This window comes from Pistacia vera, unplaced genomic scaffold, assembly GCF_008641045.1.
Source record: "Pistacia vera cultivar Batoury unplaced genomic scaffold, PisVer_v2 Contig179, whole genome shotgun sequence".
Taxonomy (NCBI): Eukaryota; Viridiplantae; Streptophyta; class Magnoliopsida; order Sapindales; family Anacardiaceae; genus Pistacia; species Pistacia vera.
The window spans coordinates 208485-266694 of record NW_022195887.1 but is presented as its reverse complement, the minus strand read 5'-3'; the positions used below and the strand labels follow the sequence as shown (position 1 = coordinate 266694).

Genomic DNA, 58210 nt, shown 5'->3' with positions numbered 1-58210 from the left:
GGTTTGGGTCTAGATGGTTTGGTCTGATTGTACTTTGTTCCAAATGGGCCTTATCTAGGGAGTTCTAGCTTGGGCCGCATCGGGATTGGGCCTCGACTTTTCCTCATTGTCAGACGCGTCATCCTATTTGAGCCGAGGATATTTTTTGGCCCTAACAGTTTGCCCCCCACTCTCTGAGTTAAGGAGTGCTTAACTTAGAGAGTAGGTGTCACCTGAGGTGTACCTGGTCGACCTTCGTGGTCGACCGATTAGTCGTGTGACCGTGACCGTGCCCGCACTTAGTCAGTTCATCGGTACGACTAACCGGTCGGATAGTGACGACCCATGGTCGTCAAATAGCTCGGTGCCTTCGTCCGAGTCGGGGTGTGACAAAACCAAAGGGATTCCGTTGATCAGTATATGTGGCCAAACGGGCAAACAATCTAGCATACATGTACTGGCCTGGCGTGTCTGGCTGGATACAGAAAAGAAGAATTGTCTGCTGAAGGTACATTCACTCAGTCTGTCAGGCCGAATGGGTGATTAAACGGTTGTACGCTGAAGGAGAACTCAGTCGGTGTTGCCAGCTGAATAGGTTACATGAGTCCCTACTTAGTTACGGTGTTTTGGGCAGGTTGGTCGAGTCCGAGCGAGGGTATGAGCTCGTTCAGTCAATGTAGTCGCTCATTCGGTTGGGGTGACCGAGTGGTGTAAATATGTTTTGCTGAGGTGTTTGGTACGGGGCTGGATAACGGAGGCTGGAGTCAATTATTCCAGCGGCGACTCCGTTCAATAGGGTGAGCCAAGCAAATAGTTGTCAAGACGCGTGTACAACCGAGGAGTCTTCTTCATTTGGGCAAGAAAATAAAAAAATCACGGTTCTCGATGTCCTACCGTAGGCCTCTACATGTCAACGCTGACACCTTTTCGTTGATAAAAATGGTGAAACGACTCAAGATGCTTCGCATTTCCTTTTTTCTTTCCTTCGCTCTGTGTTTTCTTTTCTCTGAGCTTTTGGGTTTTTCTTTCGCAGCTTTGGAGGTTTACTGGATTTTGACACCATCTATACGGTAAAATCTTGTTTCTTTGTACTCTTTTCTTTGCGGTTCCTTGTTTTCTTTGTTTCTGCACTGTTTCTTGAGGAGATCGAGCAGTGTTTTGAGTAGATTTTTGTTTGTTTTCTAAAGAGTTTGAGCAGTGTTTAGGAGGAGTTTTGGTTTGTTTTCTTTTTCTTTTTCTTTTTTGAAAGGTTTTGCCTGAATCTTGGAGGTGTTGGAGTTTTGGTTTTTAGAATAGGTTTGGATATTAGATTTCTAGAAAAAAAAATTGACATTTTTGGGTTTTGGACGGAAAAAGGAAGATGAAATCGACTTGCGTAGTATTTCGACTCGGCTCATCTCGGTCTGCCTGCCCGAATCGAGCAAATGGTTCTGATCTAGGTTGAAAGGAAACTGCTTTAAGTGGGGTAGGTAGGTCATCCGGTCAACCCGACCAAGTAGTAAGGGGATCGTGCAGAAAGTTAAGTTGAACAAGAGATCGGTCGTCCAGACCAAGAGGAAGGTTGTACAGCTATACCCTGGTTTGGAGTAGTCAGTCGGTGACCCAAGGCAATTGAAGTTATAGGAAAGAGGTTTGGCCTTTGAACTTAGGTCGGTCGCTCGGGGCGAACGGAACAAAATAGTTGCTAATTTTGGGGACCAGGTCAATCGATGAACTTGTTGGTGTTGAAGGATTGTTTGGTCAGTGATGAGGGTCGATCAGTGAACTTGTTGGTTTTGAAGGATCGTTCGGTCAGTGGTGAGGGTCGATCAGTGATCTTAGGTTAAGAAATTAAGCTGGTGAGCTCGAATAGGTCGGTCGGTGGTGCAGGGTGAGTGGTGATCCAATACTTAGGATTTGGAAAGTTAGGATTGTCGAGTCGAATCGATCGATTGGGAGGGGTGGATAGGCTGAAATGTCTGGTTCAGAGTTGAGTGGTTCAAGTGGGGTTGGGGCAGACGTCGGGAATAAGTACGAGAGTGCCCCGACCATGGTGATGATGCCCGAAGGGAGCGTTCCGATGGGTATATCGACCGGTGTGAACGTAGGTGCCCCAAGAACGAGTACTGCTAATCCGAGTGGTTTGGGCAGGCAAGGGAGGAGTGGGGAAGACTCCGAAGGAGTTGGTAGTCCATCCTCGCCCAGTAGTGGCTCTGAGGACGAGCCGAGTCAACAGGGCAGTGGAAATCTAAGCAGGGATTATCCGCCCGTACTTAAAGATAATGACGTGTGGCAGATCTGGACAATGTATCACATTCCGGATTCGATCAAGGTCAGGGCACCGTGGTCGTACAAACGGGTTGACTAGGAGGCAAAAGGCTGGGTGAGTGTTTACGAGAAGTGGTTTCACGTCGGGCTGAGGTTTCCCCTTCCTCGCCTCATTTGGGAGGTGCTGAACCACTTCATGATTGCCCCATCTCAGATCATGCCGAACGATTGGAGGTTGCTGATGGCACTGGAGGACCTTTGTATACAAAACCATGTGATGTTTGGGCTGCACGAGCTGCTATATTCATATTTCTTGAAGGAAAACGACAAGGAGAAGGGTCGATATCTGATCAACCTCAGGCATGATCGGTCTCACATAGTGACCGACCTCCGGTCAAGTAACAAGAACTGGAAAGATCGGTACTTCTTTGTGAGGGGTGAGGAGGTCTTCGATGAGAGAGGTCGGGGCAATATTCCGAACTCTTGGCAAGCCACTGGTGAGATACCTTGTCTTTGTTTTCTTAGTGAATGACCCAGTTATGCAGCGGAAAACAAAATCATAAACTACATGGATCGTTCCTTAGAACCAAGATCCGAGTACAAAAATCACAGTTTACACAATATATATATATTAAATCTGTAGAAAAATCTGTTCAAGGTTTAAGGAATCATATGCACGTTTAAAGGCTCCTCCAAGTTGTCTTTGAATATATTTTGCTACCGACCCAAGTGTAGGATCAAACCAACGTAGTTCACACGAAGATAATCGCAAAGAACTAAAGAGGGATTTGCTAGATCTTCTTTAGCCTTAAGAACAAAGAAGAAAAATCAAAGAAAACTTTGATTCTTTGCAAAAGCTGGCGTGAGAGTAAGAAAAGGGGCTTTGTGTGTTTCTCTCAAATGAAATATTGAATAATGAAAATCTCTCTTGTTTTACAACTAAAACTTTTCTTTTATAGTAATATTTTAATTGCCCTATTCCCATATGGAATAGGCTTGGGCTCCAACCCAAACACCCCATGTTTCCAACACTCCCAATTAGATATTTATTTTAATTCATCATTATCTCAATTAAAATCAATTAATATATATTTAATATATATATTAACATTTAACAATAATGATAATTTATTTAAATATATGCTAACACATATTTAAATATAATTTCACTTATTTAATTTTTCTAACAAATTAAATAAAAGGCTATGACCTCAGCAAATTTAATTGCATTGTGAAATTACCAAAATACCCTTTAGCCTAAAAAGACAAAAACGCCCTTCTTACTTCTTGAGTCTTAAATTATCTTCTATGTGTGTGACCCATAGGCTCCTCATCATACCGGTAGTGTATAGTATCGCGATTAACACTAATTAATCGTCTCACTAATACACAGACTAAGATTGGCCCCTAGCAAGATATCATGGCCACCCGATAGATTCGGATTCAGCAAAGTAGCTACCTGTCAACGATATGGTTACCGTACAATTCGATTCTTTCATCACCTGTTATCTTGATGAGACGAAGGCATAGAAATAGTGTTAACCTTCGGTTATTCTCGATATTATGTATTTAGTTTCTAGACCAATGACCTGCATTATAAACTGGATAGAGCAACAACTCAATCCCACTGTGGCCACAGCTTTAGTGTCATTGCCATATACTGAATTGCGCCGTGAGATAACTTCTCCCGTACCTGGGAGTGATTAATCCTCTGTCTATCCACCATAGTCTTGATACACTCTTTGATGCAGCCAATCACCACTGTATTGACAACTCTGAATAGAACTACGTTAGGCTAGTGTCAAATTGCACCAATCGACGCACAAGGCGCTCCGGTGATCTCAAGTCTAAGGATCACATGCACCACCATTCGTTAGAGGATTTGTTCCATAGACACTGGGGTTACCATCTTTATGGAATCCTCTAGTGGGTCAGTCCAGTGAACTTGTTGCCGTGTATTTGCCTACAGCAAGCATCCATGTGTTACACCAGGTTGTCGCCAAACAACCTTGACAAGTGAGATCAGTCACTGCCTTTTGACAGGGTCGTTCAACACTATGATAGCCTTACCGTATTATCTGTGCCCTTACTTTAGAATAATACCGGGGCTACAGACGTTTCTGGAATGGCCACCATATGTGCTCATAAGGTTCTCATTATCAAGATTTGAAACACTTGATACCCTCGTCACGGTTCTACCATTATAAGGACATATATCAATACATATTGCAATAATAATGATTTACGCTATATAGAATAAAATGCCTTTTATTGATTAATGAACATTATTACAAAGAGTCAATTCTACAATAATTGATTAGCTCTAGGGCATCTACTCTAACATGTTTTGTATTTTGATTACCAAATCTTATTGTGTTTCTTCTTTGCAGAGCTTGAATTCAATCGGGCTGGGCAGAGTGGGGACAGCTTGGACGTGCAGACCCAAAAGGTTCTAGCCATTCTCAAGGCGCAGAGGGATTGGCGAGTGGTGTTAGAGGAGGCTGACCTAAGGACTAGCCATCTCTGGGCCGGAGTAGAAGCGATTTAAGGAGGTATCCCCTTCCCTTTGTTGAAGCAGACTTGGAATGTGCTTCTAACTCGCTACTGCAATCATACCACTTATGTAAGTCCAGGCTGAACTCACTAACCGTTGGAGAGTTTGCACTTGTAGAAAGATTAATGAAGAAGCTGACCGTCCCCAATGCGAGCGAATCTATCGCCAGGCGTCAGGAAAAGAGGAAAAGGGAATCCTCAGCCAGAGAGGATAGAAGAGCGGAAGATGTGGTCGCGACTCCCCTGAGCCGTCAACCTGCAACCGCAGCTGGGTCATCCCAGATAGCGATCTTGGATGAAGAGACTGAGATGATCACCTTCAAGATTCCGGCTTCCGTGTCGACCTATTCTGACGCGGCTTCCATGAGCAAGTTGGCTGACTCTTTCCTGTTCCCGGTGGACGAGACTCGTTTGAATCAAATGGGCGCGGTCGCGGCCGTCGACTAGGGGTATCCTGTGCTTTCCACGTAGGGTAGGAGTCTTGTTTTATTGTGTTCATCGTGGTTGTATACTGATGAAATTTTTTGTTGTGCAGGCATTCACGAGCAGTCTGCATCTGAGGAAGTCCATAGTGGCGTAGGAGAAGAGGATACAGGATGTGTCCAAGGCGAATACCAGTTTGTGCCAGAGAGAGGCAGCAGCGTAAAAGGCTGAGCAGGAGAGCCAGCAACGTCTGAAGCAGGCCGAGGATGAGTTAGAGAGGCTGAGGAGAGAGTTGGCCAAGAAGACTGCAGAGGTTGAGTCCCTCAATGAGTAGTGCCTTACCATTGCTGATGATGTCATTATCAGGGTCTGGGGAGAGCTCATGCTTGAGTACAAGGCCAGGAAAACCTCTCACTGGAACTCGGATGAGGACATCTAGCTCATGCAGGAGATGTTGAAGGAGGGAGTTGGGCATATGGAGGAGCAGATTGATGAACAGGTGCTCGATTTTGCTAGCCAGCTGGGGCCATCGATTACTAAGGATGTGAACGACCAAGCTGCAGGGGCGGGTGCTAGTGCTGGCGATAGGGTGACTGAGTCGGAGATGGGTGAGACGACTCGCATCGATCACACTTAGCTTTATTTTTCTTTTGCTCATGTATTTTGGGGCCTACGATGTCTTTTGTAACGCCCAGCATGGAGGTACATGATTTAATTTATGTTTTTATAGCCTTTAGTTAATTTTTGTTAAAGTGATTTTAAGAGAATATGAAGAAAATGCCTTAAACTTGTATTAAGGGTAAAATGGTCTTTTCTCTCAAAATTAGTTGAAACAGTGGGGAGTGAAAAGAGATAGAATTTCATAGAGAATGCATTAAAAATGAGGGCATTATGGTAATTGACTAAGGGACGTAGATGAAATTTCTAAGAAAGAGTAAGGGCAAAATGGGAAAATGTGTTTATAAACTAAAGTGTTAAGGGTTAGAAACCCTTATTTTCTTCATTCCACCGCCACACTCCTCCCCCATTTTCTCTCAAATTTTCATTCAATCCTCCAAGGATTTTGAGGGTTTTTGAGTGGTTTTTCATAGGATTTTGATTTTAGGCTTCAAAAGGTAAGGATTCTTGCTCTTTATCTATGTTTTATTTGTGTAAAAGTTGAGTTCTTACGGAGTTTATGCTTAAGGATAAGAGAAGATTTGAATCCAATAAAAGTAGAGAGCTTAGTAAAGACTACTCAAGCATAAAGTAAGTAAATTCCACTCAAAATCCAACTCAAGTTAAAGTTTAAGAAAATCAAGTGAGTAGAGATTTCTTTTAAATATGCATATGTTATGATTATTGAGAAATTGAGATGAGATGGATGATTAGTTATACTTGTTGTTGGATATACTTGAATATGAAGAGTGTATGTGATGGTTTGATAATGGGTTGAAATTGGAAGAATTGGAGAAACTTTTGGGAGTGTTTTTGCCGTGTAGGTATGGTGATGATACAAGAGAGTTTCTCTCAATTTGAATTGGAGAAACTTAGGGTTTGTTTATGCACAAGTATTGTTTGATGAAATGCCTAAGAGAAGTATGAGTTGAGTAGAAACCTTAATTTTATGCAACATTGCATATGTGCATTTCATAAGTGCATTTAAATAAGAAATTTTAAGCATGAGCCATCCATATGCATATAATTGTGTATGTGTAGAAACTTAAGAAAGAATAAAGAATAAAGAATAAAACATTCTAAGAATAAAGAGAAAGAAAGAATAAGCATTAAAGAATTAAAGAGAGAAAAAGTGTTAAAGAAGAGAAAAGAATAGGTTGGTGTGATGGGGAACCATGAGTGTTAAGAAGAAATTCCCACATACACATCACCTTAATTGAGTGGCATAAGAAGAAGAAGAATTGTACGACCCGTAAGAGTGTATGTGGATGAGGGTTGTAACAAGAAGAATTTCCTACATGCACGCCACCTTAATTGAGTGGCCTAAGAAGAAAGAAGAATTTGTACGGTCCACAAGAGTGCATGTAGATGAGGATTGTACTCACTCACACGGCCAAGGTTCCGAATCTATACATCAACCGAGTCTGATCGGTAAAGAATAAGAAAAGAAGGAATAAGAAAAGAATAAGAAAAGAAAGAATAAGAAAGAATGAGAAAGCTTGAACAAGCAAAGAAAAGAAAAGAAAAGAAACAAGAAAGAAAAGAGAAGCTTGGGCAAGCAAGACAAGAAGAGAAAAGAAAAGCATAGAAAGAAAAAGAAAAAAAATAGAAAGAAGAAATAAAATGCATTTTTATGCATTATTGCATATGCATTTCATTTATGCATATTCCCATGAATTTTATTATGGCTAGAAAGAATAGAAGAGTGGCAAGAAGAGAAAGAATATAAAGAGTAAGAAAGAAAGAACAAAAAGAAACAGAGAGAATTAGAAAGAAAGAAAAGAACAGTGAGAATTAGAAACAGAGAAAGAAAGAAGAAGAGAATTAAGTAAGGAAAGAATCAAAGAAGAAGAAAAGTTAAGGGATTTACTTACTGAGCATTTTTATGCTCACCCAGTTGTTTTTCCATATTTTTGCAGGAAATAGGTGAGTAGTGGTCAGAAGGACGTCGACAAGCGGAGAGAATTAGCATTATTGTCCACCGTTGCTAAGTTTTTGTACTTGTTATTTTGATATATGTAAAGAATTATATTTTGTATGTAAAGAAAAATTTGGGCCCAACTATTTTTATATGCTAATTATGTATGTTTTCATAGTATATGTTATAAAATATACTATTAGAAAGAAGTCATTACGCCTTTCCTGGCGTGTGTGCCTTTCTTTGTACTTTGAACTTAGCCGCTTGAGGTTTCTTCTATATGGTACTTGCAATTTGTTTTTGATGCTTTTCCTTATGGGCGAATGATTTGTTGATTGCTTCTTTGTTCGTAGATGCGCTAGGGGTTGAACTGTATGCTTGTGTTATGATTTTGGTGTAGCCTAATGGCTGAATCGTGTAGATTCTCTATTGGGTTGGGTCGATGACTTGTCGATTTTGAGGTGTAAGAACCCTTCAATCGGTCTAGCCGACCGAATGTGTAGCTTAATGGACTGGGCAAGGCCGATTGAAGGTGTAGATCCGTTAATCGAGCAGAGTCGATCCGAAGGTGTAAATCCATGAATCGGGCAGGGCCGATCCGAAGGTGTAAATCCGTGGATCAAGCTGAGCTGAGTCGATCCGAAGGTGTAAATCCGTGAATTGGGCAGGGCTGATTTGAAGGTGTAAATCCATGGATCGGGCAGGGCTGATTCGAAGGTGTAAATCCATGGATCGGGCAGGGCTGATTCGAAGGTGTAAATCCATGGATCGAGCAGGGTCGATCCGAAGGTGTAAATCCGTAAATCAAGTAGGGTCGATCTGAAGGTGCTCGATTGATCCGAAGGTGTAAATCCATAGATCGGACAGGGCCAATCCGAAAGTATAAATCTATGGATCGAGCAGGGTCGATCCGAAGGTGTAAGTCCATGAATCGGGCAGGGCCGATTCAAAGGTGTAAATCCGTGGATCGAGCAGGGTCGATCCGAAGGTGTAAATCCATGAATCGGGCAAAGTCGATCCAAATGTGTAAATCCGTGGACCGAGCAGGGTCGATTCGAAGGTGTAGATCCGTGAATCAGGCAGGGCCGATCCGAAGGTGTAAAAATTATTTGATCGAACAAGGTCGATCCGAAGATGTAAATTTCTAAATAATACTTCATTAAATTCAGGTCATAAGGTCGATTGTCTATAGGGAGGTGGATAGGTCCACTCATCCCTTTTAAATAAAAACAAAAAGAAAAAACAAACATGTAGATGAATGAGTTCACCTAAAAGTAGTAGCGTTTGAGGTGGACTGCATTCCAACTGTTATTGATGTCTTTGCCTTCTGGAGTTTAAAGTCGGTAGGTGCCTTCCCCGCTTCTTTGGTGATCTTGTAGAGACCTTCCCAGGTTGGGCCGAGTTTGCTAGAGTTAATCTCCTTAGTATTTTGAAAGACCTTGCGAAGGACCTAGTCACCTGTTTTGAAAGTTATGATCCTGACGTTGCGGTTATAGTGCCAAGCGGCCTGTTGCTGATAAACTAAATTGCGGATGCTCACCCGCTCGCGTAGCTCATCGACGGTGTCTAGGGTCTGGCAGAGGTTTTGGTTGTTGGTTTCTTCGTCCACCCATTGTAGTCTGGTGGACAGAACTGATACTTCGACTGGGATGACTTTTTCGGAACCATATGTGAAGGAGAAGGGAGTCTCGCCCGTTGATGAGCGAGTTATAGTTTGGTAAGACCAAAGGACTCCGGGTAGCCATCTACTCATGCACCTTTCACTTTCTGTAATCGTTTTTTAAGGTCTGCATAATGGTTTTATTCGATGACTCGGCCTGGCCATTAGACTGGGGGTTACGGGAGGTAGAGAAGCTTAGCTTGATTCCCCACATGCCACAGAAATCCCTGAAGCCTGAACTGATAAATTGGGATTCATTGTCGGTGACGATTTCTTTTGATATCCCGAACCTGCAGATGACATGTTTCCAAATAAAAGCTTTTACCTCTCAGTCTCTAACTTATGCGAAAGCTTCGGCTTCGATCCACTTAGTGAAGTAATCTATCACAACCAACAGGAAAACTCATTGCCCGGGTGCGGTCGATAGCTTTCCTACTATGTCCATTCCCCACTTCATGAAGGGCCAAGGTGTGAGGATGGAGTGGAGTCGCTCAGGTGGGAGGTGTGAGACATGAGCGAACCTCTGACAACTATCGCACTTCTTAACATAAGCAGCCGAATCAGTGCGCATGGTTGGCCAATAGTATCCAGCGGTGATCAACTGGTGTGCAAGGCTATGTCCCCTTGCATGATTTCCACATTCGCCTTCATAGAGTTGGGCGAGAACACGTTTGGCCTCTTCTGGGCCTGTGTACTTTAGGTAGGGACTAGAGAATGATTTTCTAAGAAGTTGGCGCTCATTTATAGTGAACCTAGAGGCTTTTGCTCTCAGGCGACGCGCTTCATTTTTGTCAGTCGGGAGCTCGTTGTTTTCCAAGTACTTCACTATTGGGGTCATCCAGCAGTCAGCTAGTTCGATGTCCATTGCTTCCTTGGGCGACTTGTTTGCTGGTTGTTCCTTCTAGTTGACTGGCCATTACAGGAATAACAGAGGGATAGATGACTAGGAAGAACATTGAAGGGCTGAACCGAGGTTAGCAAGGGCTTCAGCATGAGAGTTCTCCGCTCTTAGGACTTTGGCGATGGAGAATTCTTCGAATTGGGTCTGTAATTCTTTGACTAGGTTCAAGTAGGTGCCTTACAGCTGGTTGACCACGAGTTGGGAGTCGAACTTCACCTCCAGCCTCCTTACTTCAATTTCTTTCACTAGGGAGAGTCCAGCTATGAGAGCCTCATATTTAGCTTCGTCGTTCGTGTACTTGAAACCATATCGGATAGCCAGTTGGATGACATCTCCCTCTGGTATAGTTAGTACTAGCCCGAGCCCGCTTCTATTCACATTGCTTGAGCCATCTACTGAGAGAGTCCACTTAGAAGGTGATCCACTGTTCATACATAACAACTCTATTTCTGCTTGGACGGTGGTGCTTAGGGCGAAATCAGCGATGAAGTATGCCAATGCTTGGGACTTGACGGCAGTACGTGGCTGGAAAGATATGTTGAACTCACTAAGCTTTACCGTCCATTGCGTGAGTCAGCCTGATAGCTCTGGTTTATGCAGTATCTTCTTAAGTGGAAAAGAGGTGAGTACGACTATGGAGTGACACTGAAAGTATGGTCTGAGCTTCCTGGATACATGGATGAGGGCGAGGGCCAAGGCCAAGGCCAGGGCCAGGGCCAGTTTCTCCAGTTGACTATATCGTGTTTCCGCATCAAAGAGTGACTTGCTTACATAGTAAATCGGTAGCTGCTTCGTATCATCTTCCCGAACCAAAACTGTTGAGATTGTTCTCTCTGAGACCTCCAGATGGGTGTAAAGCTTCTCCCCATCCACATGTTTGGAAATGAGCGGAGGGGAGGTCAGGTATCTCTTCAATTGTTGCAAGGCTTCCTCGCAGGAAGGGGTCCACTCGAACTTCTAGGATTTCTTGAGTGTGTGGAAGAAGAGGTTGCACTTGTCAGCAGATCTAGAGGTGAAGTGCTCAAGGAGGCTACTCGTCTTGCGAGGCACTGGATGTCCTTGATGCAAGTTAGAGATGGTATATTGAGGATCGCTCTGATCTTATCGGGGTTGGCTTATATCCCTCGTTGAGTCACCATGTATCCCAAGAATTTACCTGACGAGACACCAAACGAGCATTTGGCTGGATTCAGCTTTATGTTATACTTCCTTAGGACAGCGAATGTCTGGCTAAGGTGGTCAAGGTGCTGCTCGGCTATTAGGGACTTGACGAGCATGTCGTCGATGTAAACCTCCATGGTATCCCAGAGGTGTTCGACAAACATTCTGTTGACTAGCTGCTGATAGGTAGCCTCGACGTTCTTAAGAACGAATGGCATCACCTTGTAGCAGTAGGTTCCCCTTTCTATGATGAAGGTCGTCTTCTCTTGGTCGTCGGGGTGCATCAAGATTTGATTGTACCCTGAGAAAGCATCCATGAAGCTTAAGAGCTCGTGGCCTACGGTCTCATCGACCATCATGTCGATATGTGAGAGCGAGAATGAGTCCCTAAGGCATGTTTTATTTAAGTCCGTGAAGTCAATGCAGACCCTCCACTTGCCGTTCTTTTTCTTTACGACCACGACGTTTGCCAGTCATTCAGGGTAGTGGATTTCTTTATCACACCATTACTCAGAAACTTTTCAACCTCTTCATTGACAATCTGGTTGCGCTCTGGTGTAAATTTCCTTCTCTTCTGCTTCACTGGCGAGTGATTTGGATCTACTTTAAGGTGGTGGACCATTACCTCTAGGCTGATTCCTGTCATGTTGGCGTGGGACCATGCGAAGCAGTTTTGGTTTTGTCTGAGGAATTCTATCAGTTTTTCTCTTGTCCGGGCTTAAGGCGAGAACCTATATGGGTCTTTCTTTAGGGGTCTTCAGGGTGTATATGTATTTCATCCAACTCTTCCATAGATGGTTGACTTGGCTTGGTCGGAGGGGTTGGATGAGACTGTAATTGCTATGAAGCATTACCTTTGCTCTTGAAGGCGTTCTTGTAGCAATCTCTAGAAGCTTTAGGGTCGCCCTTGATTTTGTACTCCCCATTTAGTAGGAAACCTAATCGTTTGGTGGAAGGTGGATGGAACCGCTCGCATGTCATGGATCCAAGGTCGGCCCAAGATGACGTTGTATGGTGAGGGACAGTCGATCACTAGAAAAATGGTCTGCTTGTTTACTCTACTCGCGTAAATAGGATGGACGATCTCTCCGATGGTGTATTTCTGTGTGGAACTGAACCCGACCAGTATTCCTATTCGGAACTAAACCCGACCAATAAGGTCAACTGTCTGTTGATGTTTGCTTCTTCTAGACCCATAGCCTTCACTGCTTCAAGGAAAAGGATGTTTGCTAAGGATCTCCCGTCTATGAATATCCTTTTGACTAGGATGTTGGCGATCTGGAGGGAGATGACTAAAGCATTGTGATGGGGGGCGGCCAGGGTGACTGGCTCATCGTCTTCGAACTGAATTACCTGGTGGGAGTGTGACCGAGAAGGCGGATGGATGGATTGGATTTCATGGTAGTTGTTGGCTCTGGCATAGCATTGAGGAGTAACTGACCCCACTGATCTCTGACCCTCCGAAGATGTGCGAGCAGAATCCTTTCGGCGTAGGTTCCCATGAAGGTGGAGATGTTTCTTTAGTGCTCTTCTGGCTAATGGTGTTCTTCCATTTATCTGTCAACAGGTCTCGGAGATGTCCTCTCTTCAATAGTGCGGCAACCTCCAACCGTAGGACAATGCAGTCCCCGGTGTTATGCATGGTCGTCGTGGAACTCGTACCACTTGGTCGTGTCTCTCATTGCTTTGGCATTGAGCTTGCCTAGCCATTTAACGTTAGACCCCATTCCTTTCATGATTGCCACGACCTGGGCTGGTTCGACGTTGAGGTTGTATTATGGGATTTTGTATCGGATCGGGCCGGTTGGTCTGTTATCGGTCCTAGGTGGCTGGCGATTATATGGTTTCCTGACTTTGTTCTGGTTACGTGGAGGGGGTTGGTAATGGGGTTCAATTAATCTGAGCTCTAGGCTCCTATCATTCCGCCTTGGGTCATACCTGGCGTGTACTGCTCGATTCATCTCATCTTCTTCCCACCTTATCTGAATCACTACTCTGGCCAAGGCGTCCTCCATCGTGGTGCAGCCAAGCTTCGTCAATTCTTTGTATAATTCTCCATCCAGGAGGAGACCTTTCCTGAAAGCATCTACGGCTGTGTCAGAGTTGCAGGAAGGAATGGAAATTTTTTCTTTGTTGAATCTGCTGATGTTCTCTCTCAGCGGCTCCCCCCTTCTCTGGTATACTCTGTATAGGTCGGTCGATAGTTTCTCAAGTTTTTTGCTGCTGGCGAATTGTTTCATGAAGGTGTCAGTGAGTTGTGCGAAAAAGTCGATGGAACCGTTCAGGAGATTGGTGTACCACTGAAGAGCTGGACCAAATAAGCTTGAACCAAAACTCTTACACATGCAGGCTTCCCTCCGTGCTCGGGGTATCGAGACAATGAACATTCGCCGCTTGTACCAGGCTATGTGATCATCTGGGTCAATTGTGCCGTCATAGGGCTTCATGTCTGGAATAGTGAATTTGTGGGGCATGTTGGCTAGTGCGATTCCTGGTATGCGCCTCATCACTACCTCTATGTTGGCTAGTCTCTTGGCCAATATCTGTTCCATGGGAGATGGGGATGCCAGTAGGTCATCCCGCTTGACTTGGTCGGCCATAGGATTCGCACTTGGCACGTTTTGTCGGGTCATTCCGCGTGGTATAGCCTGGTGGATCATTCCTTCGTGTATCGCTTGGTAGCTTGGATCACCGTTCATTCCCTCCGATTGGGTGACTCCCATTGTAACTAATCGGGTTTTTCGTCCGACATGAATGGTTAAGGGGGTTGTTTAGTACTCGCTTGGTCCGTTGGGATGGATGGACTCAAGCGGGATGTTTTGGTGTGGGTGACCACTCGATCTGCGAGGGTGAACCAAGCCGAATGGAGTTTGTGTAGGGATGGTTGACTGAAGGTGAAGTGGGATGGCGAGGATGGGCGGTTCTTGTTGTAGCGGGCTTTCTGTCACTTGGATGCCTTGATCTTGTGCTTGAGGCGGATCGACCGAGTGGGGTTCCGTTGGCAGATCCCTTTCTCCATGACTCAAGAGCGAATCGTCAACCACCGACGAACATAATTGACGTGACCTTTTATTTGAGGCCACGGGCCTGTGCTCTGGGGTGTGGAGAGGCTACATAAATGGAACCGATTGGGTGGTACCTGATAAGGTAGAAGCTCAAGATCATAAAATTGACTTACCTTCTCTTTCAGAGATTGGTTTTTGGCCCTGATTGAGGCATTTTCAGTCTGAATGGTAGTGTTCTCAGCTTCCAGTGCAACCACCTTATCTAAGTTCTATTGCATGAGGGCGGTCAGAGCTTCCCGTTTGGCCTCGAGGCCGGGGTTAGCGTTGTCATAATTGTTAGCCATGGAAAGTTTCTTCACATAGCAGGGTTCGGTGAGCCGAATGATTGCTAGAGGCCCCACGGTGGGCGCCAAACTATAGACGTAAAAATCTACCTGTACGAAATAAGGGACTGATCCCGTGAGGTTGAGGCCACTAGCGATCTGCTGTAGCTGCACACGTAGAGAAACAAACGTGAAGTGACGGAAAACACCAGGGTGGTGTTTGCCGTGGGCACTCTGACGCTCAAGTCAGCAAGGCTAAAAGAGGTTGATTTAGTGAGGGCTAGGGAGTAGAAAGGTTACCAAAAGTCTAGTCGGGGACTGTGACTACGGCTGTAATGTGAAGTTCTCAAGCGGGAACTCTGGGGTCTGAAGGTGTAATATAATCTGCCTTCTGAGAGGGCTAGCCTCTGTTTAAATAGTGACTGTCTGGTCTCCCAATCCTGGTGGGATTGGGAGTTCGCATAGTAATCCGTTTCCTCCAGGAGTATATCCTTTGGCCCCCTTATCCTGGCGTGAAAGAGAGTCCAATTATGACTCTGACACGGACCTTGGAGGAATTGGGATGGCAGTGGACTACCTTATCAGTGTTCGAGTAAGAGTGTGATCAGGTGACCATGGGCTCTGAATTTGACCATAGGCCTAGGAGGTGTACTGGGGTTAGGAGGCTTGGGTCCAGATGGTTTGATCCGACTGTACTTCGTTCCAAATGGGACTTATCCGGGGAGTTCTGGCTTGGGTCGCATCGGGATTGGGCCTTAGCTTTTCCTCGTTGTCAGACGCGTCATCCTATTTGGGCCGAGGACCTTTTTTTACCCTAACAAGATGTAACACCAATTTAAAATTAGGGGTGAGCGGATTCGTATACCCGACCCGAACCCTTGGAATCAGAACTGGAACAAGAATCGATTATTTCCAAGGATACTAGAACCGGAATCTGAGGGTGAGCGGGTTTGCGTACCTAACCCAAACCGAAACAAGAATCGGTCGGTTCCTGGGATACCAGACCCGGAATCATAGGTTCCGATTCCAGGTACCAAGCACTATTCCCACTATTCACAAAAAATGACAAATATACCCCTATTGTTCACAGAAAATTACAAATACACCTCCAACTATTTACAAAAATTACAAATAATGTTACAAAGCATTTCAATCTTTGTTTTGAATTCCAGGGCACCATGTTGAGACCCTGGATTTAGTCGTTTGATCTCAACCGTACTGGCACCATGATTTATGAAACCTTTGTATACATTACCAAACCCTCCAACTCTAATAATGAAAATGTTATCTAAGTTGTTGGTAGCCTCTTCGAGATCAGACAGTTAAAAACAGTTACAATGGTTACAATGTCGGCCCCCATCGACATGGCATTTGATAGACCACACTTGGAGCATGTAATGAGGTGTCACGCTGAGACTGAAATCAATATTACTGGTGTTAATGAGTAAAACCCCTTGTCTAGCATACGTCAAGTAATCCTTCAAACCACCAAACAAGGTTCGATGCAAGCCTATGTCGTACTGGCGTGAGATAAGATTCCCTAAACTGGGAAATACCTTCACCGAAGATAATGAATCGATGACCTTTGCGAACGGAAGGGAATGGCACGGTCTGGACAGAATTACTTTTGTGATAAAACATTGAGATAAGATTATAATTACAGCATACTTTGATTTCAATTCAATGTAATTATTTTGACTTTTATATCTACACAAAAGGGGTATTCGCATCACAAATATGATAAATTTGTTCATATAAAGCACCAGTTACAACAACACATGAGACAAAAGATACTATGCCTCTTACTAGACAAGAAAATTTTGGCGCCATATTCATATTGGACCGACATTTCCCAATTGCCTTAACCTCAGGCCAATATGAGAAGTTAAAAATATTTTCTACAGAGTGGTAGTGGTTTTAGAATCAATTAAATTACTAAATATATCTTTAATATTTTATTTTATATAAATACTTTTGACACCATACTTGTTATATTTACGTAAACTTTAATTTCTTATATTCTTATTCAAACTTAATTTAATAAAATTCAAGTATTTTTTAATATAAAAAATAGTTTTAATGAAGAAGTAAGTTTTACAAAAAAAAACATATTAAATGCAAAGAATATAATATACGGTTTTAAGTTTGTAATTACTTCTGAAATTTTCTTTTAGTTTAAGTTATATAATATATTATTTGCTAAAATGAATGGTTGTAATATAACAAAATATAAATGGTAATTGTTGTAAAGTGAGAAAAAAAATGCTAGAATTAATAAGATCATAATTTTTTTTTTTTTTTTTTTTTTTTTAAAGGGGCAATTTCTAAGCACCTCCCTGAGGTTTAGGGAAATTAGTAGTATTCTATTCACCTTAAAACAATGTTTGAAGAAAACCCATCCAATAACTCTTTATAGTACAAGGTGACAACGTGTTACTGTTAAAAAGTAAATATATTATGGCAAAGAAATTGGTTATTTTCTTTTTTTCTAATAAAGGTATCAGTTTTTTATATAAAAATGAGTATCTCTTGTGAGATTATTAATTTTAAAGAAAAGATAAATGTCGTGTCCTTATTTTTTAACATGTGTTATTAACCGATGTCTATTTAAAAACATTCAGTATCACATTATTAAAGCAAAGGTTAACTGAAAGAAATTGCTCTATGTCTTCACGATAAGACATAAGTTAAAACCTATATTTTTTTTACTAATATAGTTACTTTTACCCTAAATTTAAATATCAATCATTTATGACACCGAAATATATGCTTTGCTGTACAATCACTTACTACGTAGGCTATAAAAAGCATGGAGCAAATCTTATCATTTTTATCCACTTTATGGAAGTCTTCAACTTGGGTATTTCCTCCTACCTTACCTTATTGCCCATTAAACCACATTTCGTAACAACACATTGCTCTGGTTATTATAATTCTTATTTTCTTAGTAGAGATAATGATAACGTCATGTTATGTTTAACACAATGATTTCATGTATAGGTGACCTTCAAACTATTAATCATTTGTAGTTTTCAGATGAATGTGCTATAAGTTATTTTTAGATTTGGTCATTGTATCTATCACCTTTGAGTCTTTTAACTATATGAAAGTATTATGGTTTTACTTTTACTGCTATATGTTGTTTAATTACTTTACCAACTTTCTTTGTTCGAGAGCTTAATCAGTATCTAATGGTAACATTAAATATCATCCAGCGTTAAGTTCTTTATTTAATTTAATTTAACGTATCTAAATGAAACATAAGATTAATTATGTATATATCATCTAGTTTAATTGAAGACTAACTTGTAGCTTTTTGCCCCACTTTGAGTAGGCAATACATGACAACATATATTTTGCAAGCACTCATTCTTTCCGCTATAACAGTCAGCATTGCCGCAGCAGTTCAACCCTTCAACATAGGCGTTAACTATGGGATGTTAGGAGATGACATACTAGATGCAATTGAAGTTGTTAAAATATTGAAAATGTATAGCATTGACAACCTTAGGATTTTGGCCCCCGATCATGCAACACTGGAAGCTCTTAGAAAATCCAACATCAAACTTTGTCTAGGTATAAGAAATGAAGATTTACCATATTTAGCAACACGACAGAAAGATATGAACGAATGGTTTGCCGAAAACGTGCAGCCATACGTCGAGGACGTTATCTTCTCATATATTACAGTTGGGCACGAAACCATCCCAAGTGATTACGCTCCATTCATTTTGCCCGTAATGCAAGATCTGCAAACCCTTCTTCATTCTCACGGTCTAGATAGTATAAAAGTGTCAACAGTGATCTCAACAGCCACGCTTGGAACTTCTTCCCCACCTTCTCATGGCATTTTTTCAACCGAGACAAGAGTCACAATGATTGATGTTCTGAAATTTTTAAAGAATACCAATTCACCTCTTTTGATCAATGTGTATCCTTATTTTGTCGTCGCGGAAGATCCAGTGAACGTACGATTGGATTATGCACTATTCACGGCGAAGGACGTTGTTGTTAAGGATGGGAACTTGAGTTATTATAATATGTTTGAGGCCATAGTAGATTCTTTTTTCTGGGCGATGGAGAAAGAGGGATTCAGTGATGTGGAAGTTGTGATCTCTGAGAGTGGTTGGCCTTCTGCTGGGAACGGTAATCTCACAACTCCGGAGATGGCCTACACGTATAATTATCATTTTGTGAGACGTGTGCAGAATTTTGGAACGCCAAAGCGACCGCAGGCGTCCTTGGAAGGATTTATATATGAATTGTTTAATGAGAATAGAAAGGGTACTACTGTGGAGCAAAATTTTGGGATTATGTATCCCAATAAGCAGCCTGTTTATCCCCTTTCAATTAATCAATTGTTTCCTAGTTTCAATAAGTGATGTTATTATTACTACGTATTTCAATAATCTAAGTGAGAATAAAAATGTAATCTTATATAATTTATGTTGTCTTATCTTCTGAAATTACTTACATAGGACAATCTCAGTACCTCATTTGACTGACATGGTGAAACCATCCAATATTAATATAACATGTATAGTCACATGTTTGATACATTTTCTCTTTCATCCACGCCCATCATTATGATTTATGAATAATCACTCATAATCATTCATCAATAATCACCATTATAAGAGGTGGTTTTCAAATTTAATAATACTTGTCAATATTTCAGCTGAGTGGGGTGGTGAGATAGTCCCATATAAGTTTTCTGCACATATTACACTCCAAACCCATTATTTAATAATTAATGACTAATGAGTACTAAAATTACCTCTCAAAATTAAGCAATAAATGACGAGACCTGAAAGCTAAGACTATAAAAGGAAAATATATATATATATATAGATGATGAGACCTGCATTGATTTAATAGAAATAAAGCCAAAACACAAGTAACCCAAATCACAAAAACATGGACAATAAAACTTGTACAATTTAAAACTTCCTCAGCTGTTTATTTCGTTACTTCTTGATCATAATTATAGAGAAGAGATATAGTTCAACAGTATTAGGAAAATGATAAGTTTGAATTTAGTTAAAATCTATTTAAATTAAATTTTGTTAATCAATTTTAGAACTTATAAAAAGTTTTGATTGATCTTGATCAATGCAAACTCAAACTTCTTTGGAAATTTCCCAATTGCTTCAGGCTGGGCAGGATACATAAAACTAGACCCAATATGATTATATGACAAGTCTTACCGGGCCCAACTTTTTTATTTTGCTAGTATAAATAAGATAACCTTTGGATTAAGTATAAGCATAAGAAAATACTGAACTGTTCCATTACTGAACTGTTATTAACTAATTTCTGATTTATTTTTTTTATTTTAACTCACTAGATTAAGTGGTTAACCAAGAAAAACGCCTTGTTTCAAAAATCGATGTCTTCACGATAAGATGAAAGTTAAAACTGTTCTTTTTTTTTGGTATTCATGGTTATAAAAACATGAAGCATCATCCTTTATCTTCTTCCATTTCGAAAGGCGTATTACTAAGGTACTTCCTCCTACTTTAACCCATTACTTCAGTAATCAAACCTCATTTTCTGACAATAAACTGCTTCGGTTCTTCTCTTTCCTTATAACTTTATCCATAAAAATTTGCTTAATTGCTTGATTATCAACTTATATAAATACTTTGGTCCCATTTGAATTGGAAATCAGTGTGAGAAAATGAGGACATATATTTTTCATGCACTCATTGTTTTGGCTATAACACTTCACCAAACTGGCGTTTCTGCAAAACACATGAACATAGGCCGAAACTATGGAATGTTAGAAGATAATTTGCCAAACCCAACCGAAGTGGTTAAACTATACAAAAAATTAGGCATTGGCAAGATGAGGATTTTTGCCCCCGATTCGGCAATACTGGATGCTCTAAGATTGTCCAACATCCAACTTTGTATGGATATAACTAATGAAATTTTATCTATCCTCGCAGAAAGTGAGGTAAATACCGAGAGATGGTATAATGGATTTGTGGCGCCATACTTCTATAACGTTAACTTCTCACATATTACCGTGGGAAATGAAATCATCGCAGGTAAATTCGCCCAATACATCGTCCCTGTAATGCAAAATGTGCGCACCATTCTAGATAAATTTAATCATACTGGTATAAAAGTGTCATTACAGTCGTGGCAACCAGCATTCTTGGAACTTCTTAGCACCTTCTCAGGGGAATTTCACAACTGAGGCAAGAGTCACAATGATTGAAGTTCTGAAATTTTTAAACCTCTTTTGATCAAATTTTGCCCCAAAGTTAATCCAACGAATCACTAACAAAACATTTATTTTCAAGCTCTTTCAATGGTTGTAATATAACAAAATATAAATGATAATGTTGTAAAGTGGAAAAAAAAAATGCTAGAATAAGAGCATATTTAAAAAAAAATAAATAAATAAAAAATAAGGGCAATTTTGAGCACTCCCTAAGGTTTAGGGAAATTAGTAGGTTTCACCCAAAACAATGATGAAGAAAACCGATCCATATGGTTATAATGGTTATTTGACAAAGTCTTCTTAAGCCAAACTTCTTTCTTTTACCTTTACTTTTAGATATAAAAGTATACTACACACATGAATTGTTTCACCCCAAAACAATGTGGAAGAAAACCGATCCAATATGGTTATTTGGTTATTGACAAAGTCTTCTTAAGCCAAACTTCTTTCTTTTACCTTTTACTTTTATATATAAAATAGTAATACTACACACATGATTCTTCTCACTAACTTTCTTTCACAAACGCGATGTATCAGTTTGTAATTGGTCAGCTTAAATAGGTCAAATCTGCCCATAATAGGGCCGCTTGACTAAATGCGACTAACCAATTATGAAATGTCACATAACGTTTGTGAGAGAAAATTGTGGAAGTGTTTATCAACTTATTTTTATTCAGGTATAAAATTACATATGCATGTATTGTAGCATGTATAACCATAAATAAGATAACCTTTGGATAAGTAAAGCATAAGAAAATCACAACTTTAAACTGAACTCTTTAAACTTTAGTAATATTTACTTGAAAAAAATAATAAATAAATAGTAAAAGCATGTATAGCAATGTGACTGCACTGTTGCATTGGCCAAAGTATATATCACAAACTGAGATTAAATTCTTAAAAATTAACAACTATACATAATGTCAATTAATCTTTTTCCTGGTCGATCCACCTGGACATGACTCTTCAAAAATTAAGGTAGTAAATGTATAAGAAACCTAATAAATTTTATATCAAGAGTATTTATTATACCTTCAAAAAAATATATTAATTCATATAAAAAGGAATTGAAAACCAATATTTTGGTAAAGACATCGGTTTGATTTGTAAAAACTCAGTTTTTATTGATAAAGACATCAGTTTTGAATGAAAGTACTGTATTGCACTTATAATTCTACCCAACTATTTAAAATTTGTATTATCTTTTTTTTTTTTAACTCGCTGATTAAGTGTTAACCAAGAAAAAAACCCTGTTTCAAAAATCGATGTCTTCACGATAATAGAAAGTTAACTGATTTCTTTTTACTATTTTTTATAAGTACTTATTCTAAATTTAAAGATAATCTTTTATGACAACAGGATATTGTTTGTATTCATGGCTGTAAAAGAATGAAGCATCGTTTTTTATCTTCATCCATCTCGAAAGGCGTATTCTAAGGTATTTCTCCTACTTAACCCATTATTTCAGTAATCATACCTCATTTTTGACAATAAACTGCTTCGGTTCTTCTCTTCCTTTTAACTTTTTTTTTTTTTCCTTTTTTTTGTCCAGTTGAATTGGAAATCAATGAGAGAAAATGAGGACATATATTTTTCATGCACTCATTGTTTTGGCTAAACACGCAGCAAACTGGCTTTCTGCAAAACGCATGAACATAGGCCTAAACTATGGAACTAGGAGATAATTTACCAAGCCCAACTGAAGTGGTTAAAGTATACCAAAACTTAGGCATTGGCAAGATGAGGATTTTTGCCCCCAACCAGACAATACTGGATGCTCTAAAATTCTCCAACATCAACTTTGTATGGGTATAACTAATGAAAATTTACTATCCTGCAGAAAATGAGGGAAATGCCGAGAGATGGTATAATGGATTTGTGGGACCCTACCTCAATAGCGTTAACTTACAAATGTTACAGTCGGGAATGAAATATCCAAGTAATTACTCCCAATACATCGTCCCTGTATGCGAAATGTGCGCGCCGTTCTAGATAAATTAATCAAACTGGTATAAAAGTGTCAACAGTGGTGGCAACTAGCGTTCTCGGAACTTCTTATCACCGTAAGGGGAATTTCACAACTGAGGCAAGAGACAAAATGATTGAAGTTCTGAAATTTTAAACGAAACGCGTTCACCTCTTTGACTCTTTTGATCAATCTGTATATCCTTATTTCGCCGTGGCGGCGGATCCTAAAAACGTCCGTTTGGATTATGCACTGTTCACGGCCAAGGACCCGGTTGTTCATGATGGAAACTTGAACTATTATAACTTGTTTGATTCAATAGTGGATTCTTTTTTCTGGGCGATGGAGAGGAAGGTTTTGGTGACGTGGGACTTGTAGTGTCCGAGTGGTTGGCCTTCTTATGCGAATGGAAATATTACAACTAGACAACTGGCCACACGTATAATTATAATTTTGCAAGACGTGTGCAGAAAATTGGGACCCAAAGCGACCGCATGCACATATTGATGGGTATATATTGCTTTGTTGTTATTGGAATCTGAAGCCTCTGGTGTGGAGAGAAATTTTGGGCTATATTTCTATTACAATGGATCCACTCTATCCCATCTAGGCGCTAGCCGAGTAATACTATTTTAAACACTTATATGATGTGTAATTATCATTAATAAATATAAAGTGTAATTATCGTTAATATTGAGCTTAATGTTTGATTTAAAACCATTGTGGAACTTAATTTTGATGGTAAGGTTTAACTTCCTTGTTAACTTGTTAGAAAGCCACATGTCTTATATGATTGGTTGGTATCATAATCATCAAACTGGGATGCTTATGTTGAATAAGATTATAATAGAAAGATGTAACACCAATTTAAACTAGGGGTGAGCGGATTCGGTACCGGCCCAAACTTGGAATTGAACTGGAACAGAATCGACTATTCGAAGATACTAGAACCGGAACTGAGGGTGAGCGGGTCTGCGTACTTGACCAAACGAAACAGAAACGGAATTAACGGTTCCTTCGGAACCAGACCCGGAATCAGGTTTCGATTCGGTACCAAGCACTATTCCCAAAATAATACACCGCTATATTCACAAAAAAGGACAATATACCCCTATGTTCACAGAAAATTCAAAATCACTTCTAACTATTTACAAAAATTACAAATAAAATTACGAGCTTTCAGTCTGTTTTTGAATTCCAGGGCACCATGTTGAGACCCTGGATTTAGTTGTTTGAGCTCAACCGTACTGGCACCATGATTTATGAAACCTTTGTATACATTACCAAACCCCCAACTCCATAATGAAAATGTTATCTAAGTGTTGGTAGCCTCTTGAGATCAGACAGTTAAAAACAGTCAATGGTTACAATGTCGGCCCCCATCGACATGGCATTTGATAGACCACACTTGGAGCATGTAATGAGTGTCACGCTGAGAACTGAAATCAATATACTGGTGTTAATGAGTAAAACCCCTTGTTAGCATACCAAGTAATCCTTCAAACCACCAAACAGGTTCGATGCAAGCCTATGTCGTACTGGCGTGAGATAAGATTCCCTAAAATGGGAAATACCTTCACCGAAGATAATGAATCGATGACCTTTGCGAACGGAAGGGAATGGCACGGTCTGGACAGATTACTTTGTGATAAAACATTGAGATAAGATATAATTACAGCATACTTTGATTTCAATCAATGTAATTATTTTGATTTTATATCTACACAAAGGGGTATTCGCATCACAAATATGATAAATTGTTCATATAAAGCACCAGTTACAAAAACCTGAGACAAAAGATATATGCCTCTTACTAGACAAGAAAATTTTGGCGCCATATTCATTGGACCGACATTTCCCAATTGCCTTAACCTCAGGCCAATATGAGAAGTTAAAATATTTTCTACAGAGTGGTAGTGGTTTAGAATCAATTAAATACTAAATATATCTTTAATATTTATTTTATATAAATACTTTTGACACCATACTTGTTATATTTACGTAAACTTTAATTTCTTATATTCTTATTCAAACTAATTTAATAAAATTCAAGTATTTTTATATAAAAAATAGTTTTAATGAAGAAGTAAGTTTACAAAAAAAACATATTAAAGCAAAGAATATAATATACGGTTTTAAGTTTGTAATTACTTCTGAAATTTTCTTTTAGTTTAGTTATATAATATATTATTTGCTAAAATGAATGGTTGTAATATAACAAATATAAATGGTAATTGTTGTAAAGTGAGAAAAAAAATGCTAGAATTAATAAGATCATAATTTTTTTTTTTTTTTTTTTTTTAAAGGGGCAATTTAAGCACTCCCTGAGGTTTAGGGAAATTAGTAGTATTCTATCACCTTAAAACAATGTTTGAAGAAAACCCATCCAATAACTCTTTATAGTACAAGGTGACAACGTGTTACTTTAAAAAGTAAATATATTATGGCAAAGAAATTGGTTATTTTCTTTTTTTAATAAAGGTATCAGTTTTTTATATAAAAAGAGTATCTCTGTGGATTATAATTTTAAAGAAAAGATAAATGTCGTGTCCTTATTTTTTAACATGTGTTATTAACCGATGTCTATTTAAAAACATTCAGTATCACATTATAAAGCAAAGGTTAACTGAAGAAATTGCTCTATGTCTTCACGATAGAAATAAGTTAAAACCTATATTTTTTTACTAATATAGTTACTTTTACCTAAATTTAAATAAATCATATGACACCGAAATATATGCTTTGCTGTACAATCACTTACTACGTAGGCTATAAAAGCATGGAGCAAATCTTATCATTTTTATCCACTTTATGGAAGTTTTACTTGGGTATTTCCTCCACTACTTATTGCCCTAAACCACATTTCGTAAACAACACTCGCTCTGGTTATTATATTCTTATTTTCTTAGTAGAGATAATGATAAGGTCATGTTATGTTTAACACACGATTTCATTATAGGTGACTTCAAACTATTAATCATTTGTAGTTTTCAGATGAATGTGCTATAAGTTATTTTTAGATTGGTCATTGTCTATCACCTTAAGTTTCTGTTTTACTTTTACTGCTATATATGTGTTTAATTACTTTACCAACTTTCTTTGTTCGAGGCTTAATCAGTATCTATAGTAACATTAACTATCATCCAGCGTTAAGTTCTTTATTTAATTAATTTAATTTAATTTAACGTATCTAATGAACATAAGATTAATTATGTATATATCATCTAGTTTAATTGAAGACTAACTTGTAGCTTTTTGCCCCAATTTGTAGGCATCAGAATACATGAACAATATTTTTGCAAGCACTCATTCTTCCGCTATAACAGTCAGCATTGCCGCAGCAGTTCAACCCTTCAAATAGGCGTTAACTAGGGATGTTAGGAGATGACATACGAGATGCAATTGAAGTGTTTTAAAATATTGAAAATGTATAGCATTGACAACTTAGGATTTTGGCCCCCGATCATGCAACGCTGGAAGCTCTTAGAAAATCCAACATCAAACTTTGTCTAGGTATAGAAATGAAGATTTACCATATTTAGCAACAAGACAGAAAGATATGAAACGAAGGTTTGCCGAAAACGTGCAGCCATACGTCGAGGACGTTACTTCTCATATATTACAGTTGGGCACGAAACCATCCCAAGTGATACGCTCCATCATTTTGCGGTAATGCAAGATTGCAAAACCCTTCGTAAAGGAAACTTCCTAAAAGAAACGAGCCAAAATCTATACCATTATTAGCAATTTCCTGCTTCAATTATATGGTGCCTAGAGAATAAAAAGGAGAAAAAAAAATCAAGGCTTAAGCATTGATTCGGTAGCTTGAGCCACAATAGTACAATGTATTTAGCTAAGAGAATTTGGAGCTGAAATTGCATTGATTTTCCACTCCTATAATATGATAAATTTGTTCACATATAGCTCCAGCTACAACACCACATGAGACAACAGATATTACGCCTCGTACTAGACAAGAAAATTATGGTGCCATATTCATATTGAACCGACTTTTCCCAATTGCCTTAACCTCGGGCTAATTTGACAAGTCAAAAATATTTTCCAGAGAATGGTAGTGGTTTAAGAATTATTACTTTTTAATATTTATTATTAAATTAAAATACTAAATATATCTTCAATATTTTCTTTTATGTAAATACTTTTGACACCATACTTGTTATACTGTATTTACCAAACTTAATTTCTTATACTGTTATTCAAACTTAATTTAATAAAATTCAAATATTAGTTAACATAAAAGAAAATAGTTTTTAATGAAGAAGTAAGTTTTACGAAGAAACATATTAAATGCGAAGAATATAATACAAGATTTTAAGCTTGTAATTGCTTCTGAAATTTTCTTTTAATTTAAGTTTTATAACATATTGTTTGCTAAATGAATGGTTGACAGGCTATTCGCAAGTGTACGAAATCGCACAAGTAGTAAAGTTCGAGTAAACGAGTATCGAATCCCAAGAGAACTACTTACCAAGTATCAAACTAATATATTTCATTACTATTTGATAAAATAAAATTTTAGGAATGATTTAATGAAATATAAAACAAACTAAAAACTAAAACAAGAACAAAATTGTATTAATACTTTGATAAAAAGATTAATATGGCTAAACCTAGGGCACATAATATTTCACACCAATTTAATCATATGTATTAAAAATTATTGCTAACCTAATTAAGTTTATTCTAAAGGTCAAATTCCCTAGTATTTCATTAACTTTATCTCAAACAATTAGCAAATTAACTCTTAAACAACAACCTAAAATATCTCTAAGTTAGATTTAGAAGTTAAAAGATCATTAAGGGGGTGTTTGTTTGAACTTATAAGCTTATGAAACTAGCTTATAAACTCTAAAATTAAGCCGACATGTTTATTTATAACTTTTTTTGGGCTTATAAGCAAAAAATAATAATAATAAGTTGGCGAGAAGACACCTTTTTTTTTTCTCGCTTATAAGCAAAGTACTTTGATCAAGTATATAACCACATTGCCCCTTTTTAATTTTAAAATTTCATCCTATACCCTTATTTTTAATAATGTAGTACTCTTTTTAGTCATTTTACTAATAAAATGTACTTATAAATTAACCATATTTTATCAAACGCATCAACTACTTATCAGTCACTTATAAGTATTTTAACCAAATACGTAACTGCTTAAATTTTAAATACTTGTAAGCTCCAATTTTCATAAGCTCAGACAAACAGACTTTAAGTTCTATGAAATTTACCAAAGCCTCACAGATCATAGTAACATATCTCTTGCATTCACTCAATCTATGGTTGTATTACCTTAGACTAATTAGGTTTCATCTCTCATTTTCAACCCAACCCATTATATCATTCAACTCTCAGATCCAGAAGAATTCAAAACATTACACATAATAATAAAACTTAGAATTAATGCTCAATTAAAATTAACAATAATAACGTCAACATATATTCATGAATTGGGCTACATCTTTAATCGTAAAAAAGAAATTTAGTTCATAATTGCAATACTAGAAACAACTATTGTATTCAATAACGTGAGTTCAAGAAGGAAAATAGAAAAACTTCTTTAATTGGTGAACGAAAATTGCAAGAATTCTTATCTCCAAAATAGTAGCCGCTCTCTCTCCTTCTCTAATCTCCCTGAAAACTAATTAAAAACTTTAATTTTTAGTGCTAGGGTTTGGAGGTTAATTAGGAACGAATTAAATGCCTTGAACCAGTCAAATTCAGACTAGGAAAATAAAATAACCCAAATTGGCCCGCAATCAATCGCTGCAACGACAAAAACAGTCGCTAAGGTGATCATTCTTTCTATCCCATGAGTTTGGAATATTCAGAATTTGGTGAAGTCATCAACACAAACTTTGTAGCTCTCTAAATAAAATTTCCAACGTCATAAGAATCATCAAATTCTGATTTCTACAGCTCAAGTTATGATCAAAACATTGAAGCATGCTAATCTTAAAGAATTTCCAAGTTTTAATTCTCATATTCAATGCATCATAACTTCCTCATTTCAATTACGATTCTTGCATCGTTTGTTCTCACTCATCACAAATTCCATCGACATCATTCTTCTTCATTCAAATATCGTTTATAACCTGAAAATACTCAAAATACACCTATGATCCCATAAAAGGTATTTATAAAATAATTAACTAAATTTCATAATAAAAACACATTTTTCCACAAATAATCCAATCGAATCACTAACAAAACATTTATTTTCAAGCTCTTATCAATGGTTGTAATATAACAAAATATAAATGATAATTGTTGTAAAGTGGAAAAAAAAAATGCTAGAATAAGAGCATATTTAAAAAAAAATAAATAAATAAAAAATAAGGGCAATTTTGAGCACCTCCCTAAGGTTTAGGGAAATTAGTAGGTTTCACCCCAAAACAATGATTGAAGAAAACCGATCCAATATGGTTATAATGGTTATTTGACAAAGTCTTCTTAAGCCAAACTTCTTTCTTTTACCTTTTACTTTTAGATATAAAATAGTAATACTACACACATGAATTGTTTCACCCCAAAACAATGATGGAAGAAAACCGATCCAATATGGTTATTATGGTTATTTGACAAAGTCTTCTTAAGCCAAACTTCTTTCTTTTACCTTTTACTTTTATATATAAAATAGTAATACTACACACATGAATTCTTCTCACTAACTTTCTTTCACAAACGCGATGTATCAGTTTGTAATTGGTCAGCTTACAATAGGTCAAATCTGCCCAATAATAGGTCTCGCTTGACTAAATGCGAACTAACCAATTATGAAATGTCACATCAACGTTTGTGAGAGAAAATTGTGAGAAGTGTTTATCAACTTATTTTTATTCAGGTATAAAATTACATATGCATGTATTGTAGCATGTATAAACCATAAATAAGATAACCTTTTGGATAAGTATAAGCATAAGAAAATCACAACTTTAAACTGAACTCTTTAAACTTTAGTAATATTTACTTGAAAAAAATAAATAAATAAATAGTAAAAAAGCATGTATAGCAATGTGACTGCACTGTTGCATTAGGCCAAAAGTATATATCACAAACTGAGATTAAATTCTTAAACATTAACAACTATACATAATGTCAATTAATCTTTTTCCTAGTCGATCCACCTGGACATGACTCCTTCAAAAATTAAGGTAGTAAATGTATTAAGAAACCTAATAAATTTTATATCCAAGAGTATATTATATATATACCTCCCAAAAAAATATATTTATTCATAATAAAAAAGGAACTGAAAACCAATATTTTGGTAAAGACATCGGTTTTGATTTGATAAAAACATCAGTTTTTATTTGATAAAGACATCAGTTTTGAATGAAAGTACTGTTAATTAGCACTTATTATAATTCTACCCAACTATTTAACATTTGTTATTTATCTTTTTTTTTTTATTTTAACTCGCTTGATTAAGTGGTTAACCAAGAAAAAAACCCTGTTTCAAAAATCGATGTCTTCACGATAATATGAAAGTTAAAACTGATTTCTTTTTACTATTTTTTATAAGTACTTATTCTAAATTTAAAGATTAATCTTTTATGACAACAGGATATTGTTTGTATTCATGGCTGTAAAAGAATGAAGCATCGTTTTTTATCTTCATCCATCTCGAAAGGCGTATTACTAAGGTATTTTCTCCTACTTAACCCATTATTTCAGTAATCATACCTCATTTTCTGACAATAAACTGCTTCGGTTCTTCTCTTTCCTTTTAACTTTTTTTTTTTTTTTCCTTTTTTTTGTCCCAGTTGAATTGGAAATCAATGAGAGAAAATGAGGACATATATTTTTCATGCACTCATTGTTTTGGCTATAACACTGCAGCAAACTGGCGTTTCTGCAAAACGCATGAACATAGGCCTAAACTATGGAACGTTAGGAGATAATTTACCAAGCCCAACTGAAGTGGTTAAAGTATACCAAAACTTAGGCATTGGCAAGATGAGGATTTTTGCCCCCAACCAGACAATACTGGATGCTCTAAAATTCTCCAACATCCAACTTTGTATGGGTATAACTAATGAAAATTTATCTATCCTCGCAGAAAATGAGGGAAATGCCGAGAGATGGTATAATGGATTTGTGGGACCATACCTCAATAGCGTTAACTTCACACATGTTACAGTCGGGAATGAAATCATCCCAAGTAATTACTCCCAATACATCGTCCCTGTAATGCGAAATGTGCGCGCCGTTCTAGATAAATTTAATCAAACTGGTATAAAAGTGTCAACAGTGGTGGCAACTAGCGTTCTCGGAACTTCTTATCCACCGTCTAAGGGGAATTTCACAACTGAGGCAAGAGACAAAATGATTGAAGTTCTGAAATTTTTAAACGAAACGCGTTCACCTCTTTTGACTCTTTTGATCAATCTGTATATCCTTATTTCGCCGTGGCGGCGGATCCTAAAAACGTCCGTTTGGATTATGCACTGTTCACGGCCAAGGACCCGGTTGTTCATGATGGAAACTTGAACTATTATAACTTGTTTGATTCAATAGTGGATTCTTTTTTCTGGGCGATGGAGAAGGAAGGTTTTGGTGACGTGGGACTTGTAGTGTCCGAGTGGTTGGCCTTCTTATGCGAATGGAAATATTACAACTAGACAACTGGCCTACACGTATAATTATAATTTTGCAAGACGTGTGCAGAAAATTGGGACCCCAAAGCGACCGCATGCACATATTGATGGGTATATATTTGCTTTGTTTATTGAGAATCTGAAGCCTCCTGGTGTGGAGAGAAATTTTGGGCTTATATTTCCTATTACAATGGATCCACTCTATCCCATCTAGGCGCTAGCCGAGTAATACTATTTATTCTAAACACTTATATGATGTGTAATTATCATTAATAAATATAAAGTGTAATTATCGTTAATATTGAGCTTAATGTTTGATTTAAAACCATTGTGGAACTTAATTTTGATGGTAAGGTTTAACTTCCTTGTTAACTTGTTAGAAAGCCACATGTCATTATATGATTGGTTGGTATCATAATCATCAAATCCTGGGATGCTTATGTTGAATAAGATTATAATAGAAAAGATGTAACACCAATTTAAAACTAGGGGTGAGCGGATTCGTGTACTCGGCCCAAACCCTTGGAATTGAAACTGGAACAGGAATCGACTAGTTCGAAGATACTAGAACCGGAACCTGAGGGTGATCGGGTCTGCGTACTTGACCCAAACCGAAACAGAAACAGGAATTAACCGGTTCCTTCGGATACCAGACCCGGAATCACAGGTTTCGATTCCGGGTACCAAGCACTATTCCCAAAAATTATAATACACCGCTACTATTCACAAAAAAGGACCAATATACCCCTACTGTTCACAGAAAATTACAAATACACTTCTAACTATTTACAAAAATTACAAATAAAATTACGGAGCCTTTCAGTCTCTGTTTTGAATTCCAGGGCACCATGTTGAGACCCTGGATTTAGTTGTTTGAGCTCAACCGTACTGGCACCATGATTTATGAAACCTTTGTATACATTACCAAACCCTCCAACTCTAATAATGAAAATGTTATCTAAGTTGTTGGTAGCCTCTTTGATATCAGACAGTTAAAAACAGTTACAATGGTTACAATGTCGGCCCCCATCGACATGGCATTTGAGGAGACTGCACTTGGAGCATGAAATGAGTGTCACGCTGAGACTGAAATCAATATTACTGGTGTTAATGAGTAAAACCCCTCGTCTAGCATACCTCAAGTAATCCTTCAAACCACCAAACCAGGTTCGATACAAGCCTATGTCGTACTAGCGTGAGATAAGATTCCCTAAAATGGGAAATACCTTCACCGAAGATAATGAATTGATGACCTTTGCGAACGGAAGGGAATGGCACGGTCTGGACAGAATTACTTTTGTGATAAAACATTGAGAAAAGATTATAATTACAGCATACTTTGATTTCAATTCAATGTAATTATTTTGATTTTTATATCTACACAAAAGGGGTATTCGCATCACAAATATGATAAATTTGTTCATATAAAGCACCAGTTACAACACCACATGAGACAAAAGATACTATGCCTCTTACTAGACAAGAAAATTGTGGCGCCATATTCATATTGGACCGACATTTCCCAATTGCCTTAACCTCAGGCCAATATGACAAGTTAAAAATATTTTCTACAGCGTGGTAGTGGTTTTAGAATCAATTAAATTACTAAATATATCTTTAATATTTTACTTTATATAAATACTTTTGACACCATACTTGTTATATTTACCTAAACTTTAATTTCTTATATTCTTATTCAAACTTAATTTAATAAAATTCAAGTATTTTTTAATATAAAAAATAGTTTTAATGAAGAAGTAAGTTTTACAAAAAAAAACATATTAAATGCAAAGAATATAATATACGGTTTTAAGTTTGTAATTACTTCTGAAATTTTCTTTTAGTTTAAGTTATATAATATATTATTTGCTAAAATGAATGGTTGTAATATAACAAAATATAAATGGTAATTGTTGTAAAGTGAGAAAAAAAATGCTAGAATTAATAAGATCATAATTTTTTTTTTTTTTTTTTTTTTTTAAAGGGGCAATTTCTAAGCACCTCCCTGAGGTTTAGGGAAATTAGTAGTATTCTATTCACCTTAAAACAATGTTTGAAGAAAACCCATCCAATAACTCTTTATAGTACAAGGTGACAACGTGTTACTGTTAAAAAGTAAATATATTATGGCAAAGAAATTGGTTATTTTCTTTTTTTCTAATAAAGGTATCAGTTTTTTATATAAAAATGAGTATCTCTTGTGAGATTATTAATTTTAAAGAAAAGATAAATGTCGTGTCCTTATTTTTTAACATGTGTTATTAACCGATGTCTATTTAAAAACATTCAGTATCACATTATTAAAGCAAAGGTTAACTGAAAGAAATTGCTCTATGTCTTCACGATAAGACATAAGTTAAAACCTATATTTTTTTTACTAATATAGTTACTTTTACCCTAAATTTAAATATCAATCATTTATGACACCGAAATATATGCTTTGCTGTACAATCACTTACTACGTAGGCTATAAACAGCATGGAGCAAATCTTATCATTTTTATCCACTTTATGGAAGTCTTCTACTTGGGTATTTCCTCCTACCTTACCTTATTGCCCATTAAACCACATTTCGTAACAACACATCGCTCTGGTTATTATAATTCTTATTTTCTTAGTAGAGATAATGATAAGGTCATGTTATGTTTAACACAACGATTTCATATATAGGTGACCTTCAAACTATTAATCATTTGTAGTTTTCAGATGAATGTGCTATAAGTTATTTTTAGATTTGGTCATTGTATCTATCACCTTTAAGTCTTTTAACTATATGAAAGTATTATGGTTTTACTTTTACTGCTATATGTTGTTTAATTACTTTACCAACTTTCTTTGTTCGAGAGCTTAATCAGTATCTAATAGTAACATTAACTATCATCCAGCGTTAAGTTCTTTATTTAATTTAATTTAATTTAATTTAACGTATCTAATTGAAACATAAGATTAATTATGTATATATCATCTAGTTTAATTGAAGACTAACTTGTAGCTTTTTGCCCCAATTTGAGTAGGCAATCAATGACATACATGACTACATATATTTTGCAAGCACTCATTCTTTCCGCTATAACAGTCAGCATTGCCGCAGCAGTTCAACCCTTCAACATAGGCGTTAACTATGGGATGTTAGGAGATGACATACTAGATGCAATTGAAGTTGTTAAAATATTGAAAATGTATAGCATTGACAACCTTAGGATTTTGGCCCCCGATCATGCAACACTGGAAGCTCTAAGAAAATCCAACATCAAACTTTGTCTAGGTATAAGAAATGAAGATTTACCATATTTAGCAACACGACAGAAAGATATGAACGAATGGTTTGCCGAAAACGTGCAGCCATACGTCGAGGACGTTATCTTCTCATATATTACAGTTGGGCACGAAACCATCCCAAGTGATTACGCTCCATTCATTTTGCCCGTAATGCAAGATCTGCAAACCCTTCTTCATTCTCACGGTCTAGATAGTATAAAAGTGTCAACAGTGATCTCAACAGCCACGCTTGGAACTTCTTCCCCACCTTCTCATGGCATTTTTTCAACCGAGACAAGAGTCACAATGATTGATGTTCTGAAATTTTTAAAGAATACCAATTCACCTCTTTTGATCAATGTGTATCCTTATTTTGTCGTCGCGGAAGATCCAGTGAACGTACGATTGGATTATGCACTATTCACGGCGAAGGACGTTGTTGTTAAGGATGGGAACTTGAGTTATTATAATATGTTTGAGGCCATAGTAGATTCTTTTTTCTGGGCGATGGAGAAAGAGGGATTCAGTGATGTGGAAGTTGTGATCTCTGAGAGTGGTTGGCCTTCTGCTGGGAACGGTAATCTCACAACTCCGGAGATGGCCTACACTTATAATTATCATTTTGTGAGACGTGTGCAGAATTTTGGAACGCCAAAGCGACCGCAGGCGTCCTTGGAAGGATTTATATATGAATTGTTTAATGAGAATAGAAAGGGTACTACTGTGGAGCAAAATTTTGGGATTATGTATCCCAATAAGCAGCCTGTTTATCCCCTTTCAATTAATCAATTGTTTCCTAGTTTGAATAAGTGATGTTATTATTACTACGTATTTCAATAATCTAAGTGAGAATAAAAATGTAATCTTATATAATTTATGTTGTCTTATCTTCTGAAATTACTTATATAGGACAATCTCAGTACCTCATTTGACTGACATGGAGAAACCATCCTATAATATAACATGTATAGTCACATGTTTGATACATTTTCTCTTTCATCCACGCCCATCATTATGATTTATGAATAATCACTCATAATCATTCATCAATAATCACCATTATAAGAGGTGGTTTTCAAATTTAATAATACTTGTCAATATTTCAGCTGAGTGGGGTGGTGAGATAGTCCCATATAAGTTTTCTGCACATATTACTCTCCAAACCCATTATTTAATAATTAATGACTAATGAGTACTAAAATTACCTCTCAAAATTAAGCAATAAATGACGAGACCTGAAAGCTAAGACTATAAAAGGAAAATATATATATATATATAGATGATGAGACCTGCATTGATTTAATAGAAATAAAGCCAAAACACAAGTAACCCAAATCACAAAAACATGGACAATAAAACTTGTACAATTTAAAACTTCCTCAGCTGTTTATTTCGTTACTTCTTGATCATAATTATAGAGAAGAGATATAGTTCAACAGTATTAGGAAAATGATAAGTTTGAATTTAGTTAAAATCTATTTAAATTAAATTTTGTTAATCAATTTTAGAACTTATAAAAAGTTTTGATTGATCTTGATCAATGCAAACTCAAACTTCTTTGGAAATTTGCCAATTCCTTCAGGCTGGGCAGGATACATAAACCTAGACCCAATATGATTATATGACAAGTCTTACTAGGCCCAACTTTTTTATTTTGCTGGTATAAATAAGATAACCTTTGGATTAAGTATAAGCATAAGAAAATACTGAACTGTTCCATTACTGAACTGTTATTAACTAATTTCTGATTTATTTTTTTTATTTTAACTCACTAGATTAAGTGGTTAACCAAGAAAAAAGCCTTGTTTCAAAAATCGATGTCTTCACGATAAGATGAAAGTTAAAACTGTTCTTTTTTTTTTTTTTTTTTTGGTATTCATGGTTATAAAAACATGAAGCATCATCCTTTATCTTCTTCCATTTCGAAAGGCGTATTACTAAGGTACTTACTCCTACTTTAACCCATTACTTCAGTAATCAAACCTCATTTTCTGACAATAAACTGCTTGTTCTTCTCTTTCCTTATAATATTATCCATAAAATATTTGCTTAATTGGTTGATTATCAACTTATATAGATACTTTGGTCCCATTTGAATTGGAAATCAGTGACAGAAAATGAGGACAAATATTTTTCATGCACTCATTGTTTTGGCTATAACATTTCACCGAACTGGCGTTTCTACAAAACACATGAACATAGGCCTAAACCATGGAATGTTAGAAGATAATTTACCAAACCCAACTGAAGTGGTTAAACTATACCAAAAATTAGGCATTGGCAATGTGAGGATTTTTGCCCCCGATTCGGCAATACTGATGCTCTAAGATTGTCCAACATCCAACTTTGTATGGATATAACTAATGAAATTTTATCTATCCTCGCAGAAAGTGAGATAAATACCGAGAGATGGTATAATGGATTTGTGGCGCCATACCTCAATAACGTTAACTTCTCACATATTACCGTGGGAAATGAAATCATCCCAGGTAAATTCGCCCAATACATCGTCCCTGTAATGCAAAATGTGCGCACCATTCTGGATAAATTTAATCATACTGGTATAAAAGTGTCATTACAGTCGTGGCAACCAGCATTCTTGGAACTTCTTATCACCTTCTCAGGGGAATTTCACAACTGAGGCAAGAGTCACAATGATTGAAGTTCTGAAATTTTTAAACCTCTTTTGATCAATGTGCATCCTTATTCCGCCGTGGCGGGGGATCCTTAAAACGTGCGCTTGGGTTATGCCCTGTTCACGGCCAAGTACCCGGTTGTTCATGATGGAAACTTAAAATATTATAACATGTTTGATGCAATAGTAAATTCTTTTTTTCTGGGCGATGGAGAAGGAAGGTTTTGGTGACGTGGACTTGTAGTTTTCGAAAGTGGTTGGCCTTCTTACGTGAATGGGAATCTTACAACTAGACAACTGGTCTACACGTATAATTATAATTTTGTAACACGTGTGCAGAAAATTGAGACGAGTTGCTTATTGAGAATCTGAAGCCTCCTGGTATGGAGAGAAATTTGGGGCTTATATTTCCTATTACAATGGATACACTCTATCCCCTCTAGGAGACTAATATTATTTATTCTAAAAATTTATTTCAAACTTTACATACTAAATAATATGTCGACATCACTTAAAATATGAATTTTGTAAGTTTTTGGAAAAATAGTATTATCGTTAGGCTAAATGCCTAGTCAATTATTATATATATACTATTCTCTGTGTAAACTTGAGGTATATCTACTTAAGAAAAAACATGTATAGCAATCTGGCTACACTGTTGCATTACATAAGTATATATCACAAGTTCACATTAAATTCTTTAAATTAATAATTATATGTAATTCAAATAATATTTTTCCTATTCAGTCCATCTCTAGACATGTCTTTTTTTAAAATTAAGGATATGTTTGACACTTGATATAACATAACATTAGATAAACTGCATAATACTAACTTATTCAATATACTTTTTGGCAACAAACCTGTATTATATTAAATTATACCAAGTTCAAAATAACGTAATTTGTTCTACATCAAATAATGCCTACTAAACCCATTGTATTAGTTAATTCAATTTTACTTAGCATTATTTTTAAACAAATAAACACTATCAATTAATTTAATATTTATAAATTTAAATATGCGTTGACCAATGTTTGACAAACATTGACTAGACCATTTTGACTTCGGTTAATCGACAATAATTGTTAACCAGTTTAAGTTTTGATTTTTTTTTTAAATTATTAGTTAAATAATAATTGAAGAATATATATATTAATTTTTAATAAAATGAATTTTCTTTTAGAACAAAAATAATACTATGCAATGTCATATACCAAACATAGTATAGCATAAAAATACAAATTAAAAATTGTACAACATTTTGTATAGTATAGTATTATACAATTTGCTTAAAGTTATGTAATGTTGCATGTCACACATTGGGGTGTTCCATTGTATTAAAAACCTACCCAAGGTATATATATATAAGTATATAACTCCAAACCCAATACATAAAATTCATAGTTAAAAGGCATTGAAAACTAATATTTAAGCAAAGACACCAGTCTTAGAAACGAAATATTCTTAATTACCAGCTATAATTCTATCCAAATCTTTAACATTTGTTTTTAACTAATTTATGAAAAAACGCTGTTTCAAAAACCGATTTCTTCATAATAAGATAAAAGTTAAAACTGATTTCTTTTAACTATTTTTTACTAGAGTTTTATTCTAAATTTAATGAGTAATCTTTTATGATACCAAGATATTGTTTGTATTCATGGCTATAAAAGCATGAAGCATAATCCTTTATTTTCATTCATTTCGAAGGGTGTTTCAACTCTTTTAATTAACCCATTGTTTCAGTAATTAAACCACATTTTGTGACAATAAATCGCTTCGGTTCTTCTCTTTTATTTTAGTTTTATCAATGAAATATATGCCTAATTTCTTTTTCTTTCTTTTTTCCTCCCAGTTGAGTTGGAAATCGAGACAGAAAATGAAGACATATATTTTCCATGCACTCATTGTTTTGGCTATAACACTTCTTCACCATCAAATTGGCGCTTCTGCACAAAACTTTGACATAGGCCTTAACTATGGAATGTTAGGAGATAATTTACCAAAACCAACTGAAGTGGTTAAACTATACCAAAAATACGGCATCGGCAAGATGAGGATTTTCGCCCCCGATCCGGCAACACTCGAGGCTCTAAGAAACTCAAACATCGAACTTTCTATGGGGATAGCTAATGAACTCTTACCTACCCTTGCAGCAAGCGAGGCAAATGCTGAGAGATGGTATAATGGATTTATGGCTCCATACATCAATGACGTTATCTTCTCATATATTACAGTCGGGAATGAAATCGTCCCAGGGGAATTTGCCCAATACATCGTCCCTGTAATGCGAAATCTTCAAACCATTCTTGATGAAAATAATCTCGCCGGTATAAGAGTGTCAACAGTGGTGGCAACCAGTGTTCTCGGAACTTCTTATCCACCTTCTCAGGGGAATTTCACAACTGACGCAAGAGCCACAATGATTGATATTCTGAAATTTTTAAACGATACGAGTTCACCTCTGTTGATCAATGTCTATCCTTATTTCGCGGTGGCGGCGGATCCAATAAACGTGCGCTTGGATTATGCACTGTTCACGGCCACGGACGTAGTTGTTCAAGATGGAAACTTGAATTATAATAACATGTTTGATGCGATAGTCGATTCATTTTTCTGGGCGATGGAGAAAGAGAATTTCAGTGACGTGCAACTTGTGGTTTCCGAGAGTGGTTGGCCTTCTTACGGGAACGGGAATCTCACGACTAAACCGTTGGCCTACACATATAATTATAATTTTGTAAGACGTGTGCAGAAATTTGGGACTCCAAAGCGACCGAATGCGTACGTTGAAGGGTTTATATTTGCATTGTTTCTTGAGGATCTAAAGCCTGCTGGTGTGGAGAGAAATTTTGGGCTTGTAGATCCTATTACAATGGAGGGACTTTATCCTCTCTAGGGTAAAAGTCTAAAAGCATTTCAAATGAATCTTTATACAATATAAACTCTTTATTATAAAGAGTTTATCTATCAAAATAAGAAAGAGTTTAAACTCTTTATCTTTAAAATATAAATTAGAAAGTGAGTTTGGCTCTTCACATTTAGTGACTCAAATTTTATTCTCTATCCAAATTTTAATTAATAAACTATAAATTCTTATATATTTTATTTATTAATTTTCTCTCCCATCAAATCTCTTTCTTAAAAATAAAGAGCATCTTTATTAAATTTAAAGAGTCTATTGAATTTAAATAAAAATTATAATTTTTATATTTTAAAATTAATAAAGATATTTTTTATTTATATAAAAATGTTCTTCAAAATAAATAGTACTATTAGAGATGTGATAATCAACTGTTATTCTCCAAAGGTATGAGTGATATTATTTAGTCCCACCTCTTTTAATGTAAAAGTGTAATTATGACTTGTAAATAAAATAACTATTCTGGTAGTATTTTGTAAAATATTTATTAGTCGCTGAGCATAGACACATCAATCGCCCAGGGAAATGACCCCGTGTAAATAAAACCGAAAAACAGGAACCCAATGCAGAAAATATGATCAGTCCACAATGAAAAAACTTCGATTGATGCAACAAAGTCGTCACCAAATAAAGTGCTGTCACTCGCCTCCTTCTCCACTCTAGAACTTCGAAATTAAAGATCATTGAATTTTCATGTATCAAATTCGACTCCGACGTTAAAACAAAAGAACAAGTGAAACATGTTTAGTATTTATATAAGGATAAAAACGAGAATGTGTCATGTGGTAATCAATATGATTTAGGGTTCGAAAAGTTATTAATTTTGTTTTAACTCCCAATTGGTGGTCAGTTTATTAATATCGGCGACATATATATCAATATAATGTAGATTACAGTAATACATTGTCCACCAGTCCGTCAAAACATCAATTCTCCAAATCCCTTGTCCATCGACGGACTATTAGCAAAAATAAAGACTTAATAATAATAATAAACATCCGGACCGAATACTGAATAAATATAGAGAAGCAATCAAAGGCGTGAGTGTGGATCCGGGCTTCCAGTTCCTTTGTTGAGGAAAGTGTAGTCTGTGTAGCCAACAACAGGATCTTGTGTATAAAATGTCTTCCTGATATACTTATTCAAAGGTGCATTAACCTTCAATCTATAAACTAAGTCTGGATTTGCAATAAAAAGACGACCATACGACACCAAATCAGCATCTCCTTGAGCTACAGCTTGCAGTCCAAGCTCCCTTGTGAACCCACCACTAGAAATGAAACTTCCCTCGTAACTCTTTCTCCAAGTCCTCAAGAGCTCAGCTTCCTCGTCTTCTGTGCCCGCTTTCCCTGATTCTGTTTGTCCATAAGCGGTGTATCGAGGCTGTGTTATATGGAGATAAGTCAGCTTTTCACCAACATCTTCCTGGAGCTTGTTCAGTCTCTCAATGACTGCCAATCCTAGATTTAGTGGATCGGAGTCCGTGGCATCAAGGTGATCAATTGCGGGTGAAATTCTTACACCAACTCGTTCTGCGCCAATGGCTGCACTCACAGCTTGAACCACCTCCATTAAGAATCTGCATCGATTTGCAAGTGATCCACCATACTCATCACTTCTGTTATTGATCCTGTCCTTCAAAAATTGGTCAATCAAATACCCATGTGCTCCATGGATCTCAATTCCATCAAAACCTGAAAATCATTTAGTGCTTTATTCAATGAGATAAGCTTTCAGAATGGACTTGACTAATTTCTGATTACACACTATGACATATAATCCTTCCCATAACGACTCGCTCTTTTAATTTCTTTTTGCTTTAACTAGTTACTGTATAACATAAAATTCTGATCCTGTAAACGAGAAAATTTTCAAACTAAGTAAAATATCCGAGCATCAGAAACTGTTAAGTCGGAATTTTCAAGTTGACTCCACATTGAATTTCAACTTCTTGTTGAACACCTAAACATATACTTGTGTTCTGGAGGGTGGAGCCAGATGTGGGGTGGCAGGCATCGAGCGCATAAAAACACTAACATCATGATAGCAATAAGCGGCATTATTACTTACACTAGCGAGTAGACATAATTATAATCGCTCCATGAATTGCCATTTATTCTAAACCATACAAAATATTCCATCATGGCCGCACGTCTTCATTCCAATAAAGCATGATCCGTTCTTTTCTGAAGTCTTTTATGTAAGTTGAACTTTGCATGTTGAAAAATATATTTTATTTGTTATATGTGGTAAAGTTAGATTATTTAATTATAAGATTTAGGTGATTTATATGGAAAGGGAACATGTATAAATAAAAAATAAGTAATTGAAAACGAACCTGCTCGAATGGCGTTCACTGCTGCCCGGCGATAATCCTCCACCACCTCAACTATTTCATAAGTTTGCAGAGGTCGAGGTTTTGGGTATTTGGCATAGGACCCATCTGGCATTAGAATTCTCCACCTCCCTGATATGGGAACGTCGGTTGATGAAATTGGAGCGACGCCACCAGGTTGATAAACTACATATACATATTTTTAAATGGGTTAAAAATAGTAGGAGGGTTAATTGACGTGATGATTAGGGGATTAGATTGGTTACCTTGGTGAGACGCACGGCCAACGTGCCACAGTTGACAGAAGATAATGGCGCCATTAGCATGAGCCGCATCTACCACCATTTTCCATGCCTCCACTTGTTCTTCATTGTAAATTCCAGGGACATGGGGAAACCTGATTTCACCATCATTAATTTACCACCGTTAATAAATTAATTCATATGTTTAATATCATTCACATGGATAAAGCTTCATTATACGGCAATGCAAAAACACTTTGAACAATCAATAGGAGTCAGTCCAAGTCCAAAGAACTATTGGCAAGTGGAGGTCCCACTAAGCATTAAAATAAAAGAGGCAGGACCACTGAACCACTCAATGGCTTAAAAATGATGAAGGAGAATTACGAAAATACCCGGGGGCAGTTGGAGAAACCAAAGTTCCCTCAGTGATGAGAAAGCCGCCAGGTGTTGATCTCTGGGCATAATACGTAGCCAAAGCCGGCCGTGGAATTCCATTCAAAGCTCTGCATCTAGTCATGGGAGCAAGCACCACCCTGCAACTCAATAAAAAAGATCCATTCAGCGGTAAAATCGTAAAGTTCACAAAAATGATCGAACCACTGCAAGTGTTACTGACCTGTGAGAGAGGTTGAACTTGCCCATCTTGTAAGGAGAAAAGAGAGTGGCCCCTTTTTCTGTACTTTCCGCCATTACGATCAGTATTGGTTAGCAGATGATCTAATTGTTTAGGATGAAGATGATGAATATAAGAAGAAAGAAATGATAAAGAGAAGAACCGTGATATGAATTAATAATGGGGAATATTTCTGCTTTGGTCGGTAATGGGTGAGATCAGGTAGTATTTGAGAAATTGGGAATCATCAGTTGCATATTATGTGGATCATTGGATGTTAGATGAACGGTGCTGATTGATAGAGAGAATTGGTCGGTTATGACTTAAATGTTTAATAGGGTATGAAATAGGACATGCTTTTCACATGCTTGTTTAGGGTCTAGTCAACTTGGGAAGTTTGGTCTGCCTTCACGTTTTTATTTTCATTGGTCTGCCTCCTCACAAATTTCTTTGATTTTGGATTATTCAGATTTCAGAGTGACTTGTGATTCCCATCTTTTGAGATTTGAGCTGGAAACCCATTATCATTTTTATTTTATATTTTACACTACCGAATGCTTTTCTTGTTGATCAAAGAACATATCTTTTTTTTTATGCCATTATGATTCATACTTAAATATCTCAAGGACTAAAGTTTGTAGCAGTACCAGTAATAACAAAAAAAAAAAAAAAACCTCTACCGGCTGTCATACGTTAACAAAATCCCGTTAAAGTTGTCAAGGAAAGGGTAAAACAGTTATTACACACATTTCAGTGGGAATTTAAATTTAGGCAAACCTCAGGGGGTTTAAAGTAATTTTATATTTCTTTGGTGCAAGCATATATTTATAGTCAAGGGTAAAACGATATTCAACCTCTACAGCCGGAAGAATTGTAAGTTTGTTAATGTCCGGCATATAGCAAGGAATTTTGCATTATTAGTTTATTACTAGTACATGAGGGGGTTTCTATAGATTTGGGAAAAACCTTGGAGGATTTAAATTAATTACTCCTTATATAGTACTCTGTTTTCTTCATTTCTCACACCATCTCTTTTATATTTTAAAAGGATCTGTTTGGTATATTATTTGAACTATGATATCTTGAAAAGCTATTCTGAACAAGATAAGGTAAGATTAAATCAAATAGGGTAGGATTCTCAGAATGTGTTTGGTACATTTTTTTTAAATATTTGATTAACCCTTTATATTTATTAATTTAATTAACACCCCCTCCCCCAAATAAAAAAAAAAAATGTTATAAATTAACAAAAACACTTCCACCTACCCAACTGACTGCCGATAATCGGCCACCATCGTCGAACGGTGGCTAGCAGTCATCGAAATGGGGTACAATTGGTTATATCCAGTCGATCGTGCATCGTTCCAACGTCGAAGATGGCAGCAGCAGTGACTAGCGACTGACGATGGTTGTTGGTGACCCATAGTGGCTTGGGTGGGTAGGACTGTTTTTGTTAATTTATAAACTTTTATTGTAAAAGGTAATTGTTAAATGTTTTGAGTTAAATAGAATATGATTGGATTTTGAATTGAATTCCAAATATTAAAATAAACATGTTTTTTACTGCTTCCTTTAAATAGGATAATAGAATAGAGTTTTTTAAAGTTAAACAAAGAGGGGGTATATTATAATTTTGTTACTGATGTCATCAAAAACATGAGAAAAATCAATTACCTTCTTATAGTTTTTGAAAGCCACATTTTTGGACAATTATGGATTTTTTATCACTTACCCTCAAAGGTTTCAAAAAATAATCAATCACCCCCCAAAATCCTAATGTAATTGCAATCCAAACTCTATTAAATGATCAAGGGCAAAATAGTTTTATTTTCTCATTTCTTTTTTACATTTTTTTCCCTTCCTTGTTTGCTTTTTCTCTTTTTGTCCCTCATTTTATCTTTCTCCTCCACCCCCTTCTCCTTTCAAAACCTTTCTTTTCTCGCTATGGGCACAACCATTATGCGCAGCTATAGGTATATGCGAGCCAAGCCGAGCCGAGCCGAGCCGAGTATCTGTCGGCTCGAGCTCGTGGGCTGCTCATGTATATGATGGAAATTGCAATTCTGAAGCTGAAATCAAGCTATAATTCAACACAATCTTGCACTACATTTCTTACATCAAGAATCTCTCCAAAACAACAATGAACTGACAACCAAGAAGAAGAAGAAGAAGAAGCAACCACTACTTTTAATTTAAAATCATATTAATTGAGACCCACAATTCCAGCCACTGTAAACACACAAACAAAAACCTTTCCATCGCCACTGCCACATTTCAAAAACCTCAATTGAATCAATTCTACCACAAAATTCATAATAAAAAAATAAATCTAAAACCATCACAATTTTATTAATCAATCTGTCGAAATCCACAAGCTTTTATCAATTTATGATATATATCAGTACCTGTGTGCTCTACTCACGATGCAGAACCAACCCACTCTCAATTCACGGTATTGAGAAGACCAAGCAACTGTTTGCAAAACTCTTTCTTCTCTTCCAAAACAACTCATGGTTACATATAGGCAACTACGTACAACCTCGAAAACATGCATGTCCCATAATAATGAAAAACATTAATCACAAAAGACAAACAACCAAACAAATAAAAGTAGCAGACAAAAGTCTGATAATAGCCTGATAATAGCCAGTAAAACAATAAATGATAATGAGATCAAATCCCGTGAATCAAGCAACGTAATCGGCCAACTTAATATTCGGTTTGCAGGTTCTTGTGCTTCTTCTACGTGATGCCGTGACCTCTTCTATATTCGTATCATTCGCCCCCCCCCCCGGTGAGAATAACCTTGTCCTCAAGGTTGAAGTTTGGAAACTGCTCTTTAATAGTAGAAATGGGCTCCCACGTAGCATCCTCTTCAGGTAATGTAGTCCAACGAATTAACAACTCCCTTACTCTGCCACTCGCACTTTGAACCCATCGTTCACCCAAAACAGCAGCTGGTTGTAACAATGGTAAACCATCATCAACATATGGAGGTAAAGTTGGTTGCACAACCCCATGGTCCCCTAGTCGACGCTTCAAGAGAGCAACGTGAAAGACAGGATGGATTTTGGCCTCAACAGGTAATTGAAGTCGATAAGCAACATTACCAACATGTTCAATAATTTGATAAGGACCGAAAAACTTGCTGGCCAACTTTTGATACGGACGTTTAAGAACAGAGTGTTGGCTATACGGCTGTAATTTTAAATAAACCCAATCTCCCACCGAAAAGACTTCTTCACGTCGCCTTTTATCAGCCTGTTGCTTCATCCGATTGCGAGTAATGTCCAAGTTAACTTTGAGTTGGCGAAGAATGTCATCTCTAGAAAGTAAAGTGCTGTCAACCTCAGCTACGACGGTAGAACCTAGAACATATGAATTCAAAATGGGTGGTAGACGACCATATAACGCTTCAAAGGGTGTCATGTGAATGGAGCTATGAAAAGAAGTATTATATGAAAATTCAGCCCAGGCAAGGTAAGCTTCCCAACGTTTCGGCGTTGCATGAACAAAGCAACGGAGATATTGTTCTACACATCGATTGACAACTTCGGTCTGGCCGTCCGTCTCAGGGTGGTAAGCCGAACTGGTGCACAATGTTATACCTTGCAATCGGAAAAGTTCTCGCCAAAAGTGACTCATGAAAATTCGATCATGATCGCAAACGACGGATGTAGGAATGCCGTGAAGCTTGATGATATTTCTAACAAAAGCATCGACTACATCCCTAGCGCTATAAGGATGGGCAAGAGCAATGAAATGGGCATACTTTGTGAGGCGATCAACAACTACAAAAATAGCATCTTTGCTGGCTGACTTAGGGAGACCAACGATAAAATCCATAGACACGTCAGTCCCTACACCCGAAGGAAGACTCAATGGCTCAAGCAGGCCAGTAGGGGAACGGGTATCATATTTGTTGCGCTGACAAGAATCGCACTGTTGGACATGTAATCTGACATCTCGTTTCATACCCTTCCAATTAAAAATAAGAGACAAACGTTTATAGGTACGAAGAAGGCCAGCATGCCCACCCACTGGGCTGTCATGAAACTCATGTAAAAGAGATTGCTTAAGAGCTGGAGAATCAGGCACCATAATTCGCCCTGCACGCATGATACAACCATCCTTCAATACGTGGCCCTCCACAGATAATTGATCATCTTTTAGTTGCTGCATAATAGGACCCAAAACTGAATCACGTTGGGTAGCAGCCCTTAATTCACGCCAAACTTCCCAAATAGGACCAGAGATGGCATGTAGTTCAGGATCCCACCCACTACGAGATAATGCATCCGCCGCATTATTTTCTCTCCCCGGTTTATAAATAATCTCGTAATCAAATCCCAAAAGTTTAGCAATCCATTTTTGTTGCTCAGGAGTAGTAATACACTGCTCAAGCAAATAGCGCAAACTTCGTTGATCAGTGCAAATTTTAAACTTTCTTCCTAACAAATATGGCCTCCACAACTTAATTGCCTCCAAAATAGCTAACATCTCTTTTTCATACGTAGACCACGCTAATTTTGCAGGATCTATTGCCTTGCTAAGGAAAGCAATCGGTTTGCCATTCTGAGAAAGTATCGTGCCCACACCCAATCCAGAAGCATCTGTTTCAATTATAAAGTCTTCCAAAAAATTAGGAAGTGCCAAAACTGGCGTAGAAGTCATAGCATTTTTTAAATTATTAAAAGCATCTTCGGCTTCATCATTCCATGTGAACTGCCCCTTCTTTAACAACTGAGTTAATGGCCGAGCAATAAGACCATAATGTCGCACAAACTTACGATAATATCCGGTAAGGCCAAGAAAGCCCCGCAACGCAGTCACTGTCTTGGGTCGTGGCCAATGAATCATAGCTTCAATTTTTCGGTGATCGACTTTCACACCTTTCGTGGTAATAATATAACCGAGATACTCGACTTCAGTTTGGCCAAAAATACACTTCAATGGCTTTATATAAAAAGAGTGTGCAACCAATATATCCAATGTAATCCGAAGATGTGCAAGATGATCCGCCCAGGATTTACTATAAATTAAGATATCATAAAAAAAACTAAGATAAAGTGACGTAAGTGCAGCTTAAAAATAGAATTCATTACGGCTTGAAATGTCGAAGGCGTATTGCACAATCCGAAGGGCATTACCAAATATTCGAAATGGCCATGATGAGTCCGGAATGTCGTTTTGTGAACATCGTTAGGATGAACACGAATTTGGTGATAACCCGCTCGTAAATCAAGTTTGGAGAAATAAGCCGCACCAAACAACTCATCCAACATATTCTCAATGGTTGGGATTGGAAAACGATCTTTGATAGTCGCCTCATTCAGAGCTCGATAATCTGTACAAAACCGCCACGTACCATCTTTTTTTTTTTACGAGCAAAACTGGCGAAGAAAAAGGACTCGTACTTGGTCGAATCAACCATGTTGCTAACATTTCCTCAACTTGACGTTCAATCTCATTTTTTTGGAAATAGGCGTAACGATAAGGAGCCACATTCACAGGAGTAGACTTATCCTTTAACAAAATTCGATGATCACATTCACGTACTGGAGGCAATGTTTTTGGGGTCTCCAAAACTTGGGAATATTCTGTTAGTAGATGCTTGATTTCATTGGCAACAACTGGTATACTAGATTGTTGAAATTTGTCTTCACCCTCAATGGTCGTTAGACAGAACATCTCAGCACCCTGTTTCCATTCCTGCAATAACAAATTAGCATCGACCACCCTCGAAGGCCCAATTGATTCGGCTTTCATGAGATATTTTTGATTGTCCACTGTAAATTGCATAGACCGTTGTGCATAATTATGTCCCACATATCCCAACCCTTCAAGCCACTGATAACCCAAGACGAGATCCAAACCCCAGATAGGAAGTCCGAATAATGTAGTTTCAAAGTCAAATCCTTGGATTGAAATTGGGACCTTATCATATCTTGCATGGCACTCTAGTTTATCACCGCTAGCAATTCGAACACAAAATGGAGTAATAGGAGTAATTGCCAGATTTAATCGGCTGACCACCGATTGGTTGATGAAATTATGGCTTGAGCCACTATCTATTAATGCATTAAGTTCTTGGTGATGAATCACAGCTCGAACCCGCATGGTACGATTTCCCAAACTCCCTGATAAAGCATGCAAAGAAATAAGGGGATCGATTGGAGAGTCTGTAGCCACCACTTCTTTTTCACATTCAGTTTCCGATGCCAACGAAATTTCTGCCTCAATTAAACATGTTTGGGCTTGACACCTATGGCCAGGGGTAAATTTTTCATCACAGTTAAAACAAAGATTCTTATCACGCTTTGCTCTCATCTCCTCAAATGTTAAACGCTTCACTGCCGAAGTTGGTAAAGGTTTTACACTAACTGGCGTAGGATTAGACGTAGTTGAAATTGTAGGACTCAGAATACGGTTAGTATTACGAAAATTTCCAACAACCTTTTTCGTTTTCTGCAACTTCTCATCTTGACGTTTAGCCAAGTCTATAGCCCTTTGTAAACTCTTTGGTCGAAACATTCGCACCTCAACTGCTATTTTCGCCTTTAGTCCACCCATAAAAGCACTAAGAAGGGCTTTCTTTCGCCACCACGTCACTTGGTTAGCCAACTTCTCAAACTCCTACAAATACGCCCGGAAAGAACCTGTTTGTGAAATCTTACTGAGTGCTTCATCATAATCTTCAAAATCCGTTGGCCCAAAACGACGGAGAATTCCTTCCTCAAACTGACGCCATGAAATGGTCTTCCCATAGTGGGAACGATTGTGCCATTGCCACCATTGATTTGCCTCACCTTCTAAATGAAAAGAAGCTAACACCACCTTCTTCTTACCCTGAATCTCTTGAGTAGAAAAATATTGCTTCGCAGGATCGAGCCAAACAGTGGGGTCTTCTCCTGCAAATCATGGAAAATCAAGTTTCACCCGAGAATGCATTCGTAGGGTCTGGTTCTTCTCTTTCTCCTTGGCGTTACCCTCCTTTGAACCTGTATCAGATGCTTGAGAGGAAAAAGACATTTCACTCTCACCCCCAACAGAATCATCTTGCTTGGAATCCTCAGAGTTCGAAGAAGACGATAGTGACCTTTTGGAAGACTTACGATGAAGCCCCTTACGACGACGATCATTGCGACTCAATGAACGAGTGTTGGATTTATTCAACTCCCGGAGAATGGACTGATTCGTTACACTCATCTCTTGCATAGTGAGACGTAAGTCAAAAATAGCTTCTTCAAGTTGCTCCAAACGAACCCTGTTGGTCTTTGCTAGACCAGCCATCGACAGCGGAAAAAATGAATCGTAGAGGCTCTGATACCAATTGATATATATCAGTACCTGTGTGCTCTGCTCACGGTGCAGAACCAACCCACTCTCAATTCACGGTATTGAGAAGACCAGGCAACTGTTTGCAAAACTCTTTCTTCTCTTCCAAAACAACTCATGGTTACATATAGGCAACTACGTACAACCTCGGAAACATGCATGTCCCATAATAATGAAAAACATTAATCACAAAAGACAAACAACCAAACAAATAAAAGTAGCAGACAAAAGTCTGATAATAGCCTGATAATAGCCAGTAAAACAATAAATGATAATGAGATCAAATCCCGTGAATCAAGCAACGTAATCGGCCAACTTAATATTCGGTTTGCAGGTTCTTGTGTTTCTTCTACGTGATGTCGTGACCTCTTCTATATTCGTATCAATTTACTTGCGGAGGAAAAAGGTCGCAAAATGCAACTATTATGCAGCGTCAGAATCGTGGAGGGCAAATGGTGAGTGGGGACAGATGGTGGAGGGATGGCTGGAACTTGGGGGGATTGGGTAAATGGAGAGAAGAAAGAATGAAGGGAGACTGGAGAGAAAATAAAAAAGAAATAATGAAAGAGGAGAGAAAATAAAAAAAAATGAAAATTTCATGATGGAGAAGAGGGGCAAAAGAGAGAGAAGAAATATGACCCATGTGGGCGGAAAACCCCCCCACCCCCCCATACACACACACACACACATATATATACACACACAGACGCGGCTCGGCTCGGTTTCTTAAGCCAAGACGGAGCTGCTCACAAGCTAACATTTCCTTTGTTAAATGAAAATGTCAATCATTTTCAAAGTTAACACATCGCAATAAATTCAATAAAAAACGCAGTAGAACTTGGGGGGATTGGGTAAATGGAGAGAAGAATGAATGATTGATAATTGATACTTGACATTTTCTTTGTTAAATGTTAAATATCAATCATTTCCAAAGTTAACACATCGCAATAAATTCAATAAAAAGATGAATAAAATGAAAATATCATATTTGGGTTTCTTGGTTTTGGAAGAACTCTTAAATTGGTTGATCCTCCTTTCATCTCAAACAAAGAAAATTAAAGTTTGATATTAATGCGTCTATTTCTGATTTTTTTTTTTTCTGTTTCAGATATTTTTCCATTTGAGAAAAAAAGGAAAACAAGAGAGAAAGGAAAAAATGGGAAGAATTAGGGGCAAAAAAGAGAGGGGAAAAAAGGAGGGGGCAGAGCCTTGCTATTTGATCAGAGATTGGATGGCGTTAGAGTTTAGAAGGTAATTGATTATTCTTTGAAACTACCTCTTCTTCTTGTTATGTGCAGGATCTACAGTCTCAGAAGCTGATTGGGACAGGCCGTAGGAAGGGGGGACTATATATTTTGGATGAGTTAAAAGTGTCAGTTGCTGCTGCTACTAGTGCTGATGCTACCGCTACTAGTGTTGATTTGTCTTCTTTTCGTTTGAGTCCTTCTTCTTTTAGTTTTTATTTATAGCATTCTCGTTTAGGTCATGTTTCGTCTTCTCATTTGAGATTTTTAATGCAAAGTATTCTTCTTCTGATGGTTTACCTTTGTCAGATCCTATTTTATACCGTACTGTTGTTGGGAGTTTGGTATATCTCACTATTACTCGTCCAGATATTGCATATGTTGTTCATGTTGGTAGTCAGTTTGTTGCTTCTCCTACTTCAGCTCATTGGGCAGCTGTTCTTCATATTTTGCGGTATCTTCAGGGTACAGTCTTTTAGAGTCTTTTACTTCCATCCACCTCTTCCTTTGAGCTGCGTGCATACTCTGATGCTGATCATGGCAGTGATCCATGGATGGCAAGTCTGTTACTGGTTTCTGTATCTTTTTGGGTAATTCTCTTATTTCTTGGAAGAGCAAGAAACAATCCATTGTTTCTCAATCTTCAACCGAAGCAGAATATCGTGCTATGGCATCTACTTCCAAAGAGATTGTTTGGTTACGTTGGTTACTTGCAGATATGGGTGTTCCTTTTTCTCATCCCACTCCTATGTATTGTGACAACCATAGTTCTATTCAGATTGCTCACAACTCCGTTTTTCATGAACGAACCAAGCACATCGAGATCGATTGTCATTTTACTCGTCACCACCTCAAGCATGGCACCATTACCTTGCCCTTTGTTTCTTCTTCTTTGCAGATTGCAGATTTCTTTACAAAGTCGCATTCTATTTCCCGTTTTCATTTTCTAGTTGGCAAACTCTCGATGCTTGTAGCCGCCGCGTCGTGAGTTTGAGAGGAGATGTTAAGAAATATGAGTTATTTTGTTTTATTGTTTATTAAGGGAGATCTGTCTTTTCATTATTTCCTTTGTTTAGCCTATATATATCTTTGTATTTAGGTTAAAACATACTTTTAGTATTCAATTGAATTGTGCAGTATCAATGAAACCCTAGCCTCCTCTTTTTTATTATTATTTCTTTGGATTGTTTAACACTGACAACCAAGAAGAAGGAGAAGAAGAAAAAGCAACCACTACTTTTAATTTAAAATCATATTAATTGAGACCCACCATTCCAGCCACTGTAAACACACAAACAAAAACCTTTTCATCGCCACTGCCACATTTCAATAACCTCAATTGAATCCAATCTACCACAAAATTCATAATAAAAAAATAAATCTAAAACCATCACAATTTTATTAATCAATCTGTCGAAATCCATGAGCTTTTATCAATTTACTTGCGGAGGAAAAAGGTCGCAAAATGCAACTATTGTGCAGCGTCAGAATCGTGGAAGACAAATGGTGAGTGGGGACAGCCGGTGGAGGGATGGGTTTAGTTGAGGAGGGGGTGGGGGTTCGAATGGTGGTGGTAGGGTGAATTTCTTGTGAGTCAATCGGTCGACGTAAAGATGGAAAAAAGCAAGCAAGGATAGTGGCCATTTTTCGGCGATTGGAGGGGGAAATGGCCGAAACTTGGGGGGATTGGGTAAATGGAGAGAAGAAAGAATGAAGGGAGACTGGAGAGAAAATAAAAAAGAAATAATGAAAGAGGAGAAAAAAGAAAAAAGAAATGAAGAGAATATGGAGAAAAATGAATAAGAAAAGAGAAAGATGACGTTTGAATTTCAAGATGAATAAGAGGGGCAAAAGAGAGAAAGAAGAGATATGACCCATGTGGGGGGAAAAACATTCCTAATCATATTCCCGAAATATTGTTTGTTTTGTTATTTGAGAAATATTAATATATTTTTTAATTACTTTTAGACCCTTTAAGTTTATTAATTTCATAAATATCCCCAGAAAAAGTTTAAAAATTAACAAAAATACCCCCATCCATCCATACTTGTCAGATTCTGGCAACCACTGTCGGTGGTAGCCGGAATCTGTCACAACTGCCTACAAACAACCGAAACTGGCCAGAAATTCACCGATCTGGTCATCAACGACGGTCATATCTTTGGCCTATGGACTTTTCCAACCGTCGAAGGCCAGATCTGGCAGTAGATCTGGCTTTTTCTGGCCATATCCGTGGTGGATTTGGCCAGAAAATGTCATATCGATGCCCTACCCGCCAGATCCGACCGATCTAAGTCGTAACGCCATTTTTCAGTCAGATTCCAATGGTGGTGGCCAGAATCTGACATTGTGGGTGGGTGAGGGTGTTTTTGTCATTTTACAAAAATTTTATATATTGGGGTGTTTAGTTAAATTAGCAAATTTAGGGGTTTTTTTATAAATTTTTAAATTTTACCCCGTAATACTCACCTATTCAACTACCAAATATTATTCCCAAAATCATATCCAAAATAATAAAACAAACGGACTCATTTCCAAAGTTAACACATCGCAATAAATTCAATAAAAAACGCAGTAGAACTTGGGGGGATTGGGTAAATCGAGGAAGAAAGAATGATTGATAATTTGATATTTAACATTTTCTTTGTTAAATGTTAACTATCAATCATTTCCAAAGCTAACACATCGCAATAAATTCAATAAAATGATGAATAAAATGAAAATATCATATTTGGGTTTCTTGGTTTTGGAAGAACTCTTAAATTGGTTGATCCTCCTTTCATCGCAATAAATTCAATTATTTCTGAAAATTTTTTTTTTTTCTGTTTCAGATATTTTTCTATTTGAGAAAAAAAGAAAAACAAGAGAGAAAGGAAAAAATGGAAAGAATTAGGGGCAAAAAAGAGAGAGGAAAAAAGGAGGGGGCAGAGCCTTGTTATTTGATCAGAGATTGGATGGCGTTAGAGTTTAGAAGGTAATTGATTATTCTTTGAAACTCCTAGGAGCAAGTTGATTAAAAAATCTATTACTTTAGAAAATAAATCATAGACTTTCGCAAGCTATAGAAGGGTAATTGATTCTTCTCTCAAAAACAATCAACTAATCATCCAACTATTGACCTTATTCAATATTGTAATTAATTGTATCTTTATATTAATAAATATATTATTTTAAACAAATTATGCACAAAAGTTGTTTAAATTGAATTTACATCATATTCTATATAATTTATTTATGTAGATCAAATTGAGATTTATTTTAATTATGTTTTGTTGTCAAACATATAAACCTATCTTCCAAAATAACATTTTATTAATCAAACTTTACTCTCTTTATCATTTCAATGAAATTTTGTATCGAATTTAATTTTTTGCACACGTATAAAGAAAAGAAGTTTGTAAGACTAATTTATGTTCATGCTTAAGATAAAAACATGTATTCATAGTTTGATATTTTTTAAAACTTATTTAACAAGTCAGAGGTATGTTAAAAATTACATCAAAGGCTATGGATATATATATTTTTTTATATTACCTGTCAAAAAAAAATTTGAATTAATATATTTTTCATTTTTGTGTATTTGAAATAATATTAGAAAAGAAATAAAAAAATTGTAATGATATTGAAAACTCTTCAAATACACTCTATATGAAATTATGAATCACCGATTCGTGCATTCAAACTTTGACTAAGTTAAATTGTTGAGAAATGATAGATAATGCATTGAAAATTGTCATTTAAAAGTACATTACTATTTTGGTTTGAGTAATTGAATCTGGTTGAAACTTAGGATTGCATGACGCACACAACCCAACTGCAAGTGGAGAGATTCGAGTTGATAGAATGCGACGGTCATAAGAATATCAAGAAGACAGCGGTTCAATTAATATTAGATATATACACGAATTATTCATACATTCCCCCCACACCTCATTTCAGGATTCATCTTTCTGACCACGTGCATTATATTAATTTATTGGTATGTATCATCATCACCATGTATCAAGCCATTGTTATTTTTTTTCCCCTTTTTTATTTAATTGATCTTTATTATATTACATGCACAAAACAGTTTGGCCGTTATGTAAAATATTTGGCTATTAATCTGAACTCCCCCAAGTCCAAGGCTTCAAAGGTATTAGAAAACTTTAAAAGGTTAACGATTTGCTCTCTTTTTTGAGGTCTTGGGTTTAAATATTTGAATCACCTATTACATTTTGACTTACCTGATCCTTTTGATTTATAGGATATTCAATAGATCTCGAAAATTAATTGAGCTTGACAACTAAAATGGCCCGAACACAAATCATTGGTAAATTTTCTTTAGATTTTGCAAAATATCACTCGCTTTCCTTTAATAATGAAACCTAATGGTTAAAATTGACATAAAGAAGTTGCCATAAGTTTGCATTATTTCACCAAGAATATGCTATAAAGAGGAGTTGCCATTATAAAAGCTTAAGTTCCAATGAAAGTAAATGTACCATTACTTTGGGTCGTTTGTTTAATTATTTTTCTCTATCCTATTAATACTATTTCCAAAATACAAGTTTGTTTCTCTATTCTAAAAATACTATTGTATTTTATTCAACTTTTTAAACCCCCTAAGTTTATTAATTTAACTAAATACCCCCAAAAAAGGTTTAAAATTTGATAAAAACACCCCCACTCACCCACATTTGCTAGATTTCTATCGAAAGGTGATCGGAATCTGGTATAATGACGCACTACCAGCTGAATTTGGCCAGTAGTGCTCCGATCTATCATTTATCGACTAGATTCACAGTGAATTTGGCCAGAAAAAGCTAGATCTACAGCCAAAGATCTAGCCCTTGATGGCCCAATCTTTGGCCCTAGCTGGTCTTCAACGACGGCCAAGACATGACCGTCGTTGACCATCAACGATTGTCATATCTTTAGCCGTCGTTGACGACCAAACATGGCCAGATCTGGGCGTAGATCTGGCCTTTTCTGGCCAAATCCAGCTAGTCGTGACTAGTAACGCCAGATTCCGACGACAGTGGTCGGAATCTGGCAACTGTATGTGGTGGAGATGTTTTTGTCATTTTATAAAAAATTTATATATTTGGATGTTAAGTTAGATTGGCAAACCTATGGGTTTTTTTTGTTAATTTTAAAATTATATCTTGTAATAATCACTCAATTCTACCTACTAATAATATTTCAAAAATACTACCCAAAATAATAAAACAAACACACCCACATTATTAAGAAGGTAACGGATGATTTTATGCATGTGGAATCTTATTAATATTTTTTGAAACCTGACGATAGGTTTGAGATAAGAACCCTGAAATATTTGATTATCCTATCTTTGTTTGAGTAAGCAAAAAAAGATTCGGAGAAAGTAACAATAATCTAATCTATTTGAATGTCATCTGACAAGGAATCTTTGGTATCACAGTAATTCGACAATCCAGTCCACAAACTCCAACCTTCTCAAATTTCCATAATCGATCGCAACCAATCACCACAAATTGGTCACTTTTTATCTTAAGATCTTTAACTCTGGTTGGCGGTGGAGTCTGTTAACTAACGGAGAGGATTATGTCAATTTATTCAAAGTGTCATAATAAAAGGACATGGGCCTAGTAAAGATGAATGATGACTGTTTCAACAACACGGTTGACCAAACCTTAAGCTCCTATATTGATATTTATATTAACAGGACCCAATTCCCAGTTCCCACCTCTTAACTAATTTTAGCTGATTAAGGCCAATTTATGAATTTTGGTTCAGTTGGTGTATCCTCTCAATATAATTGTTCAACTAAGCTTTCCATTTACCTCACATTAGGCATCGTTATAGAGTTACACCAATCAAAAGTTGTACTAAAATCCAAAATAGTAATAAACATTTCAACATTTTTCATAGAATTCCTCACCCACCCACCTCCACACTTCCTTCCAACAAGACTAGTTATCAACTATATAGTCTTGGAAAAGGAAAGGAT

The 58210-nt window shown here is 36.9% G+C and overlaps 4 protein-coding genes across 4 annotated transcripts; 3 read left to right on the top strand and 1 right to left on the bottom strand.

Moving 5' to 3' along the window:
- Positions 1-18168: 18168 nt before the first annotated feature.
- On the top strand, positions 18169-19209 carry LOC116126305 (probable glucan endo-1,3-beta-glucosidase BG4). Its single transcript, XM_031412002.1, has one exon. The coding sequence runs from the start codon at positions 18169-18171 to the stop codon at positions 19207-19209; it is 1041 nt and encodes a 346-aa protein (XP_031267862.1).
- Positions 19210-34672: 15463 nt separating this feature from the next.
- On the top strand, positions 34673-35713 carry LOC116126304 (probable glucan endo-1,3-beta-glucosidase BG4). Its single transcript, XM_031412001.1, has one exon. The coding sequence runs from the start codon at positions 34673-34675 to the stop codon at positions 35711-35713; it is 1041 nt and encodes a 346-aa protein (XP_031267861.1).
- A 3704-nt stretch (positions 35714-39417) lies between these two features.
- On the top strand, positions 39418-40437 carry LOC116126303 (probable glucan endo-1,3-beta-glucosidase BG4). Its single transcript, XM_031412000.1, has one exon. It carries the CDS (start codon positions 39418-39420, stop codon positions 40435-40437), a length of 1020 nt encoding a protein of 339 aa, XP_031267860.1.
- An 856-nt stretch (positions 40438-41293) lies between these two features.
- LOC116126391 (12-oxophytodienoate reductase 3) lies at positions 41294-43918 on the bottom strand. Its single transcript, XM_031412096.1, has 5 exons — positions 43658-43918; positions 43434-43574; positions 43063-43193; positions 42800-42982; positions 41294-42155 (listed from the first exon to the last, which is right to left on the bottom strand). The coding sequence occupies exons 1-5, from the start codon at positions 43729-43731 to the stop codon at positions 41494-41496; spliced, it is 1191 nt and encodes a 396-aa protein (XP_031267956.1). The 5' UTR covers positions 43732-43918; the 3' UTR covers positions 41294-41493.
- Between the last annotated feature and the right edge of the window lie 14292 nt (positions 43919-58210).

Bases quoted from the DNA above. Each gene is read 5' to 3' on its own strand.
- LOC116126305 (XM_031412002.1), top strand. From the start codon at position 18,169: ATGACAACATATATTTTGCAAGCACTCATTCTTTCCGCTATAACAGTC.
- LOC116126303 (XM_031412000.1), top strand. From the start codon at position 39,418: ATGAAGACATATATTTTCCATGCACTCATTGTTTTGGCTATAACACTT.
- LOC116126304 (XM_031412001.1), top strand. From the start codon at position 34,673: ATGACTACATATATTTTGCAAGCACTCATTCTTTCCGCTATAACAGTC.
- LOC116126391 (XM_031412096.1), bottom strand. From the start codon at position 43,731: ATGGCGGAAAGTACAGAAAAAGGGGCCACTCTCTTTTCTCCTTACAAG. The intron at 42,983-43,062 runs GTAACCAATCTA...ATGTATATGTAG, and splicing joins TGGCCGTGCGTCTCACCAAG to TTTATCAACCTGGTGGCGTC. The intron at 42,156-42,799 runs GTTCGTTTTCAA...AATGATTTTCAG, and splicing joins AGTGAACGCCATTCGAGCAG to GTTTTGATGGAATTGAGATC.